At 40.9% G+C, this 72,089-nt stretch overlaps 1 protein-coding gene and 2 long non-coding RNA genes across 12 annotated transcripts; 2 read left to right on the plus strand and 1 right to left on the minus strand.

Moving 5' to 3' along the window:
- Nucleotides 1-9,846: 9,846 nt before the first annotated feature.
- On the plus strand, nt 9,847-12,535 carry LOC104598096 (uncharacterized). Of its 2 annotated transcripts, XR_016085416.1 has the most exons (4): nt 9,858-10,815; nt 10,942-11,045; nt 11,132-11,465; nt 11,570-12,535. It is a non-coding gene; the product is annotated as an uncharacterized LOC104598096 (long non-coding RNA). The 2 variants fall into 2 exon arrangements; XR_002022709.2 differs by having other exon boundaries at nt 9,847-10,815; nt 11,132-12,535.
- A 376-nt stretch (nt 12,536-12,911) lies between these two features.
- Nucleotides 12,912-18,500, plus strand: LOC104598095 (uncharacterized). Of its 3 annotated transcripts, none has more exons than XR_016085441.1 (4): nt 12,912-14,712; nt 14,909-15,166; nt 15,265-17,287; nt 17,361-18,500. It is a non-coding gene; the product is annotated as an uncharacterized LOC104598095 (long non-coding RNA). The 3 variants fall into 3 exon arrangements; XR_016085440.1 differs by having other exon boundaries at nt 12,914-14,712; nt 14,964-15,166; XR_735300.3 differs by having other exon boundaries at nt 12,915-14,712; nt 15,004-15,166.
- A 2,788-nt stretch (nt 18,501-21,288) lies between these two features.
- LOC104598094 (Pentatricopeptide repeat (PPR) superfamily protein) lies at nt 21,289-38,978 on the minus strand. Of its 7 annotated transcripts, none has more exons than XM_088886533.1 (5): nt 33,901-38,978; nt 32,937-33,007; nt 31,041-31,208; nt 21,821-22,538; nt 21,289-21,652 (listed from the first exon to the last, which is right to left on the minus strand). In XM_088886533.1, the coding sequence occupies exon 1, from the start codon at nt 37,979-37,981 to the stop codon at nt 34,085-34,087; it is 3,897 nt and encodes a 1,298-aa protein (XP_088742659.1). In that variant the 5' UTR covers nt 37,982-38,978; the 3' UTR covers nt 21,289-21,652; nt 21,821-22,538; nt 31,041-31,208; nt 32,937-33,007; nt 33,901-34,084. The 7 variants fall into 7 exon arrangements, with proteins under 7 accessions (XP_088742659.1, XP_088742662.1, XP_010258297.1 ...); XM_088886536.1 differs by lacking the exon at nt 21,821-22,538 and adding an exon at nt 30,870-30,963; XM_010259995.2 differs by lacking the exon at nt 21,821-22,538.
- Nucleotides 38,979-72,089: the final 33,111 nt, after the last annotated feature.

Genomic DNA, 72,089 nt, shown 5'->3' on the forward strand with positions numbered 1-72,089 from the left:
TAATTTTAATTGAGAGGTTATCACTCTCAACTGATATTTTTTGTCCTAGCTTTGTTAAGTTGGCCTTATTAACTCATTGAAAGTTTTTTAGCCTAGGCCTCCCCAACATTTTTGAGTGTACACCTTTTTCCAACACATCAAATGAATCATTTTTTTTTCATTGAAATTTGTCCATAAGAAGTTCCTTTGATTTTTATCAAATTTATTTATGATATTTTGGGGGAGTTTGAAAGATCTCATGAGGAATTGTGGCATTGTATTCGTTGTAGCATTTAGAAAGGTCATTCTACTTGCCAAGGATAAAGTGTTTTTTTCCAATTTGCAAGTTTGCTATTGACCCTTTCACTTAGATTTAAGAAGGTGTTCTTTGTAATTTTACCGTTTATTATGTGGGCTCCCAAATAAATATCAGGCTTTGCTTGAATTGGGATTCTCAGAATTTTTGCTTAATCTATTTGGAGTGTTTTTAGAAAATTGAAGCATCGATTTCGAGAGATTTGGGCTCGGGCCAGAAGTCACAACAAATTTAGTGAGAATGTCTTTTATTTTCAAGAAACTTGGAATTGAGGTCTTAGTAGATATCAGATAGTCATATTCAAATTGTAAATTGGAATTTTTGGACTTCCTTTGGCAACCTTACAACCAATTGTTTTTTTTTTTTCAAGATATTGTTTTTTCAAGTTTCTTTGTTAGTGCTTCAGCACAAGGACAAAAATATAGGGAGAGTGAGAGAGGGGATCTTCTTGTCTGATCCCTCTAAATTCCTTTGAGGGGCTTCCACTTATCAAAATTTGATAATACACATTTTTTATACATTCCATAACCTATCTTACCCATTTCTCATGAAATCCAAATTTTCTCAAGTCTTTCTCAATAATTCCTATTTTAGCTTATCATAGGCTTCCATGTCAATTTTGCAGGCAAACATACAAATGTTTCCTTTTCTTTCTTTCATTGTATGTTACATTTCATGAGTAATAAGAATGTTGTCATTAATCTGTATGTTTGGCATAAATGCACTTTGGTAGGGAAAAATAATGTTATCCAAAACAAGGTTTGACTTTGTTAATTAGAATTTTTGAAATAATTTTGTAGATGACATTGCACAGACTTATGGACCTATAATTATTAACATTTTTTAAAGGTTTTATTCAATATGCGACACAATTTCCAATGAAATCTTTTGTGATGTCCCAAAATTTTTTGAAAAATAAAGCATTTAGGCCATCCGAGCCTAGAACTTTAAGGTCTTTGTTTGATTGAAGAGCTTCAAAGATTTCTTCCTCAGAGACCTCCCTAATAATTGATTCGTTATAATCCTCAATTATGCACTTATTGATCTCATCAATAAACTCCTCTATTCCACTTGTTCCTTCTATTTGAAATCTCTACTTAAATTTATAATGAAGGAAATTTGAAATTCCCTCTCCATCATCTATTCTTTTCCCTTCATCCTTTTTAATTTCAGTAATTCTATTTCTAGATTTTCTTATAAGGAATGTTAATCTAATTGGTCTTTGTTAGAACCCTAAAATTTAAGGGGTTTTTGTTGGAAATGAAAGTTCAGAGATAATTATCACTACTCCAAAGTTCTTCCACTTTCCTTTTTCTGTTTTTATAAGACTTGTTACTTGTAAGGATTTAGTTTTTTGTCAATCAAAAACTTAGATATCCTAAAACAAAAATTTAGGAAATTTCCCTCATGGTTGAGGTGGCCTCGAGTGCCATGTGTCACCTCAGTGGTCGCCTTATCACCTTGGCCACATCAGCACCACGTTATCTCCGTGGCCTGCCTTATCACCTCGGCCATGTTGGGACCACATCATATGGATAAGTGCGACCAAGACAAAAGAACGTCGTATGGATGAGAATAACTCTGTTGGGGATTAGGTCTTATCTTGAAGACCTCAGTGGGCAACCTCACTCCGACAACTTCGGAAGCCTCATCAAATCAGGACACGGATCTTCGGTTATGAAAATGTACATCTCGCTTAAGGTGAATGATCCAACTTTTGACTTCTATACCGTTACTTTGCTCGAACCAGCACTGTTCTCTAATTGCTCAGCCCAGCCGTCCACTTTTCTCGACTAATTTGAGCATCAAAATACTTACCCGGTGATAACTACTCTGGCCTCTGATTATTTTTTTGGTTTCAGATCTTTGAGTGCGACTTCATTCTTCCACCTCGACTCCACCCAATTAATATGATTATTTAATTGCGAACTCAATTTTAAAACTACCTCAAATCAAACAGCATCAATTAGCATCCAGCTCCATATCTATGAAAATATCTTGCGAACATGTATGTTAAATTCATTGAGCCGATCGATGTGCGGTTATATGTAGGTGTGTGGGAAGGGTTTTTGCTTTCGTAAAGATTTTAACTTGCAAAAAGAGAAAATAAAGCTGAGATTTAGAGGACGAAAGGTTTCATATTTGGTGGGTCGGCGTGTAGCCGTTAACTATGCGATACCTTGACTTTTACGTCTAAGGCAAAATTAGAAATTTGCAGACATGTCGGTGTTGTAATGACAGTGCACTTAGGCTTTTGTGAAAATTCTGGTTTAGATGAGATGGGAGGGTTATTACTTATTAGCATGGGAATGAGGTAGAAACCTAGACGATGTGGACTTCGCTTCTTATTTTGGTGAAATGAGGTAAAATGGTCTGAATTTTGTTTGGATGTCAAACAGATCGGCTTTCATCAGGGCAAGTCCGTGCTCTAGGGGTGATCATGGGCCGGACCGGGCTTTGTACTTATAATAAGGTCTATAGCTTAGGCCTGGGTCTGGCCTAGTCTGGGGTTTCGGGCCTGAAATATAAGCTCTAGCCTAGGTCTATATGGGCCCAGGCTGGATTCCGGGCCAATATCACTCATATATAAAATATTACATATCTATATATTAAATGATATAACATGCATATAAACTTATTTTATATATTATATAATATAAAATATAAAATATAATATAAATTATACATGTCATGATATAACATTTATATATAAAATATATAATATAATATAAAATAACATATATACATCTGTATATATTATACACAAAATGTACAAGTTTAAATATATGCAAGCCGGACCTGGCTTGAAGTATTAAGCCTAAGTTCAGTCCTAAAATTTGCAGGCCTGGGCCCGATCCGGGCCTGAATACAAAACCCAGGCCCAAGCCCAGAATTTCTGGGCCGGGCCAGGCTGGGCTGAAATGATCACCCCTACCATGCACTCACACCATTTCAACTGCCTTTTGCAATTTTGCATTAGGAATATCTTCTCATAAAATAAAATACATAAGTATCGAGATATTCTTAATGCAAAGATGTGAAGGCTGTTTGAATGGGTTTTACCCTGACTGAAGCCAAACTCGATGTTAAATGGTACTGCCCGTGAGTGCAAATGATATAAAAAGTGGTGCAAAAATGCTGCGGTATGCTATTTCAGTTTTTGTATCAGCCATGAGAGCAAAAATCATTGCTATAAACGAACTTGTGGTAAACTTACCGGGTGCAAAAAAAAACTGTTTGGCTTAATGTGTGGCTGGGTATTATGCGATAGCTATCAAATTCTAACCCCCACACCCCCCCCTCGAGTTTTGATTCTTTAAAACTGTTTCTATACCATATTTAATGAAAACTAGTGACTTACGCCTTCCATTTTCCACTGAGTTGTATGTTTTTTGGTAGAATTAATAATCTCTGTATTTGTCCTGTATATAGGATTCTTTAGGGCTGTTCATGGGTCGGGTTGGGTCGGTTTATTGATGTTTTTCCAATTGATTTGACCTGGTCGGGTTACCTGAAATTGAAACCGAAACCGACCCTGTGTTAAGCACAACTGACCTATTCGATTTGAGTCGGTTTCAGCTCTACTTAGTGGTGACTTAGTTGCTGTACAATCTAACTTAATTAAGTAGGAACTAAGTAGGTTGTAACTAGGATAGAGACAACTTAGTTAAGTAGGAACTAAGTAGGTTGTAACTACTAAGTCGGTTCGATTCGGGTCGGTTTCGATTTTTACACATGAAAACTGAAACCGAATCAAATCATCGGTTTATGATTTTTTATAACCTAAAACCGAGCGGTGCTAAAGAAAACCCGACTGACTCAGGTTGGATCAGTCCGGATTGGTCGGTTTGGTCGAGTTGGGTCTTCTTATGAACAACCCTAGGATTCTTCATGTTTTCTTTATTTATATAATCAATTAATCATCTCTCGTAGTAAAGAGAACCACGTATCCATTGAGCGGAGCCGGGTTTATGTAGCTGACCCAGTGTGGTTTTGGGGTGAATCGAAACCAATTACTTGACCGGTTCTCAGTTTTTCTGGTCTGATCGTCTGATCCGGTCTGATTTTAAAACCATGATTGATTAATCTTTTGATTGCGATGAAGTTATTTATTTTTCAAAAAACTATTTCATTTTTTCAAGGTTTTTAAAACCGGACCTGACAATGAACTAGTCAGGGGTCTGGTTCTTGGGTCGAACGGTTAGACCGTTTGAACCAAACAGATGGCACGTTCTGACAAAAAAATAAAAAAAATACAGCCAAAACCACTAAATGGTTCGACCACTTAGCTCAACAGTTTACTGACCAAATTAATGTTTTTGGGCGAATTAAAGGTTTTGGGATAAAACAGAACCGATCACCTAACCGAATTAAAGGTTTTGAAAACCATATATATATATATATATTTGAGTTTGTTCATCTATGCCCTGATACAAGCATTTGTTTTTCGTCAATCATCTCAGTTCATGTTTTCAGGACTATTGCTGGAACTTTATTGGGCGAAGCACTTAGAACATTTGAATGGCATCAGAGCTACATATGCAAATCTTCACTAGAAATGGATATTCATTTTGGTTAAATCTAGATGGGTTATTGGTATATAGTTTTCCTGTTGGGCAGCCATCCTGTCTCATGTGGCTAAATTCTGGATGACATGCAAAACCGGAATTGAGCTTGCTGTCTAACCGATACCCACGTTTAAACTTGGTTTCAATCAGTTGGTTCATGGCTCAAACTCGGTAATTCTCTTATTGTGGAATTTGGCTGATAGATCCCCAATCCCAACCATAAGAAAAAAAGGGTCATTTATTAGAGTATCCCTTATAGTATTATAGATTTACTTAAACTTATTTTAGAGTTTGTATTTTATTGAAACACTCCTTATAATTTACAAATTATTTATTAATCGACCTTTCATTAAAAACTATTTGTATTTGTTATATCAAAATAATAATATAATCATCTAAACTAGTAGAAAATGTTTAAGGGCATAAATTTATAGTTGTTTATTCCAAAAAAACCCTTAAACTGAGAAGAAAATGTTTAAGGTATGAATCTATAATTATTTATTTTAAAAAGCATCTTTAATACTTTTTTGTATAGAAAATAAAATTAATCAAATAAAAAAAATAGATTGATGATCCATGTTTTATTAGGGGTAAAAATGATAATTTTTATATTTAATTTTTTAATTAAATTTATTTAAATGAATATTAATGTTATAATTGTTATCTTTTTACTTTCATATCTAATGAAAGATTGATTAAATAAATTAATTATAAATTATAGAAATGTTTTAATAAATGACCAAAAATAAAAAGAAAGAGAGAGAAAGAGTTCGGAAATATATTGAGTCCACACACATTGCCATTGCCTGATTACGAGCCACGTATAGATATGGAATCTTTCTATGCAGCTGATTTTGTTCAATGAATTTCTGTACGACGCATTCGTGCCAGGGAGAGGAGAGATACAGCTTTAAGCAGGACACTTATGTGGTGGCCGTGGTTGCTCAAACGGATAGGGTCAGAATTACCCCCCCATTTTGGTCTGTCAGTGATCATCCATCATTGACGATTGCCTTTTTTTTATTATTTTTTTTTGGTCGAACACGAACATTGGTTTTAATTTCTGTTTGAAACTCGAAGAATCCCTTGAATGTATAAATAAATTGTTCTCATCTTCTTATTAATTTACCATTAAAATGGAATGAATTTCTTTCTGGGATTGTGAACTTCAAGACAAATTTTAAATTTCCCTTATTCGACTTCAAGACAAATTTTAAACAGTATTTTTGGTTTGGTTTATGGATGTTTGTATGAACAGGACGACTATCTCCAGCAGAGTGGAGACCACCGTTGTTTGTGTGCATTTGACACTTGACTTGAGCTATGCAGTGGCTAAATTACAAAATATGTATATACTAAAAAGGGGGAATGATTATCTATTCTATTACAAACTTGCAGTTTTGAACTTCTAAATTGAGCGAGTTAAGTCATCTTTTGGAAAACCAACAAAATTGGGTTTTGTGTGGTGATCTAAATCATCTTGTTGAGAGTTCATATTTATAAAGGAAGGAAAAACTTAAGGGTCAGAACTTTTAAACCTTTAAAACAATTTATACAAAATCATGGTTTAATGGAGATAGAAGTGGGGGGTTCTACTTTCACTTAGACAAATGGCGAAAAAGTTATCACAAAGTATTAGAGAAACTAGATAGAGGTTTGGCTACCCCTTGGTGGCATTCTCGATTCCCAAATGCCCGAATTAGGATTACAATAAATATTTTTTCGGATCATGGCTACTTGGTTTTCGAAGCAAACCCCTCTATCCTCTTTGGACCTAAACAATTCCATTCTTACCCATGTGGACTGAGGAACTTGAATGTCAGGACATTGTTGAAACAAACTAGTATAGTAATCCCCCACTTGACATTGTTTCTAAGCCAAGGAAATGTAAAATAAAATTAAGAAAATGGAATAAGGAAAAGTTCGACAAAATTGAAGATAGATTGATGCTGGAGGAGACAAATTTTGATTTTGAAGAGGAGGGAACCTCTAGTTCCATCTCTAAAAGAATGAGACTTCCAAGGGAATATGAGAAATGGCTTCGTCGAAAGGAGCAAATGTGGAGATTAAAATCCAGGGAACTGTGACTTAGTGAGGGTGACAAAAATACAAAATATTTTCATCAGTTGACAAATTTTAAAAGAATAAAAAACTCCATGGATTCCATTAAAAATGACAAGAGAATAATCATGGAATTAGAGGAGATGGCTGGTGCTTTTAAATCTTATACCATCCGGACGAGTGGTGAGACTCATTATAGTGAAGTGAAGATACAAAACTTAATTCAGGTAAGAATCAGTGAATTTGAAGCTGCAGACATTACTCAGCCCCTCGCCCCGATGGATTTACCCCCTTTTTCTTTTAAAAGTTTTGAAGTACCGTAAAATATGATGTCTACTCTCTAGTTAGACAGTTCTTTGTCACTACAGAATTCCCATTAGATTCTAACTCTACAAATTTAGTGTACATCTCAAAAAATAAAACGAGGTTTTTATAGTTCAGTCCACCATTAGGGTGGAGCTAGGATTTCTAGGGGTGGACTGAATCCTGGATTGATGCCAAATTCACGGGCAGGATGCGGTTGAGGGGGGGGCTACTAATAAACTAGGAGGGGGCTGCAATTCAGATTTTTGAGGTGGATTGCATTCCACTTATCCCAAATAAAAAATTTTAAAAATGTTCAACAATTTAGGCCAATCAGTGTTTGTAATGTTATCTATAAAATAATATTTCAGTGTTTAGTGGCAAGAATGCAGTCGGTGTTGGACAAATTAATTGCCCCTAACCAAGCTGCTTTTGTGGAGTTTTAGTGGCAAGGAACTGACAATATTATTGTGGCAAAAGAGATAACTCATAAGCTAAGGAAACAGAGGAACGGGGTAGGATGGATACTCCTAAAAATTGATATGTCAAATGCTTATGATTGCATGAGAAGAGATTAAGGCATGGACTTCTCAGAACAATGGTGTAAGCTAGTGGAGTTTTGCATTTATTTTCCAAAATTCTCAATAAAACTCAATGGAACCCAAAAAGAATTTTTTGAACTGCCAAATGGACCAAGACAGGGGGACCCTCCATCCCCAAAGGATTCAGATTAGTGATAGGAATCTGCGTTCCTTGATTCAAATTTGTTCATTATAAGGATTCAATTTTTTGAACTGTCATCTCCCCTCTTCTTCACTTTGTACTACTCCATGGAGAATCATTTGGAAAGCCAAAGTGCCTCACAGATTCCACGTCTTCATGTGGAAGTCTTGGTGGCACGGTGTGAATACGAAAGATAAATTGAGGTTTTGAGATCTAAGATAAATATTGTACAATCTGTGGTTGTGAAGAGGAAACTTGGCAACACTTGTTCTTTGAATGCCAATATGCCAGAGTAGTTTGTTTAGTAGCACAAATTAGTGTTAACCTAGCAGAAGTTCAGTTGTCTTCTTTTGTTTGTAGATGGATTGGCACAACACTTAATTCTCTGCCTAGGAAAGTTCAAATGGGTTATGTTGCAAAGTTCTTTATAGTCTTTCGCCTTATATGGGATACGAGGAACCAAAAAGCTCATAATAAACAAATATTGGATCCAATCCAATTAGTGAATCTGGCCGATTCTTATTGCATTCCAAGTCTCAATAATGCTACGAATACACAGATCCCATCTTATCATCATCATCAGCAGATAACTCATATCATGTTTGTTGATGGATCTTACATTCCAACTTCTGGTCATCCAGGTATCGGTTTTATAGTGTTATCTAAAGATCTCAATGTCATATATGCTGAAGAAAGGAGAGTTCAGGGCTCTTCCGCAACCCAAGCAGAATGGTGGGTCCTCCTCATGGCCCTGAAGAAGGCTATTAACGTGGGAATTAAGAACCTCTTAACCTTTTGTGATGCAACTACTGTAGTAAATAGTTTGAAAAAAAATTAGCTTTTTTTTTCATGGGCCTGGAGTGTGATGCATATTCAAAAGGAAGTCAGATCAAAATTAGCTTTTTTTGATAATATATATGTAACCCATATTAGTAGAAATGCATAATAGTTTCGAAAATGGGCAGATCTGAAAGGTCTATGTAATCTTGTGGGTGTAGTATAATGGGGAAGACAGATCAGTCGAAGCCCTTGGGGGAGTGTTGGCGGCAAAGAATAAAGATGTTTCGAGATGAGATGGGCGGGGCGTCCCGTGGAGGGTGGAAGAGCCGAAAGGAGGATGAAAAAGCTAGCGGTGCCGTACCTCCATAAGTGGCAGAGATAAGGGTGCTGTATTCAGACGACCCAACTGAGAGCATGGGATCGGTTTTCCACGAAGAATCAGACTTGGTATAAAGGCCAAAGGAACCCATGTCAGTCCCACCACAACCATATTCACGAGATCTACTCCCCTGAACTATACTCTTCGATTCTCTCTGTCTGCCCCATTTAATATTCACAGCACTTTCCTTCTCAGTCTGTCTCATCTCCATTAATATTCCCTACCTCTCTCTCCTGCTTCTAAACAACATATTTATGTACTAAGACTAATTTCAGGATTTTGCCTTGTTTTCATTCCAAAATTAGAATTACCCAACATGCAGTCTGGAATCATCTAAAAGCTAGCCATGTGCTTAACCAGCCCTTAAGAACGTCTTAAGCAAACTTACCAAGGAAACAAGTGATAAATCACACTATCCCTCGTCACATCCAGTATGATTGATTGATATTTGATACTAATAACCGATCCTTAACAAAGACCCATGTGAAGGATCTCCACTAGACAAAAATTCCATCGCTTTTCTAATGGATAATGTTCATATATAGATATGTCTATCAAGGAATTTAAGCATTAATTTAATTAAATAAATAAATGGACTACAAAAATTCTACAAATAAGAGGAAAAAAATGAAAAGGGTAGTATGAGCTGGTGTAGGATATTAGTGGGGTGGTAATATTAATCTTCTCCCACAAAATCTATCTATCTTTCTTTAATTTATTTATTTTTATATTAATCCTGTAATCCATTTATCTCGGGTGATGACAACAAATCCTCTCGCTTAGTTTCCCTTGGTCTTAGCAACCCATGCAATGTCAAATCCATAAAGCTTTGAAAATCACTCCCCATATATATTTTCTTTCATGCCATCGGTTAAAGATCCAAATGGGCTAATTCCTAACAGATTATAACTTGTTTCTCTCTAAACAAGAGGTACAAGACCAGAGAGAGAACTTCTATAGGCAGCCATGCAACACAACTACCAATCTTCATATACATTTTCCTCTTAAAACCCCATTCGGACTCTCCTCCTTTAATCCGATTCGTCCCCTCCCTGTTCAGGGGGACTTCCGGTCCAATCGCCTCCTTCTCCACCACCTTTAATGCTAAGAATAAAGGGGAGATTGTTTTTTGTCTCCACTTCATCAATGAAATCATATAATCTTTCCCCTTTAGGAAATACCATGCTTCAGCTGTGAATTTAGGGCAAATGTGGGCTGCATGGGGTTGGTTTAGTTGTTAGAATGTCCATTTTACTCTATAGGGAAATGAACCCTTGATTGGGTAGCTTGTGCTCTTTTACAAAACTCATTTGGGTTTTATCTTTATTTTTGGTATTATTCATCTAAGGTCCTGCATGTGGGGATGAGGTTTGGTTGAGCAGCCAAGGATGACTTGCCGGAAATCTATCTATAGCATTTTCTTTTCTTTTTAATCCATGCATTTCCGCATGTTTAGATGTATACATAATTAAATACAATTGCATGTGCTGAGAAAAAAAAAAGTTCATATGGATTTGATGAAATAGGATAACTGCTGGTTGGGAGACCTAATGTCCTTATAAACCTTGATAGAGAAGAGGTTAATGTAGACGAGTAAATCGGCAAGTTGTCTTTGGCTACATCTCCGCCTCGTTTTCTCATGCTAGATCTATGGTGATGAAATGGTGGTGGTGGTGGTGACGACTATGACATGGGTTGGTTATTTGGTATGTGTAGATTGTATAACTTTTATTTTCTTCATTAATTAATGCATGATGCATGCGAATTGCCTATATTCCTTGCTGGGATTTGGGCTTTATACTTTTGTTGCTTAACCCTCTTTCTGTTTGTAGATTTTGCAGATTTATTGAAGTAGTAATCAAATCAAGGCTATTCTCTGCATGTGGCTGTACGATGAAATCTCTTACTGTTATTCCTACTCAGCTTGCACTACATGGTATATTTAGTTTCTACTAAAACATCTTAAAGCTGTTTCTTCTCTTCTGAAGTTTGTTTGCTTCTTTTCTTTTCTACATGGCGCAGGAGCACGACTGTTAGATTGTAATAGGTTTTCTTTTGATGCCCCTTCGAGCATTTAGATGCCACCTCTTCTCCAATATTGTTCCATGAACTCTCTCTCTCTCTCTCTCTCTCAATGGGTGGGGTTTGTACAAATTGAGGAGTATTGCAGTAATAGCAGCTCATGCATTGAAGGAGCTGACTTTGGAAACCACAGATTGGTCTATAATCCGAAGAGAAGATTGGAAGGAATTCTAGTTGATGTCCTTCTTTCGCTTTACTTTCTTCCCCTTTTTGTTAAGTGGCTCATTCTTCATTGGGGAGCTTTTCAGAACGAGACTTTAATTGTTATGGGGAAGTAAGATCTCATAGCCTACGAAACCGTTCAACTGCTCATTCTTTAAATTTGTTTATTTTTTTCTCACTCTTCTCGTCCCTCTCATCTGTTTTCATGATCCACAGAGCTTTAGTTTTTAAGCTTGAATGGACAGGAAAGAAAAGAAAGTTCACCATTAAGTTTGAAGATTATAGTTAAATTTTAAGCTACTGAGCTGCTAGCTAGACAATGGCCCTGGATCTAGAGGCATGGTGTTGGAACTTGGAAATTGATGGAATACTGTTGGATTTGTGGCAAGCTATGGTGAAGTTACTTCTCTATCTTTCTCTCTCTCTCTCAACTCCCAACGAATGGATTGCAGATTCACATTGATTATTAGTCCTTTTGACCGTGGAAGTTGGATTACTTTTCGATTGCTTTGCTGGTGCAATATTCGTTGAAGAGGGTGCGCGGGGGATTGACCCAATAACCTGCCAACCACCGGCCATATATCCTTATTTGTTGTTGGTTGCAGAAATGTTTGTTGCTAAACTTTGAATCTCTTGATCGATCTGGAGTATCATGATCATGGGTATGTGTGCCAGTGCAAATGGAGTTGTTGAAAACACCAGCTCATGATGAGTTCCGATTTCAAACTTGGTTTGATGCTTCTTCATTTGACGTTTAAATGGTATATTTTCAATTCAAGTACTGCTTAAAAGTTAGAATAAAGTACTGATGAACTCTATCCTGCTCATAATTATATATAGGTTCAGTTCAGAAGGTAATCCTTGGAAGACTGGAACAGGACGTAATCGTCGCATCAAAGCATATAGGACGCGCGGGATCTCCCTCCATGCTATATATCGTGAGGAGACTTTCATAGTTCACGTACTCTACAAGTTAAAACTTTGACGTGTTGATGCTCCCCAAGTCATATCTTGGCTGAGGTCTTTTAATTGCAGATATATCGGCACCGGAAGTTGATGTATGTCAACCTTTAATTGCAATATTTTTCTGCATTCTCTAGCCTCGGATGATAATTTTGCTTACCAAATGTAATTTCCTTCCATCCAAAATTTGAAAAAAAAAATTTAATAGTTTCCCAGAGATTATTGTTGTTAATTGCTTTTAGGGTCTGTTTGATTTATACTTTATAGGATTAGGGTCTATTCGATTTGTGGGATTTGGGGCCATTCCAATTCTAACCGTTTGGTAGGGCAGAATCTAAATCTCATTCCCATTCTCATTGCTGGAGGAAGTGGAATGACACTCGTCCATTTGAAGGAATACCCATTCCCTCCCCCTTTTCTTTAGAATGAGATCCCATTTTAGCTTATTCCAAATTTGATTCCGATTCCCATCTGAACCAAAAAGACTTATGGGAACAGACCATTCCAGTTCTGACTACTGCAAACCGAATCAAACGACCGATCCTTAGTAATTTTAACAATGTTTTGATGTAAAATATTTCCACACCCTTGTCCCAAAATCCAGACAAATTAAACTACGTTTTTAGCTGCGCGCGGTAGATAAAATTTAATTAAGCTGAACCAATTGTCTGCTACAATTGAATTTATTGCTTGAATTTTCTTTAGCCTTTTCAAGATTAGTACTTGGTGGAGCGATGAATGTCAACCCATAAGCTATAATGTTATCTTCTAATTTTGGCAATGGAAATATCTTTTTAGGGTCTGAATTATCAGTTACGTTCAGAGGAGCATCATTCACAAAAAGATAATGTCTCCACGCCCATATATTAATTTAACAAACGTTTGAAACAAGAATTTGCATGGAGTTGTCGCAATAATTTGGTTGTGGTAACTGAAATTTTAAGCTTTTAATTGTCATTTTTTTTTGAGCATATGCTATGGTCAAACAATCTTATTCAGATGCTTGCTTAAAGCTCTGTTGAACTGATAAATCCTTTTTTCACAACCAAACAACATATGATCAGCCTATCGCTCCAAAATAGATCTTTAGATGGCACGACTGCAAACAAAAAATGTGGGTACTTCACTTATTACTTTTAGGTTTACCAAACACGTTTTCTAGCTACAACCAACCCGTTGAATAATGATAGATATTCGGCTTATGTACGCACATAGAATGTACCTAACAGTTTTCTTGCTTCCTGCAAATGTTGCATCTGGTCTTGTGTTTATACCAAGTGTCAGCAGCAAGCTTGAGCTACCTATATGTGTTCAGTTCATCAGTAGTCTCCTTGCCTCCCTTGGGGCTCTCTTTCATGGATATCACTAACTTTAGCTTGTGTAATCGATTTGTTTGTTAGCTTATTGCGTTTTCCGCATAGAAGTTGAGAATTTTCTCACAGAATCATATATATATATATATATATCGTAAGAAAAGGGCGACGTGGCCGATTCTGGTGTTGGGAAAAAGCATCTACATGTGCGGAGTTCACACGTACGACCTTCACGCATGATTTCTAAGGTTGGTTGGACAAAGACAGGCAGAGTCCAATGAATAAAGGCAGGTTGCCTAAGCCCGATAACCCACTGGACAGAGCTCGATAGACAGAGGAAGAGGCCGAATTGAGCCCGATGGACAACTAGGTTGCCTAACCCGTTGGACCGATGAACAAAGACATATTGCCTGAGCTTGATGAACTGTTGGATAGAGCCCGATGGATTAAGGACAGAGGCCGAGTTGAGCCCGATGGACAACTCGAAAAGAAACGCTCTCTTGCTGAGACGGGTCTGCTCCTAACAAATGGGCGCCTCACATGCACACCCACCGTGCATTGGGAGCATCCTCGTGAATAATAATTAATAACTGCGGGAGATGTTATCAATGCAGGGTAGGATGTGCGTGTGATGCGCCTGTGAGGAGCCAGGGGTCAGAGCAGATCTGGTCTCTCATCCGCTCTCTCTCTCCCTCTCTGTCTCTCTATCTCTCTGTCTCTCTCTTGTCTCACTTCGCTCGAATAGCAGTGGGACTGGCGACTGACGCTTTGAAGGACAACTGACTGAAGAGAGAGGTGGCGGTGGAAGGAAGGCGAGAGGGAAAAAGACTGCGAACTAAAGAGAGAGGTGGCAGTGGAAGGAAAGAGACAGAGGAAGAAGAAGAGGAATGAGAGTGAGAGAGAGAGAGAGGGTGCCTAGAATTGCAGTGTCGAACGGCCACCTTCGACAGAAAACAGGGGCCAATTCCAGTTATCTCACTCGAACGGCCACCTTCGATGTTCGGTTATCAGAGGCCATCTCTCAGTCATACGACCAACTACAGCGTCTTCAACTCTTTAGGTCTTCAGTAGTTTGATCATCAGGTACTTTTCTTCTTCTTCACAGAAAAAACAAGGGCTCTGTTCAATCTTTTTTTTTTTTTTCATTGTGTTACCGTCTTCACTTTTTACACCAAACAGGGGTTCCGCCCACCCCCTTCTTCTTCTTCTTCACGGAAAAATAGGGGCTACGCCCAATCTTTTTTATAGTTGTGCTTCTTCACTTTTTAACTGAAAACAGGGGTTCCGCCCGCCCCCTTCTTCTTCTTCGGTCTCTCTCTCTCATACGGACCCAGGTTCTATCGGCGTTTGATGCTGGTTTGTTTTATTGGCTAGGCCTGGATATTTGGCCCAGGCTCAGGAGTGGCTGAACCTGTCAAAGCCCAAGTTGCCCAATCCAAGCTACTACAGGAGGTCTCTGGAGGGTGATATCACTCACAGGGCTCTTCTCGTCGACGCCGTTGGGACCCTCCTCGTTCCCTCCCAACCCACGGTGCAAGTGAGTATGAGTAATTTTTAGTGTAGACCCACTGATGAGTGATGACCAATCTTGTTGTTTAACTGCTTTGGCATTTTTGAGGCTCTCCTTATGTGCAGATATGTTGATGATGGAAGACCCTTCTTGCAATTCATAGTTGATGATGCGCAATCCAGCCGGTCTTAACTGTCAACGACCTTGCCTCTCAACTGAGTAGCAGGGAACCTGAAACAGAGAAGATGAGAAAGCTCTGGGGGAACCCGGTGTAAAGGCTCCGAAGCTTAAGTTAGAATCTTTCAAAGGCAAGATAAAACCAGATAGTGCAAAGTTTGCATACCTCTTCTTTGGGGGGTGGAGAGCCTTTTATAACCACCTCGCGCACTCATTCCTAGACTTCTGTCAGGTCGGGTATGATTACTTCCGTGCTTCTGCCAGTTCGGGTGTCATCACCTCTGCTGGGGCAGAACCGTCACTGCTCTTTTTGTCGGAGCCGTCTCTGTAATTGGAGATGGCGGTGGCAGATGATAGTGGCAGATGACAGTGGCAGGTGGCCGTTGAAGTGCGGCTGTCAAGCGTCAGATCCCAAGTCAGTCAGGTGCTTGGAGCGGGGTGCGAGGCGAAGTCTTGAGTTCGGATCCCAAGGCGAAGTGCTTGGAGTGGGGTGCGAGGCGAAGTCTTGAGTTCGGATAGGGGAATGTCCTGAACTATCATGAGACGGGCCAGTTTGGGTCACTGCTTTGTGTGGCTCGGGGCCAAAGGGAGAGTTCGGGCTCCTCGTAGGGAGTTCGGGCTCCTCGTAGGGTTCCTTGGGTTTCTTCGAGCGTCCAAAAGGCGGGAAGCGCGCCGGCCTGCCTAAACGCTGATAGATGTGGCGGCGCATGCTTTATTTCAAAATTTCAAAAAAGCGCGCCACTTGGGAGGCGCGATAGCGGGCGCCTTTTCAAATTTGAAAAGACGTGCCACTACCGCTTTTATTGAGAAGACGTGCGTTGGCGTTCCGTCAGTTTCGAAAAGACTTGCGCCGATGCTCTGTCAGTTTCAGAAAGACGTGCACCAATCATGTCTCGGTCTTAGGGGACGTGCGGTCAGTGCGGCTGTGGGCCGTCGGATTGGCTTTGATCTAAGTCGTCGCTTTTCGGTCACTGTGAGTATAAGTACCGGGGGGGGACCCCAGTCGTTGTCACTTCTGTATTTCTTTCGAGCTCGCGTCCGAGTTTCAGCTCGCATTCAGTTCGCGTCCAGGTTTCTTCAGTTTGCGTTCAAGGTCTTCTGCTCGTCCGAGCTCCTGTGGTCTACAGCCTTTTTCCGGGTGAGTACTTTCCTGGATCCCATCTCACTCCCTGATGTCTAGCTCAGATAGTCCTTCCCGCGGGTCTGATGCAAGTTCTACGAACCGAGTTGCATCCCCTGATAGCCCTAGCGAGCCGGAGGTAGAGCTCGAGGAAGAGTTCGAACTCGTAGGCCGAGGCGCTTCGGGCAGTTTGGCGTCCACCTCTCGTCGGGGTCGGATGTTAGACAAGTTTGGTCTTTCGACCATGACGCCCGAGGGGCTCCAATCCCTCATTACCTACTATAACTTGCCCGGGGAGTACGACTATTTCATACCTTCGGGTAGTTTTCCTTGGGAACACGGTCCTGATGAGATCGTGATATTCCGGGAGTAGCTCGCCGCGGGGCTGCGATTACCTTTTCATCCCCTCTTTGTCGAAATCTTGAATCACTTCGGCGTGACGGTCGGCCAGTTGCACCCGAACTCCATTCGAAATTTGGTGGGGAAAATCTCTTTATTTTGCGAAGAGAGCTTTCCTTTGGACTTGGAGATTTTTTCTTCGATCTTGATGCTTAAGAAGCAAGCGGGTCCCCTCCCCGGGCGTAGGCGGGCATATTTCCTGTCTTCTTGCCCGGGCTTTAAGCTTTTACATGAACTCCCCAACAAGGTCCCAGCATGGAAGCGAGACTATTTCGGGGTGCGAAGTGTGCTGGGGTGGCCGTTTCAGACCGGGTGGGGGATGGCCGCTCCTGATTCCGGGGTCACGCTTGACAAAGAGACGGCGAAGGGCCTCCGGCAATGGGCGCGGCTTGGGCTGAAGTGTCAATAGTATCTGATGGAGGCCAAGCTCATTGCAGCCGGCCTGAGCTCGGGTAGGTTCTTCACTTAGAGATTATGTCTTGTTGTTTTTCTTGCTTTTTACTGATGGCGACCTTCTTTTCGCAGGTGTGATGGATTCTCGAGGGACCCGGGGTGGGCACTTGTTTCAAGGCATGAAGAGGAGAAAGCGGGTTGCCAAGCGAACTCGCGCCGAGATGCCCCGGGATGCGGAGCCCGAGGTGCTGGACTATCTGCCAGAAGATCTGCCTAGGGAGCCCGAGATTGTTCCTCCAATGCAGGAGTCGACAGGGGGCCCTTATGCTAGAAAACATAAAATATGTTATTAAGGTTTTAGTATTTCCAATTAGGATTAAGCGAAGTGATTATCTTAAATGAAATAAATGATAGTATGTGGTAATGGCCATACAACTATTATGCATCTAAACAAATCAATGTATGATTATATATATATAATACATATTTATATATGATATGTACTATAGAGTCGGGTTCGGGTTGCTCAAGGGGTCAATCCTAACCCAACTTGAAATAAAATCAGGTTCATAAATTTCATCCCTAACCCTAACCCGAGCATCATCCCGACCCAACCCAACTCAACTTTTTCAGGTTGGGTTAGGACTAACTCGGCCCAAGTTGCAACCATAGTGGTGTTAGATAAAGTTGGTAGAGGGTTGGAAGATGCTTTGTTGGCAGCTAAACTCTTCGAACCGCAGCGCTCATCTCATTCAAATAACAGAAAACTCGGCTTTTTTTACAACCTTGTCCTTTTACTCCTTTAGCCTCTTGCCAACTCGAGATCGGCTTCCATCAAAGTAAACTTGTGCCCACACTGTTTTAATAGTCGTTTCTAACCTTGCATTGGGAATCTCTCTCCATGAAATAAAGCACATAAGTAGGGAGATATTCTCAATGCAAAGTAGTAAAGGCTACTCGAACGGGCTTTGCCTTGACTGAAGCTGAAAGGGCTGCTAGTGCAAACTATTGGTCTTGAAGAACTGAAGTCGTTGACCTATTACTTATGAGTAGGGCTGTAATCGGATCGGATGTAGCAAAATCCGCATCTGATCCGATTAATGATAGCATACATCCGATATCCAATCAGATTTAAAGACTTGGATCCAAATCCGAATCCTTACGAACTTAGATTGGATTCAAATTTAATCCAACTCCGCTATAAGTTTTCTAAAATACCAAAAAATTTAAAAATTTATTTACTTTTTTAACCTTTATATATAATAAATTAATATAAATATAACACACTAAATTTATTATATAAATTCACATATAATATAATATATAGAATATATTTTTATAATTTTAAATATAATTATATAAAACTTATATATTAAAATTAATAAATATTATATTATAACCGGATTTAGATTTTAATCGGATCGGATGGGGTCACATCCGGATCCGATCTAGTTACATATATACACCATCCGAATCCGAGATAATCGGATTAGGTCTCGGGTTTTCAAATATCATTAACAGTGCTTGTGAGCTTGGGCAATTGGCAGCAACACCACTATCACTATGCATCTTAGGGTTGGCTCTTCCTTTTATGCAAAAATGCTTGGAGAATTTATGATTCGTTTGGTTGCCAAGAAATAGTGGGAAGAGAAGGGATGGGATGAGAAAGGAAAATTTTATTTTCTCATTTTTAGTCCCTATGTTTGTTTGTTGAGACCCACTATCCTATAAAATCTGCTTTCAGTGTTTGGTTGATGAGAGCTGAAAGATCCAAGAGCAGATCTACAAGAGAAGTTTATGTTGTTAGGACAAATAAATCATGAAAAAATCAAATTCATGTTAGATTTGCAACAAAACACTTTCGGTTTAGTAGATCTATACAATGAACAGGGATTTATAGTAACAAAAAAATAAAATAAAAGGGTTTTAGATCTATCAACCCAATAGCAAAGGGTTAGCAAATGGAGAAGATATGGGAAGAAGATGGGGATGAAAACTGACCTTCGTAGAAGATGAGGATGAGAAATCCAGTCTCTAGAGACGAACCCGTGCTCCTTGTCCGCCAAGCACCTGAAACACATGGAAGGAAAAATGTTCTTGATAAAAATGTAAAAAAAAAAAAACACTAATTATGTGTGAAACAAAATCCTGTCTCCTTACCGTCTAAGAAGACAAAGACAATATCTTGTCTCCTTGTCGTCTAAGATCTAAGATCGAAGTTAATGGAGGAAGAGAAGGGTATTTTTAGTGGAATAAAACACTAAATAGCGTGAAAGGGGATGTGAGTACTTACCAGAGGCTGTAAACTTCGCCAAAGATGAAAGATAAAGTGGTCGGAGTTCAGACCATTGCAAAGGTGGGAGATGAGAAAAGTCCACCCTCGACAAAATTTTCTCACACTCGTTGCACAACTTTCGTTTCTCACTAGAGTTGCACCTATTTGGTGAGACCCTGCGTCCCTTATTTTGAGAATACTAATCCAATGTTCAAAATATCAATATGTATCAGCCGATACATATCATGCCGATGGCTTCCCGATACGACCCTACAGGGATTGTATCGGGCAGACACTGGTTCAAAGGGTGGTCAGGCCTTAAACCGATCCCTCTAAACCTGTTTTGAAAAAAATAAATAAAACCTAAAAAAAGTACCAGTACAGGCCAATACGCCAACCTATATCGATACTTTGAACCTTGTACTAATCCCATCTCATCGCATCATATCTCTCGAAACAAACATAAATAAATAGAAATATTTGGCAAATATTCCTATTTTCTCATCCACTTCACATGAACAAAACGGACTGTTAGTAAAAAAGTGATAGCTAGGGTTTAAGGTATATTGTTTTCCTAATAGTACACGTGTTATACATCATGTGCTTGGTTATGGTACTGTTTTGGATGTTTGGAACTCTATCTTTTTGTCTCGTAGTAGTTACTTTAATTTGATCATCAGAAAATGGTTTCGCTTCGCCAAACGTATAGGAGAAGCTGAAGGAGGCATTTCCCTTATATTTTATTTGTCTTGATTCTTAGAATCTAGAATCCAATTTGAGACCGAATCAGTCCCCACAACGTCTCACAGTACATCCCCGCCATGTATTGGGAACATTTCCCAATGATGACATCATCATGCAATACACGGCGAAGATGTGCTGTGGGATGTTGGGGGGGGGCTGATTTAAACTCATCCAATTCAGCAATTCTGAATTCTGAGTACAAGAAACGAGTTATGAGTGGGAAGACTCAGTTAAGTCAGATTACTACTGTAACAATGAAGATTGAGCCATTGAGGGGGGTTGGTGGTAGGGGTGTCAATCCGATTGGATTTGGTTCAATCCAGTCCAATGAATATTTTGGACTGGTCCAGAAACTGTCCGATCTATTCAAATTCTTGTTAACTTGGATTGGTTTCAACTCAACCTGATCCATTGACATCTATGTTTTTATCTTCTATCAATGGATCAGATATTGGATCAATCCAATATAAATTCATTATGGATGGACCAGGTCCAATCCAATATGTCATATTGGTCCATCCAGTCCATCCAAATTCAATGTCTTATTGGTACATTGACACCCCTAGTTGGTGGTGACTCGTGACTGGTTAAGGACGGACGCCGGTAGACCATTCATGTTAATGTGCTTTTTCTTAGGAACACTCGGCTCTCATGGTGGGGCTTGGGTAATAGTACGTTAGTCAGATTGGATGGTGTATGAAGAAAATTGTGGATCAACGCCGACCATGCGTACGTGTACGCGACGCTGAGCCATATGTGACTGAAATATACTTCCTGTTGAGGGTCGACTAAGGCTGCACTTATCTCCTTTGTTGTAATTAAAAACTCAGTGTTTATCGGGGCATTTTAACAGTAAAAAGGAGATGCGTCCTTGAATGTCAAATGCAGTATTAAAAGCTCAGTGTTCATTGAAGCATTTTAACCGCAAAAAGAGATATATCCTTAAAATAAGGAATGCCAAATGCAGCCTAACCTACCTGCGTTAGCCGGTTAGGAAAGGCGGAACTCAATTGGTTTACTGACAAATAAACCCAAAGATCATAACCAACTAATCATACATACCTCTTTCAATCACTCACAAACCTATGAATATCCATCTTTGTTGACTCAACTATGAAATATATGGTTACGAAACAAATCCGTACATTTCGTCTCTAGCATAAGAATAAATAAAGGGAACAAAAGATATATAAAGTGGAGAAAAGTAGGCAGTGTGGCTTGCTAAGTCGTTTATTAAGAGCCCAGATAGACCTTGCTATGCACCTTATATAATTAATGGCAGCACCTGGTTTTAATCTGGTATAATCTCAACTTCAGTTTCTCCTTGGCCGGAAATGTTGGGTAAAAAAGGAAAATAAGAATATCAAACTTTCCAATGAAGCTGCCCTGATACGGATAAGAAACACTGCAAAGAAAATAAATCCTAGTGAGGTCTTAAGAGAATGTGGATAAAGAACCATCACAAGATAAACATTGTAGTCCTATAATTTCAAGAAACTTCTTCAAAGCTTTTTTTCTTATTATTATTTCTTCTTTGCATCATGATTTTGAAATCTTGAACTAGCTTATGTACCCTTATATTGTGAAACTTGAATTCCCCTTTGGCAATTTAAATCAGAACATCAATCTTGATTCTTTAGGTCTTTGAATGTATTCACTTTCCATATCATATTCATGAAGCACACTACCCCAAAATTCTCCAAACCCTTCCGAGTTTCTGCTTAGACTTCCACAACTAGTTTACAGGGAATGCAATACCTCTTTCCCAAGATTCCTGACACCCACAGCTGCATAAAAACATCTATAGATTTACTAGATAGGAAAAACATAAAATAAATCTCTTGATCTCCTATAAGAGATCATTGGATGCTTTTCTAGTTTAGCAGCAACTACTGGAATCTCTGTTTCATTCTTCACATTTCAGAACTCAATAGAGTTGGACTCAGAAATTAACAATATATCTCTGAAATTAACAATATATCTCTTAATCTTCTATCGCAAACAAACAGTCAAACAATTTCAAAACATATCACTAGTTGATACCGAAGCACCTTCTCTGGCCAACAGTTCAGTATAGGCTAAAAAACATGAATAGACAGCCCAAAGGACCCTTGTATCAGGTTCCAAGATGCACCATACAGTAGTACTCGCTGTCTAGCAAAGGATACCCTTGTATCAGGATCAGTAGATCACAACCTTAGTTTGAAGAACTTCCCAGGTAAGAAAAGAAACACCATTTGATTCGACAGAACACCCCTCCACATCAATAGAATTATATTGGTCAAAAACACCTGTTTTGTCAACATATAAACAGTTTACTATTTTTCGGTTTTACAGAGCCAATTAATTAATTATAGATGTCAAGTCTAACCAGGTCAGACCCAATTGTCCTGAATAATAATTGGTTTGGTTGGTCTGTCTTATAGAACCGATTAATAATTGGTTTGAGACTAGTCCACCCTGTCCTGAACCAGACCCAACCCATTGACAGCTGTAGGTCTTTAAGCATATATCTCATTAAGTCTCTTCTAGGTCTATAAGAAACAGAATTGGCTGTAGGAGATTTTGAGGGGAGGGGGAGAGTTATAACTTATCAAGAAACAAATTGCACAGCAATCTTGATAGCATCATGTAATGATAAGCAAGGTGAGAAAGAGAGATGGAAATATATTATTCAGAATTCAAATTTATATGCAAAACAGGATATACAAATACAGGGCATGCTTGCAAAGCAGCTAGTCTCATGTTCTTGGCATACTAAATCCATTGCATCTAAAATCCACAAGGATAAAAGAATTCAAAGAATTAATCAGTTATAACACAATAAATGACAGAACACACTATTTTCTAGTGAACCATGTAACGTTTCTGTGCAACAAAATTCTTTTTTTTATAAGTAAAAAAGAAATTCATAAAAAAAGAAAAAGCAAATACAACCTAGAGAGGTGTTGAGGAAACACCTCCAAACAAAGCTAAGGAACAACATTCTCCCAAACACTTTCCTTCGAACCCAAATCCCATCACAACAACCCCTCAAATATCTTACAAAACCAACCACCCCATAAGAAACATAAAAACTAAAGCCCAGAATTTGAAACATCCGCATGAGCACACAAACTAAGCCCGGGAACCAAATGCAGAACAACCACAGATAGACAAGCCTCACCCTTTCACCTGCAGCATACCAACAGGACACTTCACTTCATCAACGAAGTCAAACTCCTCTCCTTCACCTTCCTCCCATTTCCCACCCTCCTCCTCAACTGCAGTCTTCTTATTGCTTTCCTGCCTTCTATTCTGTTCAAGTTGTTCGATTGCCTTCCTCACCACCGCTTCTCCCCCCAAAAAGAAAAGACCAAGAGATTTCCCAACTGCCAACTGTCTATCTACTAGTAGATCAATGCCGACTTTTCCTCTCTCCATTATATTTGCCTTGGGAGTTTTTTCAGCTTTATTCCTTCCTATTTCCTTCTCCCCCTCGCTACTCCCTCTTCTTCATTATTTTTCTCCTCAATCTTCTTCCTGCTATCTCACTCTTCCTCCAAATTCCTCTCATAATCCTTTAAACCTATACTTATCCTCCTTTTCCCCTGTGAGAGCTTCCCCTCTTTGATAACTTAAACCAATGCTCTGAGCCTTCTTGTCTGAATCCACAGCTAAACTGTTTTCATCACCTCTGTTTGCCAGACAGATCTGATTTCTAGATATTAGCTGACATCCTTTCCTTTTGTATTTTCTATTAAATCTGCCACATGAACGAGCTTCCCTTTGCTGGATCCTTTCTTTTTTTCTCAACTCCCCTACCTTGGGGTTTTCATGATTAGTCAACTTCGACATAGCTTCAACTCTCCTCCTCCCCAGGTCCCTCCCCAACTTTCCAATGAAAACCAATGAACTCAAAACTTCTTCGCCCATTCTCTTATTAATCTCATCACTTGTGACTCCCCCCAATTCCTGGACCAAATCTTTGCTACTGAAGTCACAAGAGAACCTTACTGTTTGATGAGGTGAAACTCACATTCTCTTTTGGAAATCCTTCCTTATCCTGATTTCCACTCATTTCAACTCTTTCTGCCACTCCATTGCGACCCTTTGCCCCATTCGGAACTTTGATTATTTCTTTCACTGAATGAGCGGCCAAGTCCTTGGTGAAAACACTTTCTTGTGCATCGCCATCTTCCAAAACCCATGGAAGTGCTTTGGAAACTATCTTCTCTGAAGTTGTTACAGCCTCCAAATGCTCAGAAATGCTCAATTCTTCCGGTTTCATGAACTTCGTAATCACCCACTCCCATAGCTCCTTCTTCCTCTTACCCTAGATGCCAAAATATCTCGAAGCAATTTGTTTAAAACCTGTTACCTTCTTTGCCCTCAGCTGCGAAAATGTATCCTTCCTCACCATCCATTCTCCCTTGAACAGCCATCCCTGAACAAATTTCCTCTGTGGTCTCGCATGATTCATACGCGAAACACGAGCAGGCTTCAAAGACAAAGATAGACCAGAAATAGCATCCTTAAAACTCAAGGCTTTAGAAGTCAAGTGGGCAGAAGGCTGGATTTTTACAGAGGTCATTTCTTTTAGGTCACCTGACCTATTCGGCCCGAGACAACAACCTGAGTGTCCAGACCTGCCCCACCCATTTAAAGGCGTTACTGCCCTTTCATCTTATCATTTTGAAATAAGCAGTCCTCATTCAAAGGTTTCTGACACTCAGAGACGGTTCCACTTCCCTGACCTCAAGCTCCTCCCCCTCCCTCTCCTCTTCTTCTATCTAGGAGTCAATTGGACACATCATCATCTTCCTCAGACACATCGAAGTTTCTCCAATAGCATCGCTTTAGCTTCTGATGCAATCCAGACTCTGTACCAGCGACCATCCGCTTGCAACTCCACTGACCTAGGGATAGCTTCAGGTCGCACCCCCGATATTCTTATCATTGCAGCATGAAGATCCTGTACCATTGCCTTCGCAATGTTTTCGAACACTCTCACCACCCAAAGGTCGAAAGGAAGGCCCAACAGCTTCAGAGAAACAGTATCGAATGAAATAAGCTTACTGTTACAATTTAGGAACCAATACTCCACTGGAACCGCACCAGCGCCAGTTTCTAAGGACTGCAAATCCGCTAAATCTTCTTTGAGTTCAACGATTGCCTTTATGCTATCAAAAGACCTAATTGATAAAGGGGGATGAATATTTAATTTGGTCCCAAGAATCTCCAAAATCGGTTTCCAGTCACCCACTTCCTCTGCAGTTGTTAATACCAATTTTGTTCTTCCAGCTTTTTTTCATCATTAATAACCATTCTCAGAGCCCCCATCTATCTTGCCACTGTCAAGATCTTGCCATTCTCTTCTCAACTTCATACCCTTTCGAAATCATTCTATTCAGACCTTCCCCTTCGAGCTTCAATTTTTCCTTCCTGAAAAGATACTCCTGAAGCGCCTCTGCAATCAAGCTCAGCCCCTTCTCTGGAATCCCATTGGAACACAGATTCGCCACATTCTTCTATCTATCAGTTTTTCTGTGAAAGCAATAAACCAGCCTCTCTCGTTTCTCTTCATCACTGCATCATAAACTCTTCCCTCTTTGTTGAAACTGTTTCTCCATTCAGGAATCCTAATAGCATTAACAGCCAACGTCCAGGAATCCTTTGAACCAACTTATCGCATCTTCACAAAGGAGCGTTGATGGCCAGTTTTTTTCCTCCTTGAGCTCCAGATAATCCAACCCATCGCATCTCAACTCTGCCAAACTAAAGTTCTTTGCTTCAATCACAATTTCCTTTGACCATCCCATTATTCAATTGTGTAATCTCATATTCAAGTTAATCTCATGAGGGAAATGCACCATTTGCAACAAAAGTTTAACAATGAATGATTTTTTCGGCTCACATATGATCCAACAGAAAACTACAAATCCTAGATTTATTTCAAAGAAAATCAGACCTATGACTGCGGCAATCCCTTCAATAGGGAACATCACAGCAAGATTCATGTTCACCACTACAGAACCACCTAGTTATTGGAGGACGTCCTTGCTGCTGTTGGGACTCATATCGAGGAAATACAAAACATCCCAATTAATCCTTCTGATATAGATATTCAAAATTAGAACAACTCTGGAAACCACCAATAGCTCCTCCCTGTCGAAATCGCCACAAACCAAACCATCTATATAAACTCAAGTCCATCTCCAGTTCCTCCAAATCCCTATCTCAAACTTTAACCCAACATATATAGTTTAATATAACAGGTCACAGTTAAAGCCAAGAATCCTAGATATACAAGTTTTGCAGTTGGATTATTCTACAAATTAAACAGTATATAAGCTTGAAATGCAGGAAGAAATAGAAACCTAAAAGTGGCCTAGATCTTGCCAATTGTAAAATGAAAAGATATTCTTGACGATTGATGACTTTCGCGACTAGAAACTTAGAAGCTTTGATGAACAAGAAAATGTAGAAAGAATGTCACAGATAGAATTATGAAAAAATAAAGATCAGATCTAAAAAGAACAAAGGTACGAGTAGAGATTCAGAAGAAGAAAGATGGAAACTGAAAGAAAAGGAAGGAGGACTCCATACCTGGCGTGAAGATTTGTTCATCTGGGAGGCCTATGTGCTCAGAGAGGAATGTGAGAATGAAGTGAGGGTTTTTCAAATGAGAAAGATCCCAGAAAATCAAAAAGACCAGAAGCTTCAAGTGAAGCTTTCCAAGTTTGGACAATTCTGAGCTTTATTGAGCTTTTGGGAGGCCCATCTTTTGGGCTCTCTGTATTTTGGTTGCCAAACAGGAAAAGCTCAAATACAAGGTCTTCTGAGCTTTGAAAAGCCTGAAAGACCCATTAGAAAGACTTTCCAAATGCCCCCTTAACTTTACAAAACTACATCTATACCCCAGTAGAATTTGGGATGTAATACTTCATTTTAAACATTTCATACATAGCTGCTTTGAAGAAGCTACTCCACAGCCACCTAGATGGCTGTACCACTACTAAATTTGGCTCTCTGAATTTTTTACCATACATTGCTCACATGTTCGAGAGGTGAGGCTGGAAGCGAGCAAGAGAGAGAGAGAGAGAGAGGCCACAAAAGTGGCAGAATGAAAGCCCTCATGAAAACAAAAAGAAAAAAATGATGAGAAAAAAAAAAAAACATAATCAATGAAACATTATTAATGAACCACTTAGGCAGTGTTTGCCAATAAGAATGCTTTTGTTTTTCAAAATTGCCACATCAGCAAAAAATAAAAGACATCTTCTTCAACTTTGTTTTGTTTTGAGAAGTTAAAAAAAGATTATCTTGTTTCCAAATGTTTTTGAAACCATTAAAAAAATTGTGTTCAGTCTTCAAGCTTTTGATAAGGCGTGCAGCAGAACAACCTTGTCTCTTCACCTCTGTAGCTCAACTGAACTCCAACAGATACAATGGAGTTCCACAAATCTGGATTCTGGCATGACTTGAAATCAGTGAAAAAGCCATAGATCTGAATAGATTAAAATCCAACTGTAAAGAGGGTTTAGATCTATTCTGTGGCAGAACAACCCTATCTCTTCAAATATTACACACACACACATGCAAAGAATAAGAGCTGACTAACCAATAATTAAAGGGCAGCGCAATGCACAAGGCTCCCGCCAATGCAGGGCCAGGGGAGGGACAGATGCACACAGCCTTACTAACCAATAATATGCCTATTAATATGGAATAGATTAGGCATAAGCCCATTTGAGAAGAAAAAAAAAGAATAAGAAAACTAATATACATTGGATTAGAATTTATGTACAAATATTATATGATTTATGAAATATATCAAATCACCAAAGGAAAACATGTTTTTGAAACTAGAAATTCAAGAATATGTATTTGGTTTCAGTTTTGAAAAGAAAAAAAAAAAAAAACATACAATCAAGGTCATGTTTCCTGTGTTTTTGGTTTTTTGAGAAACAATCTGTTTTCAAACCAAATATTTTTAATTTGTTTTTGGAACTGGCACAATAAAAACAATTCAAATTGGAGAATGCCCCCTTAGTCAGCATTTGGTAACTGGACTAGCATGGGGAGAACTTGCACATGTCCCAGTGCTGAAATTATCAATATTTTAGCCCCAAGGATGCAGCAATCATTCTTTTGATCAAATGGCACTTTCACCGGCTCCATTTTCAGGACTTCATTTTTCTCTGTTAGCTTGGAAATTTATCAGTTTCCAGATGGTAGTAATTCAATTTCAGAGGCAGAACAGGACCAGTATGGCAGGGCAGAGCAGAGCAGAAGCATGTGGGGGGAACAACTGTTTTTGAGCTTTTGAATTGTGCAAGTAGATGGAACATGTATATTACATTTTGTATTGAATGGAAATATAAATTTGCTTGTCTTAACTATGCTTTTTTTTTCCAAAAAAAAAAATACAGGTAGTGTTAAACTTATTCATGATTTGCATTGTAGCACAAACAGGAACCGTCCATTTCATATTCAAGACAGTTGTTAATCCCAAGGATTAAAATATCGATACGATACGTCCGATATGGAGCGTATCGTATCGGTATCGGACTGCACCGATACGGGATACGCTACGACTGCAGGTGAATCCTGCCACTCGTGCGTATCAGTCTGATACGCCACCTTATCAGCCTGTATCGCATAGTATCGGCCGATACGCGCCAATACAGAAGCATATCGACCAATGTCTCACAATAAAAAAATGGGGGGAGAGTGACTCGAACCCAAGCTGGTGAATGCCCATTGCCTAAGCGAGCATGTACATTAACCACAAAGCCATTTGTCATTTCATGTTAATACGTGTAATAAAATAACTTTTATTAAACTTAATGTTTACATGCAAATAAAAAACAACATACATTTGTTTTCAAAAACTTGAACTATAAATTAAAAAGAAGAATATTCAAAATTAGTATTCTATAAATCAATGGAATAAATAATTTATAAAATCCACATATATATATACATACATATATATCAAGAATGAATTTTAATTTCAAAAATTTATACAAATAATAGAATAATTATTTTAATACTTAAATTTTATAAAATTACATATATATATATATATATCTTAAATTTTATAAATTATTAATTAATATTTTAATTTGCATTAAATAACAATGTATTTAATATTTACAAAATAAAAGTATTGTTTACAAAGTATTTGAAAATATAATATAAATTGAATCTATCATATCCATTAATCTACATTTTATATAAAAAAATAATTTTTAACTTCAAAATTTTATAAAAATAAAATATTAATAATGGAATAATTATTTTAGTAATTAAAATTTATGAATTTTCATATGATATGCATTTTCAAAATTTTAATAGATTTGATATATTTTAAGTTAAGATTATATATTTTTATAAATTATTAATTGATATTTTAATTTACATTTTATAATAACATATTTATTGTATGCTTTATGCCTTACACTTTAATAGATAATAAAATAATATTGGCTTTTTGTATGTATTAATTTGTAAAAATCTATATAATATTTGCCTTGGAATCTTGATTGAAGCATTATTAATAAAATTGTATAATATCTACATGTCCTGCTATATTAATTATAATATATTTCTTCATATGTATATATATATATATATATCATTTAAATATACAATTCCTATATATTTATATATTATTTATAGTTGTTTTGACATTAAACTTAATGCTATTAAGTTATTTATGGAATTTGAGTGCATTTTCTTAGTGTATCCAAGCGTTTTCATGTTTTTTCGTTCGTATCCATGTGTTTCCCAAGCGTATCCATATCCGAATCCATATCCAAGTTGCCCGATATCGATACTTTAATCCTTGGTTAATCCAGACCTGCATTTTAACAGAATCGGTTTTAACTAAAGAAGATGCATATCACCATTGGCAGATTTCAGTTCTCACTGAAATTCACAATGTAGGTAATTACAATAGGATACAATTAGTTATGAACTAGCTTACCTCATCAGACACTGTATTGATGAATTTCAACAAAAGCAGTGGGGGAAGGATAACTTCAGCCACAAGGGTACTATCACAGTAACAAGTGTCAAGTAGTGTGTATACAACACCAAAAAACAAATGCAAACAGCTCTTGGATTCCGGTTGTCAAGCAAAGGATTGTAGTTTAAAGATCTTTCATCAGTTCATGGAAAAATACTGTTTCAGATTTTTCTTTTAGAGTTTATAGGGTACTAAATAACCAAAATCAGTGGAACCTTCTTGTTAGATCTTTTTTCCTCCTTTAGGATTAAGAACAAGGACCATGTATCCGACTTTCCAGATTAAACAGAGAGCTAAGGACATTCTATAACAAGAGTTCTTAAATGATAAATTCTAGAGAAGTGAAACTAAACCATCAAATTCCAGGACAAGTTGTAATAAAAGCCTCAAAATTCTAGATATTTATAAGATTACCAACAAAACATGTTGGCAAAAAACACGTAGACCAAAGCGCAGATTTAAATTTTCAAAGTATGAATACATCAATAATTATAAGCAATTCTCCAATGCCCAGTACACTGTAGCCACTATGTCAATATGGAATATTCAACTAAGCTCATAGGAAATCGCATTGATTCAGCAACAGAAACATTTAATTGAAACTAACCTAGACAAAATTTCTTTGCCAGAAATTGCAATGGTTCTGAGTGTCAGTCACACCCACATGCATGCAACACAGAGTGAGAAGTATTACAGAGAGCCTGAGAGAAAGTATATGGATGCTTAATTCATGGGCATCAATGTTTATAAGATGCTGAAGTCACTGTAGTCAACTTACCATGTTGGTACATGACAAAAATCTTGGGGGTAGAAAAACACCCCAGTGCCTGTGCTTCATCATTCAGCAATTAAGTAGGTCTCAAGTTGCTGAAATGCTGAATGGCATGAACCTTTCAGAGTTCTGTCAGCTCCCCTATTTCAGCAGTTATCAAGCACCATCTTAAGCCTGGGTATGTTATGTCATGATGAAATTAGATCTTCAGCTAAATATTCAGTTTTCAACATCAAGATTAGATTCTAGTGTAATGACAATATTTCTGCATTCATCTATGCAAGACTAACTAAAATCTTGTGAAAATCACTGACACTTTTTTTGTTTTCCAATTTCTCATTTTCTGAATTTTAATGAGACAATTTTCCCTTATAGCTTGATCAGATAAATCCCAGATTCCAATGAGAATGAGCAATAACTTCTTATTCACCTCTTCATATTTTATTCATGTTATTCTGTTTTTTCTTGTCTCTTATTTGCAACAAAGCAAACCTAGCTAGCTAAGATAATAGCTACACCTTACATCACACATATATCACCCAGACAGACACATAATTATCCAATCAAGTAACTATAAGAAAACTACACAATGGTTGTAGTCCAGTGGTAAGTTTGAACTTCAAAGAAATCAAGTATCATGGAAAAAAAGAAATATTCATTTTGTAGGAAAGGTAATGCAGATTAAAGATGGCAATTTATGGGATAAAACAATCTCCATGAGCTTGGTTTGGTTGGTTTAATAGTGTGGTACAACAGTTTGGGTTGTGCAAGAGCTAAAAAATCTGTCAGGCGATCACAGGTCCTCTGATACCAGTTTGGGTTGAGAAGAAAAACGATCTGGATTGATTCTAGAATGAGGAAGAACAGAATAAGATAAGGAAGAGAAGAGATGAAAAAATTAGGGCTAATGGCAGAAGAGGTTGAACAAATTCTCCTCTAAATGCCACCCTCTTTTTTTTATAAGCATAATAAATAGACAAATTGCAAAAACAACCCTGATTAAATAATAAAGAGGAAAAAGTCTATTATAAGCCTGCCACCAATACAACTGGAAATATACAGCTTCTAACACAGTGAAAGGGAAATATGAAAAAAAAAAATGATCATCAATCTACCTGGCATTCAAAAGTAAATCTATTGAGTAAAGAAAAGGAAAAATAAAAAAGATATGAATTTGGAGCAATTGAAACCAAAACGGTAAAACCTGCAGAAGAATTTAAATTCAACACAGAGGCCATCCAAAACCCAAAAGCTTCACCATTACCATCTTAAACCTTCCTAAATGGAAAAAACAAAAAAGCTATAATGCACCTATAAAACCATAAACAAAAACACATTAGTCCAAAATACCACTTGAAATGGCAAAGTAAATACCCAAATCTGATAAGGTTCAATCCTCATTAGTTACTTCATTGGTAAAAAGATTGATTTCTCCCTGATTGTTTAACTAGTCTCATCATATTGACCTGATGAGCATTTCAAAATTAACTGGACCAAAAATAAAGAGATCTTCTAGCATTCAAGCTCTAGAAGCACCAAGAGAACATTAGCCATTAGAATGCCTAGGTTCTATAACTAAGACACTTGCGTTCAATAAGAAGGGGAGAGTATCATCTTAACTGGGTGCTGGAGTTCAATAGCATTTAAAATTTTAAATGTGATCACGCTCTCTATATGTTTTCATCAAATATATCTTGTGCATTTAGCCTATTTAGTTCTTTTGCACCAGAAGCTAGGAACAAAATTTCTTAGTTTATAATGTGGCAGATGAAGCACATAGCTGCATGGTATGTTTAATCAAAGAGTGCAAGTGTCATCTAAACAGTTACATCTTCAACATGGATATATTGAAATTGCATATTTAACTTATATTGAAAAATGAAAAAAAAAAACTATGTGTACCTTGAAGGAAATAGCACCATGTAGGTATTCTCTTGCTTCAAGGGTTCATTATGACGGCTTTCATTGTAGCCCTGGCACATGGAAAAAAAAAAAAAAAAAAAGAGCAGGCATTACAATGTTGAAAACGTGTGTCCAATGGAAGAAATCGATTCCTGAACCAAAATGGCTAAACCAAAGGAAATTTTCAAATTGCTTTGTTGTATTTGTCATGGCAGAATATAAACCATAGGCCTTGGGGCAATCGTTGGTTGCTCCATTGCGACCTGGGTGACCAGGGTTCAATTCTTGGAAACAGCTTCTCTGTAGGTGCAGGGTAAGGTTGCATACATCTATCCCTCCTCAGACCCCGCATTGGTGGGAGCCTCATGCACTGGGTTGCCCTTTTATCAGCAACCATAAGATTATGCCAAAAAACAACTTCTATTCAAAATATATATATATATATATATATATATATATTAGGAATGTTGGAATGTAGTATTTCTGGATGTGGCACCAATGCCCAGGCCAGGAAGTTAGAGTGGGCAGTGCCACAGCTAAAAATGTTAACCAAGTATAGCCATTCACAGCCTCAAAGACAAAACCATGCATATCTTGCACTTCAATATAACTATTTTTTTCGATGGTTAACTTCAGGATAACTTATGAGACCAAAAAGGGGGTCTTCATTTCCTAGATGACAAGCAAGGATTGTCAAGTGTCAACTGAGCTCAGTTCCACCTATTCCTAAGATACCGCAAGTAATACAGAGGCCCACATAGTGATGAGAATCTTGCTAAGATCTATGAAGAAAATAATAGATTTGCCTTAATAAAACAAAAAGAATGATAGAATATGCATACAAGCAGGTGGAAAACAGAAAATGAATATCCACCTATACAATACCTTTGACCTATAACCATGGAGAAATACAAGTTTGCAGTTAAATCACAGTGTGCTTGATGAGATGGTTTTCATTACTTACAAAAGAGGCATCAGTTGCGACTCAATTTTGACATTAGACATTCATCATCTCCATTGAGTCAAGGGACGCATCAATTCTGGAAATCAGCTTCAATCTCAAAGTCTACCAACGAGAACTACCAAAGAGAGGTCAGCCTGGTTATTGAAGAAGAAAATTAAGGCCAGCTCAGATATATGGTGCTAGATTATCCCAGTTTTTTGGCCTTCAAATCATTCTTCCATGTAAAACCACTCTGAGAAAGAAGCCTTGACAAAAAACCCCTTCTTTCATTGCCATCCTTATCATTGGAATTATTTAAGTTACTTATGAGAAACCAATGGGTATCAAAATCTGGAACATATCCATTTCGTTGCATCTTATGTAAAACATTGGATGCCTTTTGTAGATGGTTTTCCAAACAATACCTATTGATCACAATATGGTACATGTTCTGAGTTGGAATCAAACCCAACTGATGCATGGAATCCAAGAGCATTTCTGCTTTTGCTGTTTGTCCATCTGCACAGAGTCCAGAAACAAGTGCATCCCAAGAACTGATACCTGGCTCAAGGTTCCTATTCAACATCTCAGAATGGAAATCAAGAGCTTGCCCCAGTGCTTTGTAGTTACAGAGACCTTGTATGACAGAATCATAACTGGTGAAACATGGAATATTCCCTTTCTTCAGCATTATATTAATAAGATCAACTGCTTTGTTTATTCTTCCATGCCCACAAAACCGCTTAATCAGAACATCATAACTGGTACAGTTGGGAATCAAACCTTTATTTCTCAACTGGTCCAAAAAGATTTCAGCTTCCTGGAGCCTGCCCTGAGAAAGAAGACCTTCAGCAATTGAATTTTGAATAACTGAACCATGAACCCAACCTCTTATTTGCATCACCTTACTTAACTCTAAGGCTTTATTGAGTTCCCCATTAGTACAGTAGTGCCTAATCACAGTTGTCAAGCTGCGATTGCTTGGTTTTAAACCCTTATCAATCATAGTCTCTAGAGTCTGCACAGATTTCGGAACATCCTTACACTTATAGTAGCCATGCACAAGAAAATTATAAGTTACTTTATCAAGTAGCAGGTTCTTCTTCTGCATTTCACCTAAAAGTGTTGTCACATACGAATTGTACCCTGATCGGAAAAGGTGGAGTATCAAAATGTTATAAACAACAAGGGAGGTAGAATTAATCTCTCTTAACATAAGTGATTTGATGTTCAATGCATGAAACAGCCTACCCTTGAGACACATAAGGCACACCAGGTTACGATAACTCAAGATTGAGAGGCTGAAGTTCTTTTTTATCATCATACCCAGAAGCTCCCTCACTTTGGTCAAGTTGCTTATTTTACAAAAGCCTTGAACCATTACATTGCATGATTCTGCATCTGGCACTACCCCCTTTGCCAACATTTCCTGGAATAGGATAGCTGCCTCCCCAACCTCCCCTATATCACAAAGCCAATTTGTTAGAGCCTTGTAGACAGAAAGATACATGGCAGGTTGCTCTCTCAACATTATCTCCTTGAGAGCCATAATTTTCTCTAATTTGAAGGACCTGCATGGATGATGGGCTACCAGAACCAACACATCCAGACTTGGGGACATGTTGTTTCCTAGCATGGTATCAAGCAGCTCTAAGGCTTCTGTAAATTTTTTCTCCTTACAGAATCCTCTTATAAGATGATTATAAGCTGACTGATCCAAGATCCATCCCTGCTCTTGAACCTCTTCCAGCAAAATGTGCCCAATGTTTGTAAAACCTGAGATACAAAACCCTTGAATAAATGTGTTGCAAATATCAGAAATTGAGTGACTACTGGATTCCAGAATGATTTTAAGAAGTTCTAATGCTTCCCTAAACTGTCCAAGTAGGCATAGATGACCCAATAGGGGCTTACAATCCTCAAATCTGGGCAACCAATTATTTTCCTGCGCAAGCTCCCAACATTCATTAAGTTTCCTCAGGTTCTTTTCCTTGCAAAATCCCATGATCAGAGCTGTAAAGGTGTCATTCTCAATGGGCTGGCACCTTTGGATCATCCCATCCAAAATTATCCCCCCTTTGTTTGTGAACCCCTTCTTGCTAATTGCTCGGATAATGCAATTGAGAGTTTCTTGGTTTAGTTGTCCAGCTCGTTCTGGCATTTCCTCCAAAAGAGTGACACCTGCCTTAAAATGGAAACGGGACACAAATAAACTCTTCACCAATGCTGAGTATACAGACAAAGAGAGCTCTTGCCCTGCCTGGATCATTTCATCTTTCAGCTTAAGTGCAACTTCTGTATTACAATTACTACATTCATTTAATATAAGTTGGTTATAGTCATGAACCATAGAATCTTCTAAAACCCCCCTTACTGTCTTCTCATACTCCTCAAGGTTTGTTTCTAAATAGAGTCCATTTCCAAGGGAATCAAAGAACTCTGCTTTTGAAAGTCTCTCATCGTTATCTCTTTTAATCTTTACAGATAATGGGTTGAGCCCCAAAAGCATAAATGCCTTGGGAAGTAGATCCTCTGATGGTGTTAGTTGAACCAAACCCTGTTTCACCATCTCCCTACTAATCACCTTTGCTTCATTAAATAGTCTATCTTTACAATACCCAGCCAGAAGAATCTTGAAAGTTGATAAATTGGGCCTAATCCCTTTGTCAAGCATTTCGTCAAGAATGCCACTTGCATGTTTCCACATACCCTCCTTAAACAACCCACATATAATAGCATTATAAGAATGTATATTTGGTCTTAGGCATCTTGAAGAAAGCTCTGATAAATAAATAAAGGCATCTTTTAGTTTCCCTTCCCTGCAACTCCAACCTATTAAAATCCCAAACGTTATATCATCAGGTCTGAAGCCCAATAATTCCAGATCTTGCATGAAAATGTAAGCCTTTTTCGTACCAAAATTCCTACAAAGAGAATAGACAACCTTATTGCAGATAGAAGCATCTGGTACACACTTTCTTTCACTCAAAAAACTCAATAAATCTTCAAAATCTTTCTTTCCGCAGTACCCATTAGCTATTGCATTAACAACGCACTGACTAGGATATAGACCTGTAGTAGTAACCTTCTTAACGAGATTTCTGGCCTCTTGAATCTTTTTATCCTTGCAAAGTAATCTCACAACAAGCTCAAAAGTCGCTTGTTCTGCAGTGCCTAATCCAAATCCCGCCTCTATCATATCTATGTAAACTCGAAAAGCTAGTTGACTCTTCTGCATTCGAACCAAAAGATTAAGAAGAGCCTGATAACATGACAATGAAGGAATTATACCCCGATCCCTCATTTCATTGTACATCAAAATTGAAGACTCTAACTCCCCGCGACTAGCGTATCCTTCGCTTATCTTACTGAAAAATTCATGACTGCCCGGTAGAGCCTCCACAGTTTGAAGCAAGGATTTAGCTTCACTGAGCGACCCCACTTGGATAAGCATGGAGACCATGATATTGTAGGATCGAGGCAGATGCTCAAAATCCTGGCCCTGGTTCTTAGCCAACTGGAACAATTCCCACAACAGTTCCACCTTTTCGGTTTCATATACAGATTCCCCACAATCAAATTTGAAACCCAAAAATATATCAAGGACATCTTCTGGTTTCAATATTGAAACACGCCAAAAACGGCGAATTGATGCAGGTGATATATCAGAGAGCTTAAGGAGAAGATATTTCAGAGAAGGCTCTACAATTGTCTCGCCTTTCTTCTCCCAAAGATATGAACACCTCGAAATAACAGAGCTACCAATAACGGAACGCCGAACCAAAGGTAAATCTAGGTGGGCTTTGTTCGCTTCGTCTCCAGATAACAATGTGGGTTTCTCAATAGAGCATGACAATGTTTGATTTGTAGAGAAAGCTTCTCCTCTAATATAGAAAAGAAGTTTGTGACTTGGGTTAGACCGTCCAAGCTTCAAAGGCGGAGATTTTACTCTGAAGTAGCTATTCTCAAAACAGAAGAATCTCAATGGGTGAGAGATAGGACAACAAACCTGAAGATTGAAAAGTATTTTTTGCCAGCGTACGTGCTGTTTAGACGATATCTGCTGCAATTGATTCAACAAAACCTTGTGGGTTATTCTCATCGATTGTAAAAATCTCTTTCTTTTTTTTTCCGCTCAACTTGTTCAACTCGGATTTAGCACCGATGAATTGTGAATTACAGAGCCGGCACAATATATAGGCAGCAATACAAATCCAGAACGTATACGTATGTGATCGGGTGCGACTATTGTACTCTTAGGTTCATAGGCTCTACTTAACGTCCATGAAAAGGAAAAATCTAATCAATCTATGACTCGATCAGGTCAGATTATTGAGAATTTGTGATTCCGATTTATGAAAGAGTAAATGACTATTAAGGACCCAGAGGGCCGGAAGCAAAGACGTCAACGAATACGTGTACCAGTAGAATTTAGCTCATGGTCGGTGATGAAGAGATCCAGGGATCAAAGCACCCTGAACCGTTGACTTCTGGTGATAGGTGTTCTGGTTCTGGGGTTTTATACTTTTTGATTGATCTAAACGATGAAAGCAGAGCTTCCTTTGGTATTCACAGACAGGGGTTACTAAGAGGATAAAGAGAAACTGCGATTCCTTCTTCCCGGAAGACAGGAAACAAGAAGAAGTAAAGAAGAAGCACGAATGGATCAGAACTGGACGTCTTTTATCATTGGAGTGATTGGCGCAGTAATAACATTGTCTGCCTACACGCAGACCCTTGTCTCCACCACCCAATGCGTCACACTTGGTCTCCTTATTCTTATGTTTGGTCTGCTTGTAGGAGAGGGTCTAATTTCTCTCTGAATAATGCAATCTCCCTGAGGTTAGTCAACCATGGGTTTTGTTTTTGTATTCTAGCTTCAGAATATCATATGTTTTTGTTCTTGATTTTCTGTAATTCTGCAATGGTCAAGATCTGCTGTTTAGTCTAAAAATATTGTCTGAGACTGTTGTTTTATGAGAATATGGAGTGTGACCGAAAACCAGTCTTATGGTGTTGTACGTATTTTAATTTTAATTGTAAGTAATGAAGAATTAATTTCCTTGCGGTTTGGGACTGGATATATCTCATTCGATCAATTTTTTCCCTTCCTTGAAGATTCGAGAAGCAAAACATTAGTTCATCTTTTTAACGAAACAAGGTTGAAAGATTGATTCAGATTAGTTTGCTTGGGCTCATTGACGACTATGATAATTCTTTTTTATGTCGATGAACTTATCCTCTGTTAAAATCTATAGATTACAAGTTTGTGCGATCCTTATAAAATCAATGTTCTATTATATATATTCTTTCGTCCTCCATTCATGGACCTTAGCTTCCATCCTGCAAATTCATACATCTTGCTCCAATGAACAAAAGATAATATCTCGAGGGTGACAAATGTAAAGTCTAGAACACCAACTGGATAACTCTGCTAGAAAAAATTAGGAAGAAAATCGTTAGGGAATTTTATGGCAACCCTTAATAATATAATACTAGCGAGGGCCCCTGCGCAAAACATGATAAATTTGAAAGAAAAATTTGGAAATGAAGAAATTAATAGCGAGGGGCCCTGCGTTGTAGGCGTTAATGATAAGGAATATGAAATTAAACTATGCAAAAAATAATATGATCTTCGGTTTTCACCTTTTACATTTTACACAATAGCTACCTAACCATCCCCCGTCCAATCTAATCCCCCTTGTCTTTCAGTCAATAATCAAATAAAAAAAGATAAATAAAAAGCCTTAGTAATTGCTTATATATTTCTTTTAAACTTTTAAATTAACAATACAAGCAAAATTATAAATAAAAATATAATCAAATGCAACAAATAGAGTAACTAGAGGTTGCTTAGTGGTTATATTTAATTTTAAACAGAAGTAATTGCCAAACATGAAATTAGACGATACAACTCAAGTGCTATACAACTTAATAATAAAAATAAAAATTATTATTATTATTATAAATTAGATAATTTATTTTATTGTTTTTGAAAGTTTAAGTAATTATCGTTTAGTTTTTTTGTTATTATTAAATAATTGTTGTAATTATTTAAAATAGTTACTATAATTTTACTAATTTAGTAAGTAATTTTGAACAATTAATTAAAGAAAGGGAGGCTCACAGGCCACAACAACTGGTCTACTTGGTGCTAAATATTTATTTAATACTGATTGAAAGATTTCAGAGGTGGTAACTATTTTGATTTTGGCAAAATTTCAAAACTTGGAGAAAAAAAGGGAGGACTTCATCCACCCTCAAACGTTTAAAATCTGATTGTTTTTTCTACCCTAACCATGGAATTTCTTTTGAGAGAGAGAAAGAGAAAATTACAGAAAACCTCACTCACAAGCCAAGAAATGCCTCAACTTCTATTGGATCATATGACTTAGACCAGTCCAACAATACTATTGGGCCCGCTTAAATAAAATTATAAAATAAAGCCATTTAATTAATTTTGTTCACCTGACAAACGATGCACTGTGCCCTTAAAGGTCAATTTGGTTAAGGGTGGATGAAACTTCACACTTGATTGACAAAGTCATGAAGTCATTAACCTAATACCAATGCATTGCAACCAAAATAAATAAATCTCAATAGATCATGTCAGAATTGATAAAACTTTGAAGTGTACTACTCTTAAATCTTCTACTCAATCAAAGTCAAACACTTTTTCGAATAGGTGTATTCAAAGAGATTTTATCATCTGAAAAGTAATAAAAATGCCAAATTTGCCACTGTAAAAATAAAATCCAACACTGCTGCTGATTCTCCCCTTATCTGAGATTTTATATTCCGATGAAATCCACCCCTGCTAATTCTCCCCTTACCAATGATGCTCCCACCAAAACATCCACATAGAGGCGCCCTATGTGAGGCGCAAATCCTAATTCGTGGTAGCTGCAAATACCCAACAAAAGCTGCACATATCACATGTATTTTTCAAGCAATGAAGATGGAATGGTGCCTTGAACCATGTGACCAGGCCCTCCTATCCATCCTTGAGTTCTAGTACCACCATAGAAGATGTTTTCAATATATGACAGGAATGTGCTGTGGAACGTTGTGGGGCGCCCTCTAGTGGGGTGCAGAAGTGAACTCCCCATCCTTACTCCTAAGTCCTTACAACAAATCTACGTTTCAGCTCTTTTAAATCCAAATTTTCAGCCCTGTTTCCATTTTAAATCAATTAGAATACAATTTATAAAAATATAATACATTTTATTTTTAAAATAAACAAAAAAGTGGCGATGAGACGGAGGCAGCCCGCGGAAGCTTCGACTTTGGGCTCGATCATGGGCTCCATCAAGCTATAGACTAAAGTGATCTGCGTTGCGTTGCTGAGTAAGATGACAATGCAGGCATTGGACCCAACAACTTTTTTGCAAATGAAAAATATAAACGAAGAACACCAATTTCGAAGTAGTAGCAAGTAAAATAAATGAACAGAATGATTCCAGAAGGGTCGGCTAATAATTGGAAGCAATAGAAAAATGAAAATGGAAAATAGAAAACAATTAAAATGCATTAATCACACAATACTTACAAGTAAAAAATAAATGAATAAAATAATGAATATAGGCGGATCACAAGGTACAAAAAGATTTTAAGAGTAAAAACAAATGTAAAAAAGATTCTGTGAGTAGGAATTGGTGACAAAAAGTATTAAATACAGGGAAAAAAGGAGCCCGGATCTGCTCCACACTGCCTGGCGCCTTGCAAGTTCCTCACAAAACGTGAGGACCACACGCGTCCCCAAATTCATGTCAGTTGCATATACGAGTGTAAAGTATTAATTGCCATATCTTCCCTATCGAGTATTCCTCCTTCGCAAGTCTTATTTCTAATTTCCTGTTCCTGGAAACTCCTAGCGCCCTCCACCGATTGCAGTATTTTCTCCGATGGAAGGTGATTTCACCGACGATAATACAAAGTCACTCTGCGATTATAGACGAAACGAGACTATTGATATCTCTTATCCTGCCTAAACTCTCATCCCTCTTCCATTCGACGAAGGACCCAAACTAATAGATAGCAAAGCCACGATTCCTCATCACCGTTGTCTTCACTCCACCGTGTCGCCGACGATTCAAACTTGCTCGGTTCTCTATCTATTCCATCGTCTGTTCGATCGAGATTTATTTACTGATAGATAGCAAAGCAAACAACGATCTTCTTTTTAAATAAAAAATAAAAGAAATCCCATATCTCTTATCAAGTTCATCATTTCCTTTGAACCGATCATTTACAATCCCAAAGTCCCAACTTGACGAAGCTTTCTACTACTCAATGGCTTTGCCAAATTCAACGTTTTCTCGAAACAACAGCCCTAATTTTCCTTCTGAAACTCTTCCTACTTGTCCGGTAATTCTATGGCTCAGCTCTTCAGATCCAGGTCTTGTAGACCTGGACGGATATCGGTGTTGGAGTTTTCCACTCCGACTCCGTCATTATATCTGACTGATAACGAAGACAGAGGAGAGGAAATTGAGGACGGTGACGATTCCTTTTCCAATCCCATTTCCACTCGGTTGATAATTCCTGTAGGGAGAGGGAGGTGCCAGAGATGAGCATCATCATTTCCCAATTCTGTTAATTTTACTAGTGGCGTTAAAGAAGTCATTGGAGACATGCAGCATGGAAAGGGAGGATATTTATGCCATGGACATTAACTGGCCTACCAATGTGAGGCATGTCACCGACCTTACTTCCGATCACAAACAATGGCATTCTCGGTTTGCCCATTGGGTTCGAAACTGACGTCCCTTCTAGGGTCCCCAGTGCCAGGTTCCACTCTCGTACTCTGTCTGCGACTCTATATGTTTTCTTCTTTTGCTCAAAATCTGCTTCTCTTTACAAAAATCCGTAAGTTATAAGTGGGCGATAAATATTCCATGCTTTTGGTTTATTATTACGTCATATTACGGTAAATTTTGACAAAATATTTCCGAACTATGTAATTTTTCCGTATTTCGGGTAGAATTGTAAGTCTCGTAGAGACTTCGTATTATCGCCGGTGAAATCGTTGTCCGTCGAAGAAAGCACTACTCAATCGGTAGAGGGCGCTAGAATATAGCAGGAGTTTCGCGGGAAAGAACAGGAAATTAGAAATAAGACTTGCAAAGGAGGAATACTCGGTGGTGGGGGTAGGGGGCTAACGGAATGGTGACTACCAGCAATTAAGGCTCCCCACTGGTGTATATAATTCACATGATTTCATCTGCTTCGGCCATGATGAAATCAACTTGTTGATTTAACATATGCTAATCAATAGCTACCCCTACCCGCCCTACACTTGAAAAATAGAATACATGTGCAAAATACAGCACCACCATCACAGGCGACCACTACCTTCGTTGTCGGCAACCACTACCACTTTCATCATGTAAATCACATGAACTATAAACCTCCAACAAACGGCCTTAAATCCTGCGAAACAGAAAACGGAAAAAAAAAAACAATAAAAAATATCATGAAAAACAAAAATGCAGTAAAAATAAAAATAAAACCCTAAATCAAAAGGAGAAAAGATGGCATCAATTAAACACTACACACCTTCAATAAATAAACTAAAAACTCTATCCAGACCAAAAATCCTGCGAAACAGAAAACGGAAAAAATCAGTAAAAAATAACATGAAAAACAAAAATGCTTGAACATTATCAAAGAAAGCTTAATGAAAATTGAAAAAGACAGTAACATAGAAAATCCACTTGAAAGGAATGGGAAAAACAACAAGAGCAAACTGAAGAGACAAAAAAAAGAATACTGAACAAACAAGGAAGGAAGAACCCCCTAAAAGCTGATAGGAGGAAGCCTTGCGGGGGCACAAGAGCTTTAGCTTTAGAAAGTAGAGCATGTTAGATGAATGGGTTGATGGGAGGCATAGAGTGTATGTCAGATGGGTTGATATGAAGTAGTTGATAGAAAAGACCAAAGAGAGAGAGAGAAGAGAGGGCAAGAATGACCGTCTCGCACGCGATGGGTAAGCAAGCATCCAATGGTTAAAAGCGTGAAAAGCAAACTTTGTCCACCAGTTTGGAGGCAGGATGACCGGCTCAAAAGATATTAAATCTAAAACCTCTTTTTTTTGCTTGAAAACTACTTACCCATACACACGTTTCTCGCCTCCAACGGCTTTCACCAGTCGTGTTATTTACACACGTGCGAATTCTATACGTGTAAATGCTTCTCCCCATCTCCACAAGTGGGCACGTCTCTCTCCTTTCTTAGGCCCCCATGCGCTTTAAGTATATACTAGCAAGGGGCCCCTGTTATGCAGGAGCAAAACATGATAAATTCGAAAGGAAAAATTAGAAATTAAAAAACTAATAGAGAAATTGCAAATGGGTAAATGTATTGGAAGTAAACTGCAACTCTTTGCATGCCAGATGCTGCAAATTAATAGAGAAATTTTAAATGTATTGCAAATCTGCCTTCGTGAACTCTTTACATGCCACATGCTCCCCAGAAAAGGCCAGCTAAACAAGAACCTTTGACCTAGGCATCACACGCCTTCCTTTCTCTCTCTCCTTCATTCTCTCACATAATATAAAAGTTTTAAAGACAATATAAAAATCAAATTGATGCCAAAAATAATATTTATATAGTCTAATGTGGTTGAGAGCAAAACTATTTTGTAAAACACAATAGCTAATATCCTACAAATAAATGATCCAAAACAAAAGTAATAACATGAAAATATGAATACTCCTATGGCTTATTTTGCAACTAATACAACATGCCATATACTGACCTTACAGCCACATATAAACAACCCTGCATTGGGAACAAGCACAAATCTCATGAATAATAACACTTAAGTACAAAAGATGTTCCCAATATACGTGAAATGTGCCAACAAGATCGATGTGGTGGAGCAACTATCCCTATTTTCTTTCCCTCTCTCACCTATTGAAGAAGGTAAGGAGATTTTGCTTAAAGGAGTTCATATCACTATTGAATATCTCAAGACTTGAAACAAAGTATTAAAAGTCTTATAAAAAAAGTGAAAAGAAAGGGGGATTCACAAGCTCTAAAGAAAATCATAATATCTCATTAAAAATAAATAAAAAAATTAAAATATTTTGAGGAAGATTGGTAGTATAGCATTAAAAAATAGAAAATAATGAAAAAAATAAAAGAATTAGGTTATTAGTAATGTTATAAAATAAAAAGTAATAACATTGTTAAGTTAACTATATTAAAAATATTAAAAAAATAAATTGATTAATTGATCTAGTTTCACTTGATTAAATGAAAAACATGTTGAAATGTTGTTAGTATAAATATTTAATATAAAAGATAATAAAAAAACATAAGAATTAGGGTAAAATAAAATTATTGTTCTAAAGAATATTAAATTAATTACATTAAGTGAAACAAAAAATATAAATTAATTAAACCGGAAGTTTGGATGGTAGAAGGACGACGGAAAGGAGACAGCAATTTCTATTTCTGATGCTTTGGAGATAAGCAAAGACGAGATATCTGATGCTTTGGAGAGGACAATTGCTGGGCCTGAGATGAATGCAGTAGTGTCAGATCAGAAAGAGAAATTAGTTGCTTATCATGGTATGTCCCACTGCAGTAGATGCTGCCGTCGAGAGTACCGCAATTTATGTCAACTGTTCAACATAATTCGAGATATTTGCAGAGGCAGGGCATGCCCTGGTAGGGTGCACTTATGCCAGAAATATGATCCAGTTGCTAAGATCTCTATCATCCCTCGTGGGCAAGCTGGTGGGCTTACATTTTTGGCTCCCAGCAAAGAGCAGCTTGAGTCTGGGACAATCCTGTCTTCAGCCATGTAGCCGCTGCTTGATTAGCCGAGTAGCCGAATAGCCGCTTTTCTGAACACACTAAATGCTTGAGTAGCCGACTTTCAGAAGGCACATTACATGAAATGCTTGACCAGCCGAGTCTTAGAAAGTCGAATCATTAAATGCTTGAATAGTCAAGCCAAATCACCACATCAAAAATTAGATGCAACCACAGGATTCGAATCACCATTCCATTAACACGTTACACAGAAACAATACGAAAACTTAGTATATAGAAACAATACACCCATCCACGTTTGAGTTCCGACACCTGTAGATGCTTCTTTCCAGCACCAGAAGCGGCCACGTCTCCTTTAAGTAATTACTACTACTACTATTATAAATTAGATAATTTATTTTATCATTTTTAAAAGTTTTAGTAATTATCGTTTAGTTTTTTGTTATTATTAAATAATTATTGTAATTATTTAAAGTAGTTAATACAATTTTAGTATTTTAGTAACTAATTTTGTACAATTAATTAATTTGATTATTAATATTAAAGCAATTAATCCAAATTAAATAATCTAATTTAGTGGTTTTAATTATGTAGCCATTATTTTTCAATATTATTAATTTATTAGTAAATAATTATTATTTTAAATATAAAATCAAAATGTTTTCAATAACATTTTGCTAATCATTATAATAATATCGCATTTATTAATTTATTATGTCTCATTTACTTAATTTATTCTGATGGAGAAATTGAAGTATACAAAATAATCATCATCTTAGGTTCCATTTGGATATTTTCTTTGCTTTTGGACTTTGGACTATGAAAAACAAACAAAAAAAAAATGAAGAAAAGCTGTTTTGAGATTTCGATATGCAACAGTTTAGGTTCCATTTGGATGATTCTTTTGCTTTTGGACTATGAAAAACAAACAAAAAAAAAATGAAGAAAAGCTATTCTGAGATTTTGATATGCAATAGTTTAATCCTCTCTCAGTTTGGACAAGTATTTGCTAATGCAGTGCAATCCAAGGTATCATAGCAGATGTTAACACATATATGATGTTGATTATTATAGCGCATTGGTTACCCGATAGTAGTCTAGCACTCTAACTAACAACAATCCAATTTCTTGATATTAGAGTTATACGATGCAAAGACATAGAACTGAGTGCAAGTAATATACCTCCTTGACAGAGTGAACATCACTTCCCCAAAGCCAAGCATCACAACCCACATCTCTGGCACGCCATATGTCATTCCTTCGATCATCGCCAACATGAACAGCCTCCACAGGTTTTAGTCCCAAAAGTTCACATGCCTTCAAAAATATTTTAGGATTTGGTTTCCCTGTTTCAACCTGTTGTGAAAAATATCATGGACCATTAAAATGGAAGTTGATAACTCGAGTAGAAGGAGAAGCTCTCCTGTTTTTCTTATTATTCTTCCTTTGCAAATAATGAGTTATATATACACAATATACACCTCTCCTAGTTACACGTAAACTTGTTTTATCTCTCCTAATTACATACAAACTTAAGATAAGAGGTATCCCTGAATTCAAGGGATATCCCATAATTTACAGCTCACGCCAATACTCCCCCTCACGTTGGTGCGTGCAAATCTTGGATGCCCAACTTGTCAAGTGAGCTGTAGAAGTTTTTATTGGATATAGCCTTTGTAAGTATATTTGTCAGCTGGTCTTCAGATTTGACAAAGGAAAATCGTATGATTCTGTCCTTGACATTTTGTTTGATGAAATGCCGGTCCACCTCCACATGCTTTGTTCGATCATATTGGACGAGATTCTGAGAGATGTCAATGGCAGCCTTGTTATCACAAAATAGGTCCATTTTAGAAGTTGGGGGGAAACCAATTTTAGTCATTAGACTTCTAAGCCAGAGTAGCTCACAAAGCCCTTTAGCCATGCCTCGAAACTCAGCTTCAGCGCTTGATAGGGCTACTACCTTCTGCTTTTTACTCATCCATGTGACCAAATTTCCACCGACAAATGTAAAGTACCCCGAGGTGGATTTTCTATCTGAGACATTTCCGGCCCAATCTGCATCTGTGTAGCCTTCTATCTTTAGATGATTATTTTTTGAGAACATGAGTCATTTTCCAGGACAATGCATGAACTGACTGTGTAGCCTTCATGTGATCTTCGCTTGGACAATGCATGAACTGACTTACTATGCTGACGGCGTAGGTGATGTTTGGACGAATATGTGAGAGGTAAATGAGTTTACCAACCAGCCTCTAATATCTCTCCTTATTGGTAGGTACTTGGTTTGGGTATTCTCCAAGTTTATGGTTTTGAACGATTGGTGTGTCTGCCGGTTTGCACTCTAACTGTCCCACTTCGGAGAGCAAGTCCAAGGTATATTTCCGTTGAGACAGAAATATGCCTTCCTTTGATCTAGCAACTTCAATTCCTAGAAAGTGCTTGAGCCCGCCTAAGTTCTTCATCTCAAACTCAGTTGCCAATTGCTTCTGCAGTGTTGCTATTTCTCCTGAATCATTCCCTGTGATAATCATATCATCCACGTATATTATTAGAGTTGTCACCCTTCCTCGTTGGAGCTTCAGAAATAGTGTATGATCTGAATTGCTTTGTTGGAAGCCATATTTTCTAATCGCAAGACTGAACCTCCCAAACCATGCCCATGGTGATTGTTTCAGTCCATATAGTGCTCGCTGTAACTTACACACAACTTCGTTCTTGGAGTTCGCTGTATAACCAGGTGGGATGTCCATGTATACATCATCTTCAAGATCACCATGGAGGAAGGCGTTCTTTACATCGAACTGGTGCAGTGGCCAATCAAGGTTTGCTGCAAGAGATAATAAGACTCTGACCGTATTCAACTTGGCCATTAGGGAGAAAGTCTCTTAATAATCTACGCCCTGCGTCTGGGTATAACCTTTTGTGACCAGCCTTGTTTTGTAAGGCCCGAGTCCATGTCTTGTTCTTCAATAGTGCCTCTATCTCTTCTTGTAAGGCCCGAGTCCATTTTGGGTTTGTCAAAACTTCTTGAACACTGGTGGGAATATGATTAGAGGACAATTCTTGCACAAGTGTTTTTAGAGGTTTGGTGAGTCTCCTCGTTGATACATAGTTGGCAATTTGATACTTTGTCCTCCTATCCTCAACATCTGGAGAACATCTATTTGGCGATTTGCCACGATTATGCCTGAAAGGTAAAGTGTAACCAGCCGAAGTATTCATATCGTTAGAGCTTGAAGGTGTGGTTACCTTAGGGATGCTCTCTCGTGCTTCCGGGATATCCTCGGGATATCGTTAGAGCTTGGGGTCTCTACTTCTTCTGCTAGTAGAGGTGATGCTGATGTTGAGGTCTCTATAGATATTTCTGGTGTTGTCTCTGTAGGTGTCCTTTTGGTTGCTTTATTGACCACCATCTCTGTTCAAGCACTCGTATTCGGCCAGTCGGGTAAAAACCAGTTCTGTTCTTCACTCTGACTCTCCCCCTGAAGAGAAGAATTGGTTGTGGAAGGAGAGTAGAAAGTTTCAGATTCCAGAAAGGTGACATCCAAGGTAACATAGGTGCGGTGGGTGACTGGGTCATAACATCGGTACCCTTTCTGGTGTAGCACATACCCCAAGAATAGGTATCTAGCTGCCCGTGGATCCAATTTTGTGCGTTGATTTTGATGTAGATGTACGAATGCCACACAACCAAAAACTCGAGGTGGAATCATCAAAACGGAGGGCAATGAGACATGTGATGAAAAAACTTGTACTGGTGTTTTAAACTGTAAGACCCGTGATGGCATTCGGTTAAGGAGGTGCACGGCGGTAGCAACAGCATCAGCCCAATGTCGGTTAGGTACATGTGCTCCAAGTAACAGAGCGCGAGCAGTTTCGAGTATGTGTCGGTTCTTCCTCTCAGCAATGCCATTCTGCTGTGGAGTTTGGGGGCATGAAGTCTCATGAAGTAATCCATGAACCCGAAAATAATCTTGGAACCGTTGATTCATATTTTCCCCGCCATTATCAGACCTGAGTACCTGGATCTGTGATTTGTACTAAGTCTTTACCATCATATGGAAGGATTGAAAAACAGTCAGCACTTCACTTTATGTTTCAGCAGATGTAACCATGTCATGCGAGTGTAATCATCAACAAAGATTACAAACCAGCGAAATCCAGACACTGTAGTTACCGGGGATGGCCCCCACACATCCGAGTGAATCAAAGCAAATGGAGCTCGACTTTTATCCATACTTAAGGGATAGATGATTCTATGACTCTTAGTTAAGATGCAAGTGTTACATTGAAAAACATGTGGCTGTATATCTATAAATAACTCCGGAAATAAATGTCTCACATAACCAAATGATGGATGTCCTAACCGGCGATGCCAAATCCAAATCTGTTGTTCCTTGGTGTTACTTTGATGATGTGCATGATGCGCTTGACCCGTGCTAAGATCATCCATGTAGTAGAGCCCCCCCGCCTAGTACCACGCCCAATTATCTCCTTGGTGAGAATATCCTGAAGAAGACAGGAAGTGGGATAAATGAGCACAACACAATTTAGATTCGAGGAGATTTGGCTAACAGATAGTAATTTATGGGAGAGCGAGGGAACAAGCAATGTGTTTTTCAAGGATATTGCAGGTGATAAGGTCACAGTGCCTGCTCCTGTAACTTGAGAGATAGTCCCATTGGCGTTAGCAATTGTAGTCCGTCTTGGGGGTGAAGTCTTTGAAAAATCAATAGCATCATAGGTCATGTGGTCGGTAGCTCCTGAGTCAAGAATCCATGCCTTGTTATCAATGGTCTTGTTGGGAAAATTGTTACCTGAATCCGAGAGGTGTACATCTCCCTGTGGTGTGAATGAGAGTTGAGATTTTGTTGTAACCGTTGCAGCCATACCACTAGTTCCGGCCTTGTCTTGATGTTTCCGAGCTTGGAGTTCATGCCACCAGTCGGGATAGCCATGTACATTGAAGCAATTCTCCTGGGTATGCTTTGAGTTACCACAATGAGAACGTTTTGTTCCACCAGAAGATAATTGAGATTTAGAGGACGTACCAGATTTTTCATTGCTTGCAGGCAGAGAGCCCATTGAGGAGGGCGTAGGTTGCCCAGTCTTAACATCTCTAGAGGCCAAAACAGCTCCTGGAGTTTCAATATTGTTGCTGGTGATCATGACCTCTGTCGGATAGCTTCTCTCCGAACATGTGCGTATGCTTGTTCAATAGTGAGAAACAGATGCATTTGGAGTACATCTGCCCGAATCTTGTCTAGTCTGTCATCAAGGCCATCCAAGAAGATATACACTCTCTTCTTGAATGAGAGTATTGTACCGTTGAATATCCACCGCACACTCCATTGGATTCGGACGGCAAAAATCAATTTCTCTCCACAATCCTTGGAGGTCATTATAGTACTTTTCAAGAGACCCTCCAGACTGGCGCAAGCGGGTCACACGGCACCGAAGATCATATACTTGTGAGGTATCACTGTCATCAAAGTACGTAGTAGCAACAGAATCTCACACCATCTTTGCTGTAGGGAATCGAATAAAGTTACCAATTAAGGATACGTCCATGGAGTTAATTAACCAACCTTTGACAATAGCGTTGTCGGTGCGCCACCTTCGAAAGGTTGGGTCAGTCGGTGGAGGCTGAAGAAGTTTGCCATTAATATATCCCAGCTTGTCTCTGCCAGAGATATACATCTCAACAACTTGGGACCAAAGGGCATAGTTGGTGCCGTCCAACTTAATACCGATCTGAGCGACGAAGGTATCTACAGTCAGGATCGGTTTGTGCAGGAGTTCAATCATTCTGGTGGTCAATTCAGTGAGGGTAGGATTAGGCCGTTGTTCTCCAAACGGATCTGAGGTTTCTGAATTGAACATGATTGTGCCTAATGAAGGGTGTTCTTCCGATGGCATCGCGGAGTAGAAGGAAGTCAGCAATCTCCCCTAACGTTGAGCATCAGGGAATGGTGTTCGGTTGTTGCAGATCGCGAAGAGGCAGGCGGGTTGCAGCTGCAGTAGCAATTGTCAGCCACCGGCGACCACGATGAGACGGCGAGATCTTAACCGAGCAACTGTCAGTCTTGCAACGACAGTAGTAGTAGCCAACCACCGGGATCCGCGGTGGGGTTGATAGTTCTGGATAGAGGGAAAACATCATACGATAAAGCCACCGCCGAACTTGCAGCGGTAATAGCAGCGAATAGAGCCACCGCCGGACTTGCACCGGTAATTGCAGCGAATAGAGCCATCGCCGGACTTGCAGCGGTCACCTACCGGTGACCAAGATTTCGCAGCGATCGGGACGTCGAATTTGTCACGGATCGTGATGCTCTGATACCATGATAACTCGAGTAGAAGGAAAAGCTCTAATGTTTTTCTTATTATTCTTCCTTTGCAAAGAATGAGTTATATATACACAATACATACCTCTCCTAGTTACACGTAAACTTGTTCTATCTCTCCTAGTTACATACAAACTTAAGATAAGAGGTATCCCTGAATTCAAGGGATATCCCCTAATTTACAGCTCACGCCAATAGAAGTAATATAATATGGCCAACCCACCATATCTTGATTTACATACCACAGTTGACATTGCTATAGCATCAAACCAACGTTCACAGTTCAAACCCCGCAAACACAGGCCGTAGTCGTGTGTCGAAGTTAGAAACAACAGCTATTTTCACACCAGCTTTTCCAATGGCATCAAACACTTCTCAGCATCAGGATCACAGAGGTGCCAAGCCTGTGAAACAATCAAAGGATATACGATCAAAACTCTGTAGATAGAAAGGTATATAAATGAGAAAATTTTCTAATAGAACTGCCACAAACTTGTCAGTTGTATAGTAGTTATAAAGTTCCTCAAAGTACTCAGAATTTGAATAACCAGTGGAAGATTTGACTATTGATGAAGGAAGATTTGGCCCGGCCTCGCAATCATGCCACGTGGCAAAAAACAAGTAGCTCGGCACTTGAAGCAGCATACCCAGGGTGCAAACACAAAAGGGAAGAAACCAACAGTTCGAACTCCCCTCGAGGAGACCGAACTCCCTACGAGGAGCCCGAACTCCCTACGAGGAGTCCGAACTCCCTACGAGGAGCCCGAACTCCCTACAAGGAGCCCGAACTCCCTAAGAGGAGCTCGACCTCCCTACTAAGAGCTCGAACTCCCTACGAGGAGCCCGAACTCTCCCTTTGGCCCCGAGCCACACAAAGCAGTGACCCGAACTGGCCCGTCTCATGGCAGTTCGGGACACTCCCCTATCCGAACTCAAGACTTCGCCTCGCACCCCGCTCCAAGCACTTTGCCTCCAGAGCACCGAACTGGACAAACCACATCGTACCTGACACCGAAGGAGTCTGTATCCAAGGGCGGCACACCTGACTGACTTGGGATCTGACGCTTAACGGCCGCACTTCAACGGCCACCTGCCACCGCCATCGCCAGTTATAGAGACGGCTCCGACAAAAAGAGCAGTAACGGTTCTGCCCCAGCAGAGGTGATGACACCCGAACTGGTAGAAGCACGGACGTAATCATACCCGACCTGACAGAAGTCTAGGAGTGAGTGCGCGAGGTGGTTATAAAAGGCTCTCCACCCCCCAAAGAAGAGGTATGCAAACTTTGCGCTATCTGGTTTTATCTTGCCTTTGAAAGATTCTAACTTGAGCTTCAGAAACTTTACACCGGGTTCCCCCCGGAGCTTCCTCATCTTCTCCGTTTCAGGTTCCCTACTACTCAGTTCAGAGGTAAGGTCGTTGACAGCTAAGATCGGCCGGATTGCGCATCATCAATTGGCGCCGTCAGTGGGAAACCGCTTTGAAAAGCCTCCCTCCAAACTCTCATAACCTCTTTTCTTCAAAAAACCCAACACTCATGGCTTCTTCTAGCAACGCCGGACGTGGCACGGAGACAAACACCACCAGGGAACAACTTCAAGTCCCCGTGGTGTGCATTGGACAGTTCACCATCCCCCTTTCGGTGGATGGGATCCCTAGCTTGAATGCGCCACAAGCAGTGGCACCTGTAAACCTTCCTGCCATGAGCATCCCCTTTCCTCCCCCTATTGAGACAACCTTTACTGAACCAATTGCCGTCCCCCTGGCAGCCAGCCAAAACCAATTAGACGACCTGATGCAGTGCATGCGGGCAATGCAAGCCCAAATGCAACAGTTCCAGCAACACCAGCTTCATCAGCACCAAGTACTGCACAACATCTCCTAGTATCACTATCAACAGGAGTTCCCCCAACTGCCGCTGAACCAACCACCACTTCCACCTCGGCACCCTGCTCCGAGGCCGGTTAAGGCCTACCCACAGGATGGACGTCCCCAACAGGGAAAGGCCTCCCGGCCCCAGAACCCCCCTAACAGTCAGGCCTCGTCCCCCGGCCGAAGAGAGAGAAAAATCATCCCCGCCTCGCAGCTTGCAGGCGGGTCAGGAACTTCGCCTGCAAGGTCTGCACCTCGGCGCTCCAAGCCCGAGTTCCCGCTCACGGAAAACCGATTTGGCGTCCTGGCAGCAGACCACTAGCATTCCGGGCCTATCGAGCTCGACAACACAGAGGCCAGCAGTGCCAGTACCAGGCCTACTCAACGAAGGCGCCGGCGAAGTCGCTGAACTGCCACCCGTGTCCTGTCAGAGCTCAGAGGCAAGGAAGAGATGAGCTCGGACGAGGTAGGAGCTGCCCCGATTCTCTCAGTTTCTTTCCCCGTCGCATCAGAACTCCTGGCGGTCCCCTTGCCCAGGGATTTCAAGCTCCCACCTTTGGACAAGTATGATGGGTCCTTCGACCCCAACGACCACGTTGACGCTTTCCAATTCCAAATGCACCTCGCCAGGGCCAGTGAATCGTGCATGTGCGTGGCCTTCACCACCACCTTCGGGGGGGTAGCTCGCACTTGGTACAGGAACCTGGCCCTGGGGTCGATAAAATGCTGGGCCCAGTTCGTGCAGGTCTTCACCGCACACTTTGTCACCAGCAAACGGTGCCCCAGAACAAAGGAAAGCATCTTCGGAGTAGTCCAGAGAGAAGGAGAATCCATTCGGGGCTACATCAAGCGATTCAATGAAGCATGCTTACAGATTCCGCGGTTAGACCCCGCGGTGCAGCTTGCGGCGGCCAAGAGAGGAGTAATGCACAAAGAGTTCAAATGGCACATGGTAGCTAACCAGCCCGCAACCGCAGCCAAATTCCTCAAGTTCGTGGACAAGTTCATGAGGACAACGGAAGAAATCAACCAACGAACCGAGAGCGGGAATGAGAAAAGAAAGAGGGAAGGCGAGCCCTCCAACCCAGTCGACAGAAAAAACCCGGCCCGAGAGCCGAAGCTGACCCAATCGTTCTGGGCTCCCCTAGCAGTTCGGACGGATTACACGCTGTTAAACGCGAGGCGGACCGAGATCTTAATGACAATAAAGGATGCCCCATACGTTAAGTGGCCACCTCGCCTAAAGGGAAATCCGAACGAGAGAAATAAGAACTTGTACTGTAGTTTCCATAGAGACCACGGTCGTAGTACCGAACAGTATAATAATCTCCGAGACGAGATAGATGGGCTCATCCGTCGCGGATAATTAAGGAATTTTGTACAGCATAACAATAATAAAAATAAGGCAGGTCGGCAAGGGGAGCATGAAAAGGATGCCCCCGAATCTAGCAGCAGACCTGTCGAACCGTTGCAGCGACAGCCTTCGGAAGAGAGGCCAGTTCGGGGAACCATCCATGTAATCGTGGGAGGTTCATTGGTAGCAGGGTGCACCTCAGCAACAGCCCGGACTTCAGTTCGCGAAGCAGCCCTTGAGGAACGGAACCCCCCAAAAAGACCGAAGAACCAATCTTCTTCACGGAAGACGACGCGCGAGGGGTCCACTACCCCCATGATGATGCGCTCGTCATTAAACTAAGAATCAGCGACTTCGAGGTCAGACGCGTACTCGTAGATTCGGGCAGCTCAGCGGACATCCTCTTCAAATCAGCATTTGACCAGCTACAGTTACAGAGGAGAGAGCTGAAGCCCGCGAACACTCCTCTGGTGGGTTTCAGCGGAGAGGAAGTCAGGCCCCTCGGAAAAATAACAGTACCTGTGGAAGTCGGCACATGGCCTTGTGCGGTCAGACTCAACCATGATTGGGCGGCCAATCAAGCATATCCTGCGGGCGGTGGTCTCCACCTACTATTTGGCCATGAAGTTCCCTACAGACTTCGGTGTGGGGGTAGCGCGGGGCGACCAGCTCGAGTCCCACAAGTGTTATGTTGCCGCCCTAAAGGGAAAAATCAAGGTGACCGATGACCTCGAACTGGAGCGGCCTGTGGAACAAGGCGAGGAACAAGCTTCGTCCACAGAAGAAACGGTCACAGTCCCGACTTCGGCTACAGACCCAGCTCGCATACTTCAGATCGGTGCTTCCGTCGAGGAACCCCTACGAACCGAACTGGTGAGTTTTTTACTTCAAAATTTAGATATTTTTGCCTAGTCCGCGGCCGACATGCCCGGTATTAGCCCTGGCCTGATAACTCACAAACTTAATACTGACCCTGTAGTCAGACCCGTTAGACAGAAGAAACTTAACTTAGCCCCAGAGCGCTAGAGGGCGGTCGATGAGGAGGTCGAGAAGCTCCTCGCAGCAGACTTCATAAGGGAAGTCCATTACCCGAGCTGGGTAGCCAACCCAGTGCTGGTGAAAAAGGAAAATGGCAAGTGGCGCATGTGTGTCGACTACACCGACCTAAACCGAGCTTGCCCGAAAGATTGCTTCCCCCTTCCCAGGATTGACCGCCTAGTGGACGCGACCTCGGGACATGAGTTGCTAAGCTTCCTAGACGCCTACTCAGGCTACAACCAAATCAGGATGAACCAGTCCGATGAGGAAAAAACTAGCTTCATAACCGAGTTCGGCCTGTACTGCTACAAGGTCATGCCCTTCAGATTAAAAAATGCCGGGGCAACCTTCCAAAGACTTGTAAATAGGCTGTTTCGGCCCTTAATTGGCACGAAGATAGAATGTTATGTAGACGACATGGTTGTCAAGACACAGTTTTCACAAGAATTAATACAAGACTTAGATTCTGTCTTCCAAATCCTGCGTCAATTTAGCATGAAGCTGAGCCCTAACAAATGCGTCTTCGGTGTCACCTCGGACAAATTCCTAGGGTACATTGCGGTATTGAGGCCAACCCGGACAAGATAAAAGCCATCCTAGATATGAGACCACCCCGGAAAATAAAAGAAGTTCAGAGGCTAAATGGCCGCAGAGCCGCTCTAAACTGCTTCATGTCCAAATCAGCAGACCGCTGCCTACCCTTCTTCAAACCAATCAAAGGCAAAGGGTTCGAATGGACCCAAGACTGCCAGCTTGCGTTTGACGAGCTAAAAAGTTACCTCGCTAGTGTGCCAACCTTAGCCTGGCCCGAGGAGGGCGAAGTCTTAGAACTGTACCTCTCGGCAAGCGACGAAGTGGTCAGTTCGGTACTAATAAAAGAAGCAAACCGGGTCCAGCGACCCATCTATTATGTTAGTAAAATTTTGCAGGGAGTAGAGACAAGGTACCCGCAGATAGAAAAGCTAGCATACGCACTGGTGGTAGCAGCTCGGAAACTCCGCCCGTACTTCCAGGCTCACACCGTCATCGTCCTGATAGACAAACCTCTGAGGCAAGTTTTACTCGAACCCGAGGTTTCCGGTCGACTGACGAAATGGGCCATCAAACTCAGTGAGTATGACCTCCAGTACAAGCCAAGAACTGCTATTAAGGCCCAAGCCTTGGCAGATTTTATCGCCGAGTGCACGTTTAGCCTCGAAGCCCCTTAGCTAGTCGAGCCCGAGATCCCCAGTTCGGGCGAGCTCGGAGCTCCCAAGCCAATAGAGTCCGAACCCTGTGAAGTAGCAGCTAGTGTAGCATCTCTCCTGGTTAGGCCAAACGCAAATTGGGATGAGGAGCCCTGGATCCTTCACGTAGATGGCTCCTCGAACCAGCAGGGCAGCGGGGCTGGAATAGTGCTACGCGGCCCGAGTGGAACAAAATTGGAATACGCACTGCGCTTTGAGCTCGCGGCATCCAACAACGAGGCGGAGTACGAGGCACTGTTGGCCGGGCTGAACCTAGCACACAAGGTCGAAGCAAAACACGTAGTTATCTGCAGTGATTCCCTGCTCGTGGTTAACCAAGTTACAGGCGAGTACGAAGCACGCGAGCTCACTATGATTGCATACTTGGCAAAAGTAAAGGAAGCTCTGCTCAACTTCCAGTCACACTTCTTCAGGCAAATCCCGAGGTCAGAGAACACTGAGGCCGACGCCCTGTCCCGGCTAGCCAGCACGAGTCACAATGCCATGAGAGCTGTGTACATAGAGGACTTACCTCGGCCCAGCATTCTCGATGGGGCAGAAGAGGTCGCTCCCGTTCTTGAAGCAGAGCCGAATTGGATCGACCCACTCGTGAGCTTCCTGCTAGATGGAACCCTCCCTGCGGACCGCAATGCAGCCAAGAGAGTGCAGCGCCAGATAGCCAAATACGTCATAATAGATGAACGGTTGTACCAACGATCCTACACACTCCCCTACTTGCGTTGCTTGCGACCTGCCGAAGCCGAGCTCGTATTCCGCGACACTCATGAAGGCTTGTGCGGTGGACACCTGGGGGGCAGAGCCCTCGCTCAAAAGGCACTTCGACAAGGATACTACTGGCCAACGATGAAGGCAGAGGTCGTCGAGCTCGTTAGAAAATGCAACAAGTGTCAGAAACATGCCAATATCCACCATCAGCCTGTTGCCGACCTCAAGTACCTCACCAGTCCATGGCCTTTTGCACAATGGGGCATCGACCTTCCGGGGCCATTCTCGCCAGCAATAGGTGGGAGAAAGTTCCTAGTGGTGGCAGTAGACTACTTCACAAAGTGGATAGAAGTTGAACCTTTGGCAACAGTTACAGCCCGAAACATACAGAACTTCTTTTGGAAGAACATAGTATGTCACTTCGGGCTACCTCGGGTACTGATCTCCGACAACGACAAACAGTTCGAGGATATCAAGTTCCAAGAATGGTGCCAAAGTATGGGAATTCGTCAGAACTTCACGCTGGTCGCACACCCGCAGGCAAACGGTCAAACAGAAGTAATGAACAGAGCCATCCTTCGCGGACTGAAAGCACGACTAGACTGAGCTAAAGGGTTGTGGGCGGACGAGCTACCAAGTGTCTTGTGGGCTCACCGAACCCCGGAAAAATCCGCTACGGGAGAGACCCCCTTTAACCTCACCTACGGCACCGAAGTGGTAATTCTGGCAGAAATCGAAGTACCTACACTACGACTAGAAGCATACGACTAGCAGACAAACGGAGACGAGTTACGCACCAACCTTGACCTACTGGATGAGGTAAGAGACCTCGCGCACATCCGAACTGCGGTCTACCAGCAAAAGGTAGCTCGGTACTATAACGCCAGAGTAAAGAAGAGAAGCTTCCATGTCGGTGACCTGCTTCTCTGTAAGATCATGGTACTCGAACCCGGCGTAGGAAAACTCGGACCAAATTGGGAAGGACCCTACAGAGTAAAGAAAGCACTCAGGGGGGCATATGAGCTTGAAACCTTAGAGGGTGAGCAGGTACTCCGAGCATGGAACATCGTCAACCTAAGGCGATACTACCTATAGACTGCTAAGCAAAGTGGATAAAATCACCACCAAAATAGGTCGCGCGAGTGCAGTAGCCCGGACAGAAAACAGATCGGACGTATGATTAGTTTGGCAAAATATGCTCAGTTCGGGAGAAAGAACAACCAAAAGTCATTCCATTTCAAAAGTAAGGTAGTACATTTAAAAAAGAAAAAAAAAATTTTTACAAGCCCGAAGCTATTTCTTCATTATCAGAAGGCACTTCAACAATACCCGAAGGCCCCGCCTCGCCCTCGGAGTCTGCCTCACCGTCAGCAGCATTGGCCATCCCCTGAGTTATGCATGAAGTGGATATGGCGCTAATGTCGAGCTCGGGGTACGTATTCCGGATCATCCACCGGCTTAGTTTAAAACCCCTCCTGTATGAATCCACCATCAGATCATCAAAGCCCGGCGAAGCAATGTACTCATCGACAACCTTCTTCTTGGCATCTTTGATACCTTGAGAAAAGATCTACGTCCTCTCCCTGATGTCCTCCTGAAGGTACTTGACCTGATGCTGCAGATCCAGCCTCAAGTCCGCCATGTGTTTCACCACCACTCCCATGGCCTTGGCATCTCTCTGAGACCTCGCCTGCCTGATCCGGGAAACACGAGCAGCCTCCTCGGCAGCGCGACGAGCCTCTTCGGCAGCTCGCGCCTGCCTCAAGCTCCTCTCCACCCGAGCCGCCAAGGCGTGAATAGAAGAATTCACCTATCAAGAGGAACCGAGTTATCAAAAGAACCAATAAAACGAAAGCCAAAGAGCACTAAAGAAGGGAGAACACTTACCACCATGGCATGGGTAACGGCACGACAGGCCACTTGATGCAGAGGGAGATCAGTCCACGCCGCGACCTCCTCGGGGAAAATAGCCTCCTTACTCTTTTGAAGAGCATGGATCGGCGACAGCACACTTCTGAAATCACCCGGGGCCCCCGAGCCCGAAGGCCCAGCTCGCGTATGAGCAGACCCGGAGTATGTAGCTTCTATTACCTTAGATCTTGGGAATGATACTTGTTATAGCTATGGACATTCATAACTTGTCATGCTTTATGTTATATATTTGTTTATATTTATTATTTGATTCTTGATATATTAATATACTGTACATACAAAAACAACAAAATTTTCGTCCCAATGTTTTAATAACTCTTTGGATTATATTTTATGCAAGATAACAATAAGAGAAAATGACTTCAATTGAACTTCTCTTTGTTTATGCATTTTACATGCAAAATCCAAGTAGTGTACTTTTTAGTTTTTATTGTCAAGAAGAAGCTCAAAACAATAAAATTAAACTATCAATTAGGAATGTCAATTATACCTCAAAATTTGAGGCTCGACCCGATTATCTCGGATTTGGATGATGTGTTTATGTAATTGGATCAAATATGGATTTTGCATTCTACATCCAATTAATAATCGAATTGAATTCGGATTTGATTTCATCCAATCTAATTTAAATCCATATTTGATTATATTATAATATTCATTGATTTTACTATATAAATTTTACATAATTATATTTAAAATTTTAAATATATTTGTATATATTATATTATATATGAATTTATGTACATAATAAATTCAGTATATTATATTTATGGGTTCGACTATGATATGGAAAAGATATAATATCTGAAAAACTAAATAGTCAATTGGACTCATAAACGTGATAGCCAATCGGATGTTATTTACCAAATTGTGGGTTTTGATGGGTCAAAACTCTTCCCATACCATATCTTTTCCGCATCATAAATTTTTCCTATATTTATATTAATTTATCATATATGAAAGTTAAAAAGTAATGATCTTTTTAATTTTTTGTATTTTATAAGTTAAAATAAATTGGGTTAAATTCGAATCCGAATCCTATCAAATCCGTTAGGATTTGAATTCGAACCCAAAATCTTCAAATCCAATTGAATTTTAGATTCAATTCAGATACACATTTTAAACAATAGGATTGGATTCGGATTTTATTGAATCTGATCCGATTACATATTTACTCTTAATTACTCGTCTTTTTTCCCTCCTCTTTTGCACTTTCCAAACATGGAGGCATTCAGGAGCCAACAGATTTTTTGTTTTTTGATGAAACGGAAGGGAGGGGCCAACGGTTTATTGACAAGGCTGGTCTGGGTAATCTTCATGGTTTTAGATTGAAAAGACCACATTTGTCCTTTGTTAGTGTTCATTCAATTTTTTTCATAAATAGGATTTTCCTAGCCAAGAAAAGAACAAAAGTTATCTATTAAATACTAATCCCACTCAAGCTTGTTGACCTGTTCTTCACTTGTTCCATATAAATTGAAGATCATGTTCTCAAATTCCCATGTTGTAATATCCTTTTTTTTTCCTTTTACTTTTAAGTAATTTACATAGAAATATATTCAATCCAGTTGTTACGGATATTCAAAAATATCTTCTACACTTGCAAATATCGGCCCAAGGTTTAGGAAGTAAGACGGTCCATTGGATTTGGAACCATGGTTTGGATTTGTGTGAAATGGGAGAGTAATCTTCGAACGAGAAAACCCTTTTTTCTTTATGAGCCGTATGGATGGGGGTGCTGCAATTTGTCCTGTATAAATAAGCGTCTAGGCAATGATGTAGATTGACCTGTTTCAGTGATACGACCTATCTTACTAAAAAGCAATGAGGAAGATATTTCGAGCTGGAAGTAATATGACTGCTACAATATGATCTGGGCAGAATTGGAAATTGGACCTGGGAGAGACAGATAAGTATATGTTGGAATTGGAAATTTACACATTTTTTGGTGGTGAGAGTGTCAAAGGAAATCAAGGCAAATGTTTGGTCCATTCTTTGGATTAATTGTAATGATGGTTCAGTGCTCGTATGGGACCATGTTGTACGGGACCATGTTGGTCCATTCTTTGGATTAATTGTAAGGCAAATGTTTAGTATAGTTTTCGTTTATTAAATAATTGTTTGTATTTGATTTGATTTCAAAACGAAAAAAGTATTTGATAAATTGTTTATTGACAATTAGGTGTTATTAGGTATTACATCAGCAGAATAGTGAATAAATGCTCAATTGTTAGGGGAAGCATTAAAATGAAACTTCCCTCAATTTTCTCCAACCATTGGTGCACACATAAATCAAACCTACTTTTGTGAATATCAATGTGTATGGATGAAAATGATGAGAAAAATATTGATTTGATGATGACATATAGCATTTAGATAAATGCCTATCACGAAATGCCCACGGAACAAAACACACGCTAACTATCGTGGATCTGTTAGATAAGAATGGGAAATGGAACTACAAACATCTTAGAAGTGTTTTTAGTGAGGATTGGGTTTTTACTTTTAGAGTGGCTATCTTCTCTTTTTGGGGAGCAGAGATTTGTTAGGCTTCCTTCTCAGCAATTGAGAGTCTTATTAGCAAAATTTTGTACGGATAAGTACGGACTGACCCAATGTAGATTTCTGATTTCCACTACAGAACTATAAACATTCAAAAGGTCAAAAACCCCCACTCTACACACCAATGCCCGCCTGTGAATTGGCATCAATTCTGAGCTGGCACCCACCCCAACTATACTTTGGGCCTAAAGATTCTGACCCTAGGCTGAACCATCATTCTCCCAAATTTTGTAGCAATCTGTTTTACCCAAATTTTTCTTGTTGCAGTTTTGCTAGAGCCATTTGCTTCCCCATGGGTAGTCTTGTGCACAATAGCCCTTGTCTGTTGTTGATCTAATTTTGGGTGCTCTTTAACATGGACCCACCCGTGATCATGTTGATCACTTCATGGATGAGCCACTCAATTGGTGGTGGGTCATGGGGAGGTTGGTCCTTGTTCTGATCCCTACTTGATTGCGGCGCTTCTCTGGGTTGGTCGATAGGTCGGCGGTGGTCTTCTTGCTTAATAAATTGCTTTAGGCAACTTTAGCATATCATCTACTCGCTCTCGTCCTTTAGATTACGATAGTTCTTCGTATTATGGCCAATATCCCAATGAAAGTGGTAGTACTTATTCGGGTTCCTGTTGGTTTTGTCTCCTCTCAACTTGGGTAGCCACCCAACTTACTCAGTCGTCTTTATTTGCATAAGAATTTCTCCTCCCTTCACATTTAGTGTTGTGTAGTTAAGGTTCTTGACAGGAGGGGTGCAAGAACACCGGCCCGAGGACCTACTCTTTTGTGGCAACCTGCTGTGCCATCTACGTGGGGATCTGCTTTGTCTTGGGGACTTGATCTTCTGCCGCTGCTTACTGTTTCTGGACTCATCCTCTAGTCTCTTTTGCTTGCCACTTAGCTCTAACCAAGACCTAAGTGCTTCTTTGGCCATCGTGAACTTGGCAACCTGGTTAAGGAACTCTTCCATAGAGGATGGAGGGTTCAACTTAACCTCCTAGTGTAAGTCAAGATGCTAGACGTCGTTAACTGTTGTGGTAAACTATATAGCCGGGTCGAGGTTTGGTATCTGAAGTCGCTCCAGGTTGAACCACTTGATGTAGTCCCACAACTTCTCATCAGGTAACTAGACGACATTCAATAAGTAGGTTGTCGACTTCAAGCACCGCTTGCTTGTCGTAAAGTGTGTGGTGAAGAGGCCGGTGAATTGACTCCAACTTTTAATGGAGTTCGCAACTAGCCCTAACTACCAAACCTGAAATGTGCCCCGAAAGGTGGTTGGGAAGGCCATATAGAGGCTTGCATCGTTGGCCCCGTGTAGCTACATCATGGTCTGGAAGCTATCATGGGGGTCAATCGGGTCAGTAGTTCCGTCAAAGGACTCTAGGCTTAGGGCCTTGAAATCCTTAGACCATGGGGCCATTATGGTTTTGTGGCCAGTGGCGAGGTTCGAGTCACCGGCTGCGCTGATGAGGTGCCGATCTTGTTAGACAGTTTTGTATGCCCTTAGCTTCAATCAGAATGATGTACTTTATGAGTTTATTGTAAATGAATAAAAGTGCATATTTGATTCATGTTCCCTTGGTATGTTTCTGTGTAATACCCTTAAACTAGACACTTAATGAGACTCGTGTTAGTTTAGAATGTTCACAGCCAGTTGGTCGGTCTAGGGAGACCTATCCTGACAAGGTTGACACTGTGGTGCTACCAAGTCGGTTGGGGTGGCTTGTCTAAGCTGCCAGGGTGAGACCCTAAGCACACACAGTGTAGGATTAATTGAATCTATGAATTGGACCAGATTTCCAGTATTGCCCTGGACCTTGGAGATTGATGGGCTAAACTGGAAAGTTACACCCAACCCCTAGACTCGATTATGATACTGCACTAGGTGTCGGATTGGGCTGCCCTTGATGTACCAATCAGTGAGATCTTTAGCGGGGGTCAAAACCTGGGTATGTTGGGACTGTCTGAGAATTCATCTGAGTGGGTGATCATAGTGACAGGATCAGCCCCTTTGTCGGACAAAGGTAATGATCGGGGATGCACTCTCACTGATGGAAACCAAGACTGCCGGCAGCCGATTTCAACCGTTGAGATTTGTTTTGCAAAGTATATTTTATATGAGATATAAAAGTATATATATTATGGTTTCTCAAATGTTTGCAAAAGGTTTTAATTCCCGGGATCCATATAAGTGGGGAGTGCAACACTGTTCCTTGCAGCCGAGGGAGAGGTCCTCTCTTGTCGGGCAGTGTGTGATCATTATGGGCTGAGAGGTCGAGTGTAAGACCATTGAGGATAATACCTGATGGGCTAATCTTGCATCTGCCTACAGTCCCTGGGTGTTACAAGGTGGCTTGGCCCATGGACAACTTAGGGTAAGTGTTGGGCCCATAGAGCCCATTCGATGGGTTTCAGGGCAGTAGTTAGGAAGCCCAACTGGGTTAGGAAGCCCAACTGGGTAGCAGTTAGGAAGGTTAAGTGACCACATAAGTTTAATGGGCCTAAAGCCCATTTCGAACCGGGCTATTCATTTAGTTAATTAAAGGGGCGAATTCTGAGATGGATTAGCAGATAGGATAGGGTCTTGACCCTATCCACTCAGAGAGTCCAGATCTTAATGTGATTCTGATTTAGAAACCTCCTAATGAGATTAGGAGAAAGCTAATCTAATCTGCAGATAAGATAAGGGTTTATCCCTATCACCTAAAGAGAAGTCTTATCCAAATATGATTTGGATAAGCTGCTCCTAATTGGATTAGGAGCTGAACTTTTAGGTTAACAAAAGAAGGGGGTGGCAGCCTAAGAGACAACACACATCAGATTTTCTTTAGTGCTGAAATCAAGAAGAGAGAATTCTGCACCCTGCGAATACTCTCTTGCCGCCTCCCTGTTCTTGCCGCCCTGTTTGCCAGTTAGATCTCCAGTTGTGGGAGAAGTCAAGATTGGATCTTGACATCAGTTCTTTGAGAAAGAATTGAAATGAAGTTGTGCTCACATACCATTCTACTGATTCTTGCGAAGGACAAAATTCTTTGGGAAGAACACTGCTGATTCTGCTCCATCCTACACTACGCCATCTTTAGTGGGAGCAGTCTTTGGATCCTTCATTGGGCGTGAACACCTTCGTTGGGAGATATAACTTCTCCGTATCAGGTATAATTCTCTCCTACTTCTTTTGGTCCAGATCTGGTTCAGTTTAAGGTTCAAGAATGATCATTGAAAATATGATTTTCTAAATAGGGAATGTGATTCCTAGTTGAAGGGAGAGAAAATTTTTTTGAAATTCGCCCCTTATTCCGTAATCTTTGGGCGTTCATGGGATGGATCTCTCATCCCTTCAGATCGGGCTCACCTCCTTCTTTTCTTCCTCTTGCCTTTTCGCCTCCTCATTGTCATTCGGAGCGAGGCAACTCCTTATGTTTCGGTGTGCACATCTACGACGCCTTTTTCAAGACCCTTTAGTGGAGCTAGTAGCCTTAGACGTCACAGCTCGGGTTAATTCCACAATGGGAACCAGTTTTGTTCATCATGATGGCGAGGTGGTTTGGTACTTGGTTTTGATTTTGACTTTGGTTGCCAGGTTGCTGGTTCTGGTTGGTGTTCTACCCGGTGGCCTAATCTCGCTAGTGCTGTATTGCCTAATGCCGCATAACGACCTTTCCACGTTCACATTTTGTAGGTCAATCTTGCGGACAAACTGCACCAACTCATTGAACTAGCGACTGTCAACTCCAACGGTAACCACGGAGGGCTCGACCAGTGGAAGAGGCGCATTCACAATGGGTAGAGGGAGGTTAGGGTTCTGCATAACAGGGACGCCATGTAAGGTGAGGGGCATGGTGAACTACTTAATAGTAACAGAGGGGACCTCAATATGCATGGTGTTCTGGTCCTGTCCTCCTATGATTGCTCCGTCAGTATGTACGTTGTTGTTGACATTGTTGGTGGGGGTGATGCTGGAAGATGCCATTAGGCTTCTGAAGCTAAAGAAAGGTGAGAACTTGGCTTTGCGTGGCAGTTCCCACAGACGGTGCCAGTTGATGGTGCGTGATCTGACGTTCCTTGCTGGCAGACAACTCAGATGCCGAATTGAGTAGGTCGCCTTGCCGAGCTACAAAAAAGAGTTGATTAGAGTGTCTATGTTGCTTGACTCGAGTTGAGCACTCCGATGCTTAAGTAAACGAATTAGTAATTGTTTGTAAGAAAGTAAAAAGGTAGAATGCTTAGAGAGCTGAATTGCGCATACCTTTTCTGTGAATGGGGATGCCTTTATATAAGCTAGCTGTTGTGAGGCTCACGAAGCGCGTCCGAGATCTCCAACCCGTCTGGTTCGGAGGTGGTTCCACGCCCAAAGATGGACTCCGCATGAGTGGGTAATGTCTATCCAATCGCATTCGAAGCATGTGGTGTGATAACCAACTCTTCCAACGTGGTGTTGTGATCCCGGGAAAGTCGGAGATGGTAGCCCGCTCGTGGAGGAGGTTGCTTGGCATGTTAGGTTGGTCACTAGCTGAACTCGGATCAAATCGATGGAAGTAGGTCGCCTCTTAGGCTGACCTAACGTCTTGCTGGGCTGTTCGTAGATCAGTCTGCTGAGGTGGTGTTAAGGTCGCCAGGGCAGGTATGAGGTGTCTGAGGCACACTCAAGGTTTTCTTACATGGTGTGGAGGTACCAATTGACTATTTTAAGGTGCCACATGTCATCACATCACTAGAGGGTTAAATCGCCCCTTATCACAAGCTATTCTGGCTTCTGTATTGTTTGCTCAAAGCTAGAGTTTCCACAATTTTGCCATTTTCTCCAACTCCCTGGTTATTATAAATTTGTTGAATTCTGGTCTGAAGGATGTTTCTTGGCCATTATGGCATTGGTGGATCATATTTTGTCTTTGTCTTCTAAAGTTTTTTTGTTGTTTAGATGTATTCCTAGGTTGAGGAACGTTTTAGCTAGGGATGACAATTTTTTCCATCTTTGACGGGGACCTGACTTCCCCAATCTGATGGGGATTGAGGTCCCCACCCCGACCTTAGTGATATATATATATATATATATATAAGTAAATTTATTTTAAAAAAAATATTATTATCTAAAAAAATTCCGAGAATTTGGGTCCCCACGGAGAACCCATCCCCGTTGAAGATCGGGGATGAAGGACAAATTTTAACCCTAACAAGAATCAATGACAAAGATGGGGTTAATTTCAGAATTAGGGGCAAAGACGGGGAATATGATCCCACCCCGTTGCCGTTCCTAATTTTAGCCCACGAGGTGGGGTCTAGGGCTAAGTTTTTAGGGGAGTATTATTAGTTGGATGTTTCTTTTTTGAGAACTTTATTATCTTCTTTTGCTGTGAAATGGTAAGCGGTGATTATAATAGATCATTCTCCCAACAAATCTCCATAAGGATTGACACCAAAAATTGAAACGAGACATTATTGAATCTAGAGTTCGTGCACTGTTTAAGCTGCAAACAAAGGAATTTCATCTTTGACCTTGAAAAAACAGATTTGTACCAAAAAGAACAAAAGAAAGACATTGAGTTTATGAGGGAGATAGCAATATCTTATCAACTTGAATTAGGTACATATCCAATCTTGTTTGGATAGGTCTACAAATTTGTGGTTAACCAATGACAGCCACAGCCATTTTCTACGAAAGACGAGGAGATGCAGTTGCGCTCCGAGGTGAGAATTTGAGGGTTTAATTAGTCTCATGTGCATGTTTGTTTGTATCATATGGTTTTAGAATTCGATAGATGCAAGGATAAGGGGACCGTGGCCTCCACTCTAAGGAGTAATGTGTCCCACTTTTGTAGGGCTTGTAGCCTTGTAGGGGAAGGACCATATTTGAAGAGCACTAACTTTTGCTAAGTAGGGGGTACGGACCATAAAGTATCATTGAACATAAAATGTCAGATCTTGAAATCTTTGCAAAGAGGTCGTGTGGCCTTTGGTTAGGGGTGTAAATGAATCGGATCATGATGCATTTTAAAGTCCGATCTATTTTGTTGAATTTAGATATTTTCATTTCGGATTTTTGGATTGTTTGGATAATAGGATTTGATTAAAAATTGTATTTTTGTATAATTTTTTTATAACTAAATAAATATATATATATATATTATGGAGGGAGATTTGGTCCGACCCCTTGGGTGCGCGACATGTGGAAGCAACCGAGGGTGACTTGGCAGGAGCGCCAGCTCGGCACAGCAACGTGCCCATGACCCGAGCTCCAAGAAAAGGAGCTCCGAGTTCTCCCTTAGAGGCCTTGAGCCTTACAAGGAGCGCAAAGGGCAAAAACCCGAGCTGACCCACCTCGGGGCAGTTCGGGCCACACTTCTATCCGAACTCAAGACTTCACCTCGCACACCACTCCGGCACTTCGGCTCTAGGTCGCATGGCTGAACAATCGTACCTGACACCAAAGAAGTCCGTATTCTGAGGCAGCGCGCCTGACTGATTAGGGGTCTGACACATGACAGCCGCACTCCAACGGCCACCTGCTACCGCCATCTCAAGTCGTTGCAGAGACGGCCCTGACAGGGAAGGCAGTGGCGGCTATGACACCCGATCTGGCATCTGGCAGAGGTGATGACACCCGATCTGGCATATGGCAGAGGTGATGACACCCGATCTGGCAGAGGTGATGATACCCGATCTGACAGAGGTATGGAAGTGAGTGTACCAGGGTGATTATAAAAGGCCCCCTTCCCCCAAAGAAGGAGGTATGTGATTTTTGTGCCTTCTGGTCTTGAAGTACCTTATTTCCCCTTGCCTTCTCAAAAGCACTAACTTGAGCTCCGGAGTGTTCTTACCGGGTTCCTACCCAGAAATCTCCAGTTTCTTCATTGTTTCAGGCATCTTCAGTTTCGTTAGAGGCAAGGTTACTGGCAGCTAGGACCGACCGGATCGCGCATCATCATTTGGCGTCGTCTGTGGGAAGACTTCAAAAGGCCTCCCTTAACCTTTAACTCTCTCTCTCTCAAAGAAACCTTTAGTATCCATGGCTTCCTCCAGTAGTAACAGGCACAACGCCGACTTGATTGCTGTAGGGGAACACCCTCAGCCCGCCATTGTATGCATCGGACAGTTCACCATCCCCCTCTCGACGGGCGGAATCCCTAGCCTCAATGCACCAAGCACGGTAGCACCGGTGAGTGTTCCCCTTCCCCTCCCTATTGAAACAACCTTCGCTGAACCGACCGCTGTCCCTCTGGTGACCAGCCAGAATCAACTTGATGACTTGATGCAATGCATGCAGGCCATGCAAGCCCAAATGCGACAGTTCCAGCAACATCAACTCCATCAGCAGCAAGTACTACACCACATTTCTCAGTGTCACTACCAACAGTAGTTCCCCCAACTGCCCCTAAACCAACCGCAGCTCCCACCTCGGCACCCTACTGTCAAGCCGGTCAAGCCCTCTCCTCAAGGCAGGCGCCTTTGTCGAGGGGAAGCTTCCTAGCCGATCAACCCCTCCAGAAGCCAGGCCTCATCCCCGAGCAGGAGGGAAAGACTAACTACCCCCGCCTCGCAGCTCGCCGGTGGATCAGGAACCTCCCAGCCGATCAAGTCAGCACCTCGGCACTCTAAGTTTGAGCTCCTGCTCGCAAAGAACCGATTTGGCGTCCTGGCCGCGGACTACCAACAGTCCGGGCCATCGAGCTCGGCAACACCGAGGCAAGCAACGCCAATACCAAGCCTTCCAAGCAGCAGCGGAGACACCGACGAAGTCGCGGAACTACCACCCGCGTCCTGCCCGAGCTCTGAGGCAAAGAAGAAGCAAACTCAGACGAGGTAAAGGTTGCTCCTATTCTTTCAATCCCTTCCCCCTGACATCAGAACTCCTCGTCGTTCCCATGCCCAAGGACTTCAAACTCCCCCCACTAGACAAATATGATGGGTCCTTTGACCCTAGTGATCACGTTGATGCTTTCCAGTCCCAGATGCAGCTGGCGAGGGCCAGCGAGTCCTGCATGTGCGTGGCCTTCACCATCACCTTCAGGGGAGTTGCCCACACCTGGTACCGAAACCTGGCCCCCGGGTCGATAAGGAGCTGGACCCAGTTTGTACAAGTCTTCACCGCGCACTTTGTTACCAGTAAGCGGTGTCCCCGAACCGAGGAGAGCCTCCTCGAGATAGTCCAGAGGGAAGGAGAATCCATCCGAGGTTATATCAAACGGTTCAATGATGCGTACTTGCATATACCGCGCCTAGACCCCGCGGTATAGCTCGCGGCAGCCAAGAGGGGGGTGACGCACAAGGAATTCAAATGGCACATGGTGGTCAGCCAGCCCACGACCATAGCTGAATTCCTCAAGCTCGCGGACAGATTCATAAGGACAGAGGAGGAGATCAACCAGACGACTGAGGGCGGGTTTGAAAAAAGGAAGAGGGAAACCGAACTCCCCAACCAGGATAACAGGAGGAAGAAAGACTCAACTCGGGTTGCAAAGCCAAGTCAGCCGTTCTGAGCTCCCATGGCGGATCGGGTGGACTATACACCCTTGAACACAAAGCGGGTTGAGATCCTGATGATGATCAAGGATGCCCCGTACGTGAAGTGGCCCCCTCGTCTGAAAGGGAACCCGAATGAGAGGAACAAAAATTTGTATTGCAGCTTTCATAGAGACCATGGTCATAGCACCGAGCATTGTAATAATCTCCGCGACGAGATAGAGGAACTTATCCGTCGCAGGTACCTAAGAAATTTTGTACAACATAATAATAATAATAACAATAATAAGATAGGTCGGCAGGGGGAGCACAACAGAGATGCCCCCTAGTCCAGCAGCCGGCCAACAGAACAGTCACAGAAACAGCCCCTGGAGGAAAGGCCTGTTCGGGGAACGATCCATGTGATCATTGGAGGATCGATTGTAGCAGGATGCACCTCGGCAGTAGCTCGGACATCAACCCGTGAGGCCGCCAGAGAAGAACAAAATCCCCCAAAGCAGCCGAGGACGGAAGACCCCTTATTCTTCACCGAGGATGATGCGCGCGGGGTTCATTACCCCCACGATGACACCCTCGTCATAAAGGTAAAGATCAATGACGTTGAGGTCAGACGTGTACTGGTTGACTCGGGCAGCTCGGCAGATATTCTCTTCAAAGCCGCGTTCGACCAACTTCAGTTGCAGGGGAGTGACTTGAAACCCGCAAACACTCCTTTGGTGGGCTTTAGCAGAGAAGAAGTCAGACCCCTCGGGAAAGTGACAGTACCTGTGGAAGTTGGCACATGGCCCTGCGTAGTCAGACTCAACCACGACTTCCTGGTGGTCGCAACCCCCTCCCCATACAATGCCATAATAGGTCGGCCGATCACCCATATCCTACGAGCGGTGGTCTCCACTTATCATTTGGCAATGAA

This window comes from Nelumbo nucifera, chromosome 4, assembly GCF_055504915.1.
Source record: "Nelumbo nucifera cultivar China Antique chromosome 4, China Antique-T2T, whole genome shotgun sequence".
In the NCBI taxonomy this organism is placed as follows: domain Eukaryota; kingdom Viridiplantae; phylum Streptophyta; class Magnoliopsida; order Proteales; family Nelumbonaceae; genus Nelumbo; species Nelumbo nucifera.

Coding starts and splice junctions, on each gene's coding strand:
- LOC104598094 (XM_088886537.1), bottom strand. CDS start 37,981: ATGAGAATAACCCACAAGGTTTTGTTGAATCAATTGCAGCAGATATCG.